This window comes from Phragmites australis, chromosome 20, assembly GCF_958298935.1.
Source record: "Phragmites australis chromosome 20, lpPhrAust1.1, whole genome shotgun sequence".
NCBI lineage: Eukaryota > Viridiplantae > Streptophyta > Magnoliopsida > Poales > Poaceae > Phragmites > Phragmites australis.
Genome location: NC_084940.1, coordinates 13,911,605 through 13,983,693, shown reverse-complemented (window position 1 = coordinate 13,983,693; position 72,089 = coordinate 13,911,605). Strand labels below are relative to the sequence as shown.

Genomic DNA, 72,089 nt, shown 5'->3' with positions numbered 1-72,089 from the left:
GCTGGACAGTCCATTCGAGAGATGGCGATGGACAGTCCATTCGAGAGATGGCGATCCGATTTTTGAGCCGTTTGGTTCAGGAGATAAGCTGGATGGGCGGTCATGCTGAGAGAATATTCTCTCAGATAATGGATGAAGCGAGCAAGATAAAAATGGGCGGACAGAGCTATCCATGTTCCGTTAAGATATGCTAGTGTGTGTTAATAATTTTTTAATTAACTCTCGATTTTATCTAGAGTATATTAATGATTTAAAAATTATAAATATTTTTATGAGCAAACTAGAGCTCATTATCAACCCATTTTAATTGGTTTGATCCAAAACCCTTGAGCCAATATTTAATTAAAATTCTTAAAAAAACCTACTTTTATAACTTCTACCAATTTTTTAATGTCTCAAATAAATTTTCAAAAATCTAGAAAAAATCACTAATATTCTTATCATATGATGTACTAATTTATAAAAATATTTTGAATACTAGGTTATTTGATAAAAAAGTGAGTTTCTTTGTAATGCCCTATTTATATGTATTTTTATCATTTCATGTCGTATTCTTTTTTAATTTAATTTAAATTCAAACAAATTCAAACATACATAAATTTATCCAAATACTTATGAAATACATATAAATATGAATGAATCATCCTATCCACTCTAATCCCACCAACCAAACAAAAATTGACTCATCCCATCCATCCCAACCAAACAAAAAATTAGATCACCTCATAAAAAAACATAAATAACTATATCCCAACTAACCTCACTCTCCAACCAAACGCACCTCAGCGGACAGAGGAACAAACATGGCGATCGATGGACTTGTTGAGGTCTTCCCTGGAGACACGTTCCTCTGATTGGACAATGCCGAAGCTCTTGGCTAGGACACGCATCATCGGCCGTTTGGATACACTGTAGCTTCGAAAATTGTTGAATTTTTGTTGTTAATTTTTTTAATAAATTTTTAGTTTTTTAACACATAAAAAACCAGAAAAGCTAATTAGATCTTATTTATCAATTTTTAGTTTATTTCAATCATAGTTTTTTTCTCAGTCAACCAAAAACCGCCAAAAAATCAAAGTCAGAAGCAAAAAATCAAAGATAGCTTCTGGTTTGTTTCGAAGAAAAATTGAAAAAAAAACTATCCAAATGGGGATCTGGTTGCTAGGTGTTGCCGTCCTTTTTGGCTGCTAGTCGTCGACTACGACGAGGCGTGTAGTTCTGCTGCAGAGATTTGCGCTTATGCGGACGCAGCGACTTCGAGACCGACCGGCAAGACAGGTGGGTTGATCGGGACTCGGGCTGGAGTGAGCTGATGAATTGGCGAACTGCCTCCGCGGGCGCCGCGACCGAGCGTTCCTTGTCAGAAATTCCTCGTCTCCATCCTGAGGCAGACGCTCCATATTCGAACTTGTGAGGTGGGCTGCAAGGTTTCCTGGTTGGGTCGGATCCACTACTGGAGGAGAAGTTTATGGGCCAAAAGAAGGCCTACCCAGAGATTCAACGGCCGGCCCGGTAGTGACCACATATTCATCCTGGACGAGGGGGGACAGATGGTGTTCTTTCCGGGCATAAGATCATTTTCAACTATATTTCCTTCATTTCGTTTTCTTTATGATTTTTTTCCTTTTTTTATTCTTTTTATTTCCTCTTATTTTTAACAATTTCCCTTCGTGAGGAATCACGAAGGGAAGGAGAGATAATTCTGTTCTAAAAAGAATGATCTTGGAAATTTTTTAGTGACGAAAATCGTGAAGTGAAACTGTTCAAATGTTAAAAGAAACAAAAATTTCATAGATTTTAAATTTTAAAGAGAAACCGTTAGAGATAGTATAAGGGGATAACCAGCAGAGACAACGTCGGAAAGGAATTCTCCAGCGGGAATCCGAGGGTCCCAATTTGTCACAGAACGACAGGCGCGCCAGGTGTGGAGCTGTGAGTGGTGTGGTGTTCACGGGGTGCGGCCGAGGCCGCCGGCTGACAGCGTATGCTGACGAACCTTGCAGTCTGCATCAGCCTCGGTTTGAACGCCACGGGAGATCTGCAAAGCGATCATGGGCGATTCAACAGACCGTTGGTGCCCTCGGCGTTTGTGCCCCCATGCCTGCATCGTGGGGAACAGAGGCATTCCCAGGGAGCGCAGTGGCCAAGTCAGCACCAGCCGCACCCCAGGCACCAATGCCAGCGGCGGCAGACACTGCGCCGCCAGATGAGCCATCATCAAACCTGCCACTGCCTGGATTCCCGGAAGAATCCTCCGGGCAACCATTGTGACTGCTTTGACCATCCTTGGAACAAGCCCATGATCGGACGCGGAGGCGAGGGGCAGTGGACCACCGCCTCGACCCAGAATCGGACGTGATATCTGAGACAGTCATTCTGCAGCCGGTTTGGGACTCGGCAAACTTACCAACAAGGTGAAGATTCTATTTGTTAAAAAAAAATGGAGAATCCACACCAAGTATTAGCTACTCCTCACAATAGACAAATGGTTAAAAGCAAACAGTCTTTTCTTGGGTTTCCAAACATGTACACTAACTAATTTGTTCCTAGGATTAATCATGCAAGCAAAAATTCATACACAGAAAATAAGATGATTTGTGAAAAATTCAGAGTTTTTCTACGCCTTTGTGTGACTTAGTTTCTTACATACAAAAATCTATCGTCACTACATAATTTCTTCTTAGTCTCATAGTTTATGACATGAGCTCTGCAAAAGCATCGTAATTCGTAACAGGCACAAAGTACATGCTTCATGATGATCAATCAATCAGAGATGTAAAAGATAACCGACCATGTAACACTGTACGCACTTATGACGGCTATGTCATATCATATATCCTTGCCCGATGCCTTGCAAGACAAAAATATCTGACCGGTAGGTTAATGCAAATGAAATATTAAGTGAAATAGATTCTCCTGAGATTTTACTCGTCATGAACGCACAATCATCTGACATGACATTGCTCATACAATCTCTCTTGAGTCCCTGGTCACCATGTACGTACTCTATATTGACCAGTCCATATGTTTTCTTAGAGATGTAGTATATATTTACTACTCCATGTACTAACTTTACTACTCAATGTACTAACTGAGGAGATCCCTTTAAAAAATAGATAAAATCTAAAAATTACATGTGCATATTTTAGTCTTATGACATACACATCTATTTTGATCCTGAAAGTATACAAAATTACTTACGAATTTGAACCATCTAAATTTTTTTAAGCAAAATTGTTCACAAATTGTTCTAATTTTTATTGAAAATATGTGGTAGCTAGATCTAATATTGCCTTTGAATAGTTTTAATTTGTTCATAAAATTTGTTATACACCCGATCTGAATTACCCTAACCTATTTCTTAAATTGATCACATATCCATTCTAATTTGCTTATGATTTTTCACAAAATTACTTACATAACTACATTTACGAGGCAAACGAACAGATGAATTTTTTAACAAATGATTCTCTGTTTTGTGCCACGCATTGAAGTTGATCACTGATAAGTATTGCATGTCTATATGTAAAAAAGTCTAGACTATGCACACATAGCATGCACGTGCAGTTTTTAGATGTGTCTAAAAATAACTTTGGCTTAACTTGATGTATTAAAGTACACAAGATATATTGTGGTCCTAGTTTACAAGAGTTACGTTATAGACTTGTTGTAGCAAAGATCGTTTCGTGCCAGGTATGGATTCTATGTACCTAGAGTGTTACACAAATTAACACTAAGTTGTTTTAAGGAATGAACTTGAGGAGCCAACTGCACCATATATAGATAGTTCATCCTATATTTCATCCTATATTCCATGTAGTGTTTGGTTGTGTAGTGTTGTAGTCAGGCACATGGGCTTAGTGGATGTTTGGTTGCAGCCCTTGGAGTAGAAGAGCCTTGCTGGGGAGCTGCCACGAATTTGCCAGGGAGCCTGTTTGATTGCAAACCGTGTAGGAAGCAAGTCTAAGTCTAGACGTCCGAAATCAGTAGAGCCAGCCTCGGAACGCTGCAACGGCCTGGTAATTCATCTCGAATCACCAAGAGAAAAAGATACCGCATTGCTTTCTCATGATGGTTATGTCTCCTTTGAGAAGTTATGCTTCTTTTGAGAAACATAACCATCATGACATGATTAGGGAAGCAATGCGGTATCACTCTATTAACATGTGATTAGGGACAAAAGATACAACTTTTTTTCTCAGGCATTCTTGCTTTTGACACATATATGACACCTGCAATCACTCTGTTCCTCTTGGAGTACAACATGAGTTTAACAGGCACCTGTAAATGAAATTTCAAATCAAAGGAAGTTATCTTTCAAAGATACTCAAATAACAGATTATTGTGCATTTTTTGCTTGCAAGTTCACTACTAGCTACTTGAGCTTTGTCTACGGCTTGTGGTAAGTTACAAAGCTCACATTGTCCTCGATACCTTCATTATGTAACATAGTCTTCTACTATCCTCTACTTTAATCCCATCATATCCGTTTGCAGGTCTATATTGTGGTTCATACAAGATGAAAACATGTATTAACTCACCTCGACTACTTCTCTTCAGTTCCATTTACTCGAACCAGTTCCCCTCTATTCCTTTTATGTTGTTTCCTGTCTCCTTTCTCTTCTCCATAACCAAACATCTCTTTTCTCTTGGTGCTTTGTGCTTAGCCATTAGCTAATTTTTCCCATAAGAGTGTTGTTCTGCATAAGACTATACTTACATATGAACTTCAAGCTGCCATGAAGATGTGAAAGTTTACAAACGAACAAATATTGAAGCTGGAGGTAAGTATACCCGTATGGCACTATTTCATGAATTTCAACAGATCAAGCGATGACACTTCACTGATATTCTGTTTAGTCGTATCCATTTTGGCTTGGGATGCATCTGTAAAAGTCTACTTAATGGGTTTAAGATGGACACATCTCTTCAGACTCCATCACAAATTCACAACAAGAGAAAATAACAACCCGTGAACAACAACAAGGATTGCTAGTTGAAGGGCAAGATGTTGTCTTGCGTATTGAGGATAATCCTGTTGTACGCTTGTTTCCCGTTGTTTTCCTGCAGAGCTTTCAGGGTTGCCTCCTGAGAGAGACCGGAGTTTTGAATTGAACTTATTCTATAAGATCTATTTGTATGACCTGTCACTACACCAGAAGAGCACATTAATGACAGGTGATAACCGTCATTAGTGACGATTATGGCATCCGTCAATCTTATTACATCACTAATGACAATCATCCGTGACGGGTCATAATTGAGACCCGTCACTAAAATGCGTTTCATATGACTTGAGCAGGCATGTTTTCCGTCACTGTAACCATCATTAGTGACAGGTGTATGTACCACTCATCACTAATTATCGATCCCCAGTGATGGGTAGTTTTCTAACCCGTCTCTGGGACTCAGTCATTAGTGACGAGTGTTAACTACAAACCATCACTACTGACCGAGTCATCAGTGACGAGTTGTTACCACCCGTCATTGGTTACTGAGTCATTAGTGACGGGTAGATTTTCAACCCGTCTATGGGACTCTGTCATTAGTAACGGGTGCTAACAACAACCCGTCACTAGTGACCGAGTCATTAGCGGGTGTATTTACCACCCGTCACTAATTACCTAGAATCAGTGACGGGTAGCTACCACCCGTCACTGGTGACCGAGTCATCAGCGACAGGGTGTTACAAGTCATTAATGACGGGTATCTTTTCAACCCATCTCTAATGACTGAGTTTTAGAGATGGTTGGAAAGCTACCCGTCACTGAGACTCGGTCGTCAGTGATGGGTGAATTTACCACCCATCACTAATATTCTCACCCCCCCCCCCCCCGAAAGGATTTACCTTTTCTCTGGTTTCATCATGAAGCAATATCAGGATTTGGCAGCCGTCTTCTCCTGCAAATAAGACACATCCAGATACATTCATGCCATAATCACCATTCATTTCAAGATATATACCCACATTGTAGGGACCAAGTCATGGGATATGCAACCACAAATTACATAATCAAATGTCCTCGAAACGTACAACGGTGCAAGTCCACATCAAGAGCTCGAATTACATAAGTCAAAAGTGCAACCACAAATTACATCAAGATAGTTACAAATTGCATAAGTCAAAAGTGCAACCATAAATTACATAAGTCACAGCCTTGCCTCCCTACAATAGAACTCACCTTCTGAAGAGACAACTTCAGTCATTAAGAGCGAGGAGATCCGTGCTCAAATGTTGGAGAGTGCAGATTTCTCAATGTTGCCGTCCGGTAAGCTGAATTCCTGCTGAATGAAAGTAGTTATGGAAAAAGTATGCAATTAGCGTGAGCAAAATCATTTTATCACCGGATATTTGTAATGAATAAAAGCAGTTATGAAAAGATTATGCGATTATCTTATATCTGGGGATTTCATATCCTTTGCTGTCATGAATAGCAGCATGTGACACGCAATGTAGAATCCGTAGGAGTTGCTCGATGGTTGTTGGTGACACTGGAGAGGGAAAAAACTGTCAGTTCGAAAGGAAAAAATGTAGTAGTAGAGTATTTGCAAATATGTCTGCTGGCACTTACCATGTCAGTGTGCGGGACTCCTTCAGATCATCCTTTGGATCACAGCGCATATACATGTCAAAAGCCCTACATGTAAAGAGGGATCCAATAGTCAACATTTGGTGTAAGTTTGAAAAGTTCAATATGTAACCTAAGTCAAGAAGAGCTTACCATCGAGGATTTGTTTGACAAAAGTATAGCTATGTTGTCCTCGTTCGCCATTATTTCCCACCACTGGTCTTGACGAATCGAGGTACCATATTAATTTCCACTTAGGGGCAATGACCAGTAAGATCCAATGGCAACCTATGTTGTGGACGGTCATCAGGTAGTCCCTCTTCAAAAAGTGGCTCATTGCCCTAGCCACATATTCCACAACGAATTTCCTTTATTGTTCCATCAAAGAAATCGTCAAATTTTAAGGGTCAAGGAATCCGAAGGGCTCCTTCTTCCTCGTTTCTTGTATCGAGTGTCTACAGATAAAAAATTAGTTAGATTGGAGAATTTAGTAGTAATAATTAATGAGGGCTTACAATGTAAAGTATCGCAATAACCCCACGTCCAGGCCATCAAGGTTGAAGAGGTCGTATCGTTGAAGCCCACGAGGAAGTAGCCGTCCCTAGTCAAGAAGTGACGATTTTGGTAATATAAGACAATGGAAACCTTCTTCTCTCTACAACCTTGCAAGTAGTAATTATGCAACTCAACACAAGGTTGTCCCGCCCGTTGAAGTGGATCCTCCGGCAGCAAGAGCTTCCCAAGCTTGAAGTTTGGGTTTTCCTTTGTCCAAGCTTCCCCTATCCAACGCTTCTCGGCGATTGAGTCCTTACCAGAGGACTTGGATTTCTTTGGTAGCTACTTCTTGAACCCTGGCATGGACTTCTTCTTCTTCTCTAGGCTGCCCTCAGGTTGCTTACTTGTAAATGGCAGAGTGGGCAAAGGCTTCTTCTTCTTCTCTAGGCTACCCTCAGGTTACTTAACTGTAGATGGCGGAGTGGGCAAAGGTGACACAACTAGCACATCTCGAGGCTGAGGTTGGGGTAGGAAACTTGAACGTCCAAGCGGATCACTCCTAGACACCGTGTGCACCACGATGTCCCTCCTCTTCCATTGGATCCTTTGAAGACAAGCTTGACTTAGTTTTTTGATCTCATCGTTGGGGGGACGGGAAAATCTGTGTCCACAGCATTGGCATGTACAAAATTCACGAAGACCACGACATAGCCAGGACGTATCGGGACCATATATAACACCTGGACATTTGGATGCACCTGGCCCTTTGAAACCTCAATATAGTAGCCTCCAGGTCATATGGACAGTGAGCACGACGTGGGCCCATCGAGAAGGTCTATGGTATCGGGCTCCACAGATGGAGAGAAGATAGGTTGTTCAACCTCCCTGGAGGTTTGACTACTCTTGTGTTCAGCAATGGGGCTACCACCCACTAGTACACTAGGAATTATGACTCCCTGTGCCACAAACCTTTGCAAGACATCTTGATAAACGATCTCCCTGATTGACTGGGTTAATGCTTCCACATCTATTAGGACCGACCTCTTCCTCTTCTTATACACCCCAACGTGTTCGAGAAAGCCTAACTTCCAGCCCTAGGAACTGGACACGCCTCAAACGCGACCTTGGTGCTCAGGGTTTCCCATCGTAGTGGAGAGCACGTCATGTTCCCTGACCCCGGTGAATGAACCTTCGGAGGAGTAGGTTTCTATTTCTTTCACTGTCTCGGTTTCGCTAGATTTGAAGGTGATTTCTCCACTATCTGACAGCGTACCCCTCAACGTGCAAATACGATTGCGATCATCCCGGGAATTACAACCAAGGATCCTTGCGGCCTTCGTTGGCTAACTTTGCATCCTCCACCTGTCATTTATCCCTTTTCCCCACGTACCCGCCTATACCCAGGTTGTGATTCTGCTTGTTCTTTGCTCAAAGCTGCTTCTTTGCTTAACTCTCCTTTTGGAACGTCTCAGATCTCTTCAACGCCACAAAAGCTTCTCAATCCGCTCTTTTAATATATGGGTACTTGCTGAAGGGCTCCAGCTCTTTTGCCATATACTCGTTTACAAACTTGCTCTTGTGGCTTCTCCTTCGCCTTCATGTTCTCCAGGAACTCCAGAAACGTATTGACAACATTATTGAACAAGGCATTCTTTCGATCCATAGTGAGGTCATTGAACTTTCGAAGGGTCAATGGCACCCTCTCCTGAGCATTAAGGCATGCGAGCTTCCGCAACATCTGCAGGGCCTTCTTCTCCGTAGGCACACCGTCATCATCGATTTCCATAACGGTAATCTTTTCTGTAGGCCACTTTTCTTGTGCCCTTGCCTTTCGTACTATTGCTCCACTAGGACCTAGTTGCGCAGACGTCTAACTAGGAGCTTGTGCTTCATCACAGGATCCCGATGACTCATTGGTAGACATCTAGTAGATACAAATATGTATATACAATTGTATAAGTCTTAGTAACTATATTCACTTTTATATGAATTTATGAAAATATGATGTATTTCTTATCTAAAGAGAAGGATCCTACCTAATTTCTAATAGGCAAAGATAGGTCCTAATCCCATTCGAGGATATGTAGTCCAAGTATGTTTCCATGCTCTTGCACGGTTCTAGAGAAAATTTTGGCAGCACCTCCCGCTCTTCTCCAAATACACATCTCGACAACGAGCCGATAGGGTGTGTATCTGGAGAACAACAGAGAGATGCCACCAAAATTCTCTCTAGAACCATACAAGAGCACATAAACCTACTACTCGAGTCACATATCCTCGAACTGTCCAAAGTGCGTGGACAATTCGGGAGAATCTTCTTATAAATATGACGAGTTGCCAAGTCATATTTGTAATCAAACACTCCCGAATGAAAGACGACGTAATAGGTTATGTAACCTAAATTTATTTTGGGGATTTCCTGACAAATTTAATTTTAACCATCATGAAATTGTTGTGCAATATGCATACATTAGTGATAAGAATATACAACAGCAGATAAACAAGAATAAGAATTAATGTGTGCTGTCAAGACTCAACATAAGCAAGAATAAAAATAGGTAAACATGTAAATTGCATATGCCAAGCATATGAACATCAAGAACATGTTTATGTTATCAAGTTTTACTCTCAGAACGGGTTACGACTGATGTCGCCATCCAAACGCCAAATTGGCTATCTCATATCATCAATATGTGTGACAGCGCACTCTTAATTCTCAGATCATTCCCAAGAGCAGCATGCACTGCAGCTTTCATATTTATGCATATTGAAAAGAAAAAATTCTACATGGTTGTGCTAAACTGCTAACCATTGATTCACATACCCTCTATCTCCTATATTACCGTAAATACTACATAGAAATCGTAACTCAAGGGTCAATATTAGGAACACATAGAGTTTAAGTATTCAATAGTAAGTGTTAAATGGGTAAGATAACAGCGCGCCTAATTCATCTGTGCTAAACTGCTAAGTTCATATTGTCGCACTTAAGTAGACTACGCTGTCGGCGAGGCCAGGCCAGCCATCCACTACATGGCGCCATCCCACGAAGTCTCTCCTGTAGGATGAGAAAAGATCAAGTCCCGGGAGAAGGTGCTCGGGGCCACGGTCGGTGGTCCCCGAGTACCCCAGTTCCCCGATGATCCACGGAGTCCAAGTACCGAGAAGGAAGTGCTCGGGGAGGTGCCCGGTCCCCCCCCCCCCTGAGCACCCTAGTCCCCCGACGATCAGAAGAGCTAAGTTCCGGGAGAGAGTGCTCGGGGCCGCGAGCGGCGACCCCCGGGCACTCGGTTCCCCGAAGGTCCGTGCAAGAGTACTCGGGAGAGAGTGTTCGGGGCTGCGCGTGGCAGCCCCCGAGCACTCGGTTCCCCGAAGGTCTATGCAAGAGTGCTCGGGAGAAAGTGCTCGGGGAAGTGAACAGTACCCCCGAGCACCCGGCACCCCGAAGACAAGGATGGGTATTCTCGGGAGAGAGTGCTCGGGGATGTGAATAGTACCCCCCGAGCACTCGGTACCCCGACGACCCAGAAAGGCCCCCGAGGGGCCTGCCGATGAGGTGTCAGCCAGCCAGAGGCCCGAGGTCGCATTTAATGAGCGTGCGTGGCCTGACACCTCCAACTGCTCCCACCGCGCTCAGCGTCAGTTTCTGCCATGCTTTGGCAGAGAGGCGTGGGGTCATTAATTGCACAGGTCCCGTCCTGCGCCATCCGGCTTGTCTCGGGATAACGTCGTAAGAACCAAGGCGTTCCGTCTACCGCGCTGCTGTGGCAGGGGAACAAGACAGGGCGAGCACGCCGGGTTGCTTTGCGGCTGCCCGGTGGACCCCTCTCCATGGCGCCCGTTGCCAGGGCATTTATGGTGACGGGCGACCAGGCGTGCGACGTATTTTCCACCCCCGGTCTTTTCACCCAGAAGGAATGATGACACCCTTTCCATTTATGGCGTCTCGGAACTCGAGCCCCCTCCTTTCCGTTCGGGGCATGTCGTGGCCGGCGAGTACTTAAAATAGCCGGCAACACAGAAGCAAGGGGGACTCTCTCGGAATCCCTACGACAGGAGTTAATCCTCCGACATACGCTGTCACACACAACCTCACTTAGTTGCTGTCATCATCGAGTAATATAATTCGTCATACCATTTGCATTCACCCCTGGCACACAAAGTATGGTAGAATGCATAGAAGTAACTCACAATGGCAGATGAGGACGATGGCAGTAGGCGTCGGTGAGGAGGGGACGGCGGTAGGCGTCAGCGAGGAGGGGATGGCGGGAGGCCTATCTCGATGGATGAGGATGATGTTTGCACAAAGCATGGTGGCGCGGGCTCCTTGGTATTGGGGTGCTCATCGGGGAGGAGGAGACGGCGGTGTGGGCTCCTCATCGTTGGGGTAGTTGAGGATGAAGGCACAGGGGAAGATGGCGTCGGGGAGGGGGATGGGGATGGCAAGGAGACAGTGGCAGCCTCAGGGATGACCGAGAGAAAGAGGCGAGGAGGAATGGGCGGCGGGCGCGGCGGGACATAGGCAAAATCGGAGGCTAGGGTTCCCGTACCCGTTATTTATAAACATATCATTAGTGATGGGTGAATTTACCACCCGTCAGTAATGATCGGGTCACAGTGACGAGTGGATATACCACCCCGTCACTGGGACATGGTAATTAGTGACGGGTAGTAAATTCACCTATCACTAATGACCTCTTTAGTGACACGTGACGTTATCACCCGTCACTAATGTGATCATCCCTCTATTTACATGTATACTGGCTGCATCCAGAAGTAAAGTCAGGATTTGGCAGCAGGATAATCTGATGATGAGAAAAATGTACTCAATTAGTTGTCTCACTTGCATTCTCAATTTAACACACTTTTCCAATTAACTGACCTTTTCATTAATTTAGGATCAATAAGTTCATCACTGCAAAAGAAGGTCCGAATTACACAAAAAAATACCCATCTGGACTACAGAAGAAGGGTACTAAATCTAAATTGCTAAATTCGGATTATCACCATAAACCTAGGTAAGTAATGGACTACGATTCGCCCATCTCCTCCTCCTCCTCCTCCTCGTCTTCAGTCATGTCGGAGTCACCGCCCATCTCCTCCTCCTCCTCACTGTCGTCGGAGTCACTGCCCATCTCCACCTCCTCCGCCAAGAGGTGTGCGATGGCCTCGTCACTGATGATGGCCTCCACCGTTCCCTCAGCTTCGCTGATGAGTTCTTCCTCCTGGACGGCATGAGCGATCTCCTCGTCATTGGCAATCGCTTTCTCCTTCTCATACTCCTCCTCTGCCTCCACCATCAAGAGGTCTCAAATGATGTATTCGTCGTCGGGGGCTGGCACTGAGAATGATGACGCCCGGTCCTTGTTGTTGGTGGCCATAGACGGCACTGGATTAGAGTACTAGGGCGGTGGGTGCAATGGTGAGGAGGAAGCTTAGGATGTGTAAATCGGAGGCTAAGGTTCCCAGGCTCGTTATTTATAAACATATAATTAGTGACGGGTTATAGTTATGACCCGTCACTAATGACCGAGTCTCTCTGTCCTGGGATTCGATCATTAGCCAACATCTACACCAAGCCTAATTACAAGAACAAGATAAAGAGCAACCACTACAAGTTCAAGAAGAAGGAAAATGTCAAGGTGGTTGCACACATGGTTGAGAAGAAGGATCGGAGATGGAACTAACCCATTTAGGTGCCTAAGGAAGTCATCACCAACATGAAGGGGCCCCAATCAGTTTGGGTTTCAAAGAAGACTTGAAGCCCGAGGCAGTTATGGGGATTTGGAGACTTGGCTTACAAGATGAAGTGAAGATTCAAGCAAAGAAGCCAAGTGTATAAGATAGGCGCATTGATGAACATTATGATCATCACATACCCAAATCCCCATCCAAGGGTAAAAGAGGTAAGTGTAGTTAGATTCTTGTTCATGCATTTTGTTTTGCTTCTAGCTCATTTGGCTTGTCTAGAATTGCATGTGCTTATTTCAATTTATTGCAATACCTAGTGTAAGTCTTATATGGTAGGTTGCTTGTATTTCTCTCTTATCCATGAGCAACCTACATAGTTTATTAGTTGTAGGTCCCTTACATGACACTGATTTTTCAATTGGTACCTTTTATGTGCCATGATCCAATCTATAGGATAAGTCTCCATTGTTATCAATAACACGTGCATATATCTCACAAGTATACAACACTTGTATGCACATATTTATGGGGAGTATATCTTATAGGTTGTGATTTTGAGACTAACATGTATTTCAACTTGCATCTTTTGTGGTCTCCTGGAGCAATCAACATATCCCCTAAGGTATGCAATGTCCAAACACTTCAATTGATATCATTGTCAAATCTTTATTTTTTTAAGCTACCTCCATGCATAATATAGCTTAAATTTCTTATCTTAACATATTGTCTAGTTGTGCATATGTTTCCTTCTCATCGTATGTATGCACACATATAGGGGGAGTTTAGACTATTTTATGTGAGTTTCATGAATTATGATACATGTGCTTTTATCCCTTTCAATTGGTATCATTCTTTTGTAATGAGATTACTACAATTGGTATCATTTTTAGTTGGATCATGATTTGTGAAGATCTCTCTCATGTGCTCTAATATTTTTTCCTTTAAGTTCAACATGTGCAGATAGTTCTTTTCGGAAGATTATTGACAAATGGGGAGAAGTTTGATGACCAAAGTAAGAAATACAAGATGAGTAATGAGGGGAGATTGTAGCAAGTGCGAGATACACGAAGGTTAACAAAGGGGGAGAAGCTCTTACTTACATCAAATCAAGGGAGAAAGTGGCAATGGAGAAAGGGGGAGCCACAACAAAGGGGGACTAAATGGTAAGAACATGCATCCAAGCAATGTGGTAAGACTTTGTGCTCATTTATGATATTTACATTTGGAATCATTTGTTATTTGCCACTTGCTTTGGTTATGTTATCATCAATCACAAAAAGGAAAAGATTGTAGCGAAAATAGTCCTATTAGGTCATGATTATGATTTTTATGATTAATAAAAATATAGTCAATGGAACTAACACGTTTGTAAAGTATATGCTTTAGTAGGTCTCATGAATGCAACAAAAGAAGTCATTGAAGCCGGAACAAAGAGATGAATGAATTGGACTTGTTCCATGAATTTTGATATGATCAAATGGGATGAATTTCTGTATAATCTTGTAGAGCTCTTCATAAGCTTTCCATAGAGTCCAAGATCATCAAAATCGGAGTTCAGAGCGAAAAATTATACCCAAAATACATAACACTGTTCTGCTGAAATTTGCTTGATCGGATAGTCCGGTGCTCACATAAAAATTAGTTCGGTGCTACATAGGATAATCCAGTGAGAACAATAAAAAACAGTTTAGTGTTCACAGAAATTTTGAAGCGAAGTCTTTTGCCTCACTGGATGATCCAATGTTCATAAAATGAACACACCGGACTATTATTTCAAGAGAGCTCCAAAAGGAACATATGCATATAGGATAATCTGGTGCATTTGTTCGGTGTTCAGTAAGTTATCACAGGATAATCTGGTGTTCACAGATGAGTCTGAGTAAGTTCAAACGGCTAGTTTCTTCTGCTACACTCACCGGATGATCCGGTCTTCACAAAATAAACACACCGGACTATTATTTCTACAGAGCACTAAAATAAATATATACATATAGGATAATTCGGTGCATTTGTCCAGTGTTCAGTGAGTCGTCACAGGATAATCCGGTGTTCAAAGAGGCTTGAGTGGGGTTCCAACGGCTAGTTTGTGAGAGTATACTCACCGGATGATCCGGTGTTAGTACTACTGTTCTCACTAGATCATCCATTGTTAACGGCTTTTTAGAGCTGTTGGATTAACGGCTAGTGCGCGAGTTTGAGGCTATAAATACCCCTCCACTCAGTCATTTGAGCATGCTGGATTCCAAATAAGTTTATATACACCTGAGAAGACATCAAGCCACCAAAGTGCTTAAAGTGGTCATCCAAGGCGATTAAGCATAAGATTAGTGAGTGATTAGTGCTTATAGGCCTAGAGAGTGAGTTGCTAGGTGATTGCTACCTAGAGAGTAGATCAAGGAGTGATCCAACAGTGTACCTCTTGGTACGTCGGTACCTTGGAGTCTTGGTGACTCGCCGGCAACCTTGTTGACCCTCCGACTTGGTGCGGAGCGGCGGCAAGGCGATTGTGCGGGGACATGGAGACCCTTGTCTTTGTAGCTCAAGCTCCAAAGTGATCACGACGATGAGGAATCAGAAGAGAAGCTAGTGGTGAGACCTTGGACCTTGCCTTGGTGGCTTGGTGACTCATCGAGGTGGAGGCCTTGTCTTTGTGACTTAGTGGCTCAAAAGCCGTGACCGGATATCGATCGGGAGCATATCATTTATGGAGCTCCAACATGGACTAGAGGTGGTATTCATAACATCGATACCACGAGAAAAATCCTTGTGTCAAGTTTGATCTCTCTACCTTATTTACGTTTTCGCATTTACTTACTTGCAATTTACCTTCTTAGATAGGTTGCAAGCGCTTTGATCGGTAGAGTAGACACACTAGATAAACCTAGAGCATATTTAGATAGAAATTGATATAGGTTTATCTTGTGTTATTTTTTGAGTCAAAATAGTTTTAAGTGTCCTAATTCACCTCCATCTTAGGACGTCACCGATCCCTATGAACAATCAAGGCACTACTACAGAATAGGCTATCACTGCCAGTTCCAAAACCGGCATCAAAACTGGCATCACTGCTAGTTTTGGAACCGACAGTGAATTAGCAGTAGTTATAATAATGGATTCAAGCCAAGAACTTGCGGTGATAGTTGAAAGGACAATGATGTCGCCTAGAGGGGGGGTGAATAGGTGTTTTACAAAAATTCATCCTCTTTTTCCGTTGGTCTAAACTTGCAGCGGAATATAAATTAACGGATTTTTCACAAGTGAAAAACCTAAATATGCTAGGATCAACTAGTGCACAATCAGCCTAAATAAATGTTGCAATTACAATCCAAAGGTGACAAAAATTACTCTAATCTAGCGAGAGATATGCAATAAAACTTAAATTGAAAAAGGCTGAAAACATTGTTCATATCCCTGAAATTACTGTTCACCCAGATACTCCGGTGAAGACCGGAGTCTCCGGGTTGTACAGGTCCGGAAACTCCGATGAAGTCCGGATTCTCCAGTTTCTGTACAAAACAGAACCCGAAACTGAATAAAAAGGATGGGTAAAGAGTTCTAGCTCAAACCAAGTGATGTCGTGTGTTCCCAGAAATGATTCCAAGTAGATTCACAGAGAACCTACACTCAAATACACACAAATAAGTAGATCGAGCAATATGCACAAAGATTTGAGCAAGAACTTAAAAGTAAGGAAACAAGAGAGGAGACACAAAGATTTGTTTCCCGAAGTTTGGATTCACCACCGTGAATCCTACATCTCCATTGAGAAAGCTCCAACGAGCCGAGTCTCTTTCAACCGCTTTTCTCGGTCCACTCTTGATTTCTTCCCTTACGGAGGTGAAATCGAGCCCTTCACAAACTTCTGCGGCAACCCACAACCTTGGGTGCTCGTCGGCGACACCTAACCGCCTAGGAGGCTTCACCTCCAAGAGTAACAAACACGACGATGAACATCTTGCTGAGAACTCAAGTGCTCAAGATTGGATTTGGCTCACTTGCACTCAATCTTCCAATCTCTCAACCCAACTCACTTTTCTTCTCAAATCACACACTAGAATGGAGTGGGAAGGAGTTCTTTTGGCTCTAGAGGATGTTCTTTTCGTGCTCTTGCAGCAGCCCCAAAGGATGGGGTGAGTGGGGTATAAATAGCCCACTCCAAAGAACTAGCTGTTACTATTCTGACACACCTACCCCGAAGTATCCGGTGAACACCGGAGTATCCAGTCTCAATTCCAAAAACGGCGTCAGAACGGTCACAGAACGTGTCAGAACTAGCCGTTAGGCTCTTTTCTGGACTTTACCAGAGTATTCGGCCTACACCGGAGTCTCCGGTCGGCACTTAATACAGAAAACAGCCCCGGAGACTTCCCGGAGTCTCCGACCACTCCAGGTACCAGAGTATCCGGACTTCACTGGAGTCTCCGGCCACTCCAGCCACCGGAGAATCTGGTCTTCACCGGAGTCTCCGAGTACAACACAACTGACCTCCGAAAAACAGCGATAACTTTTGATCCCAAAGTCCGATTTTAACAATTTTGGACTCTATGGAAAGCTTATTCAGAGGGCTACACATCCCAACTAAATTCATGACCTAAAACACATAGTATCAAACTAGGAACACTCCAAAACCTATTTTGGACACTTCCACACTTTCCGCTCTGGACTCTTAACAACAAACTCTCACTTTGTGTTTGGTTGGGAACTCTTGAGCACTGAGATACGAAAATTAGCTCACGTTTCATCCCTCTTAATAGTGTGGCATACCTAGACTCAATTTTAAAGATAAAACACATTTGAACCAATTTGAGCCTTTTGAATACTTTCAAGTACCGCTTCTTACTTTCAAACCTTTGAGGGTTGCTAACTTCCATAAAATCTTCACTCCATCTATTCTTGATTCCTCATGTGATTGATGCGAATCACTCATAGCTTCTCATGACCTTGCACAGTCCATTGGCGCAAAGCTTCACTCGCTCTTCACCATCGCCTTGGTCCTTCGGCGCCAATCCATTTGCTTGCCCTTCACCACCAGATGGTCCATCGCAGTCGAGTCTTTCTTGCCCTTCACCGTCTTGCCATAGAAAACCATTTTGTATTCGACATCTTTAGAGAATTCACTTTTTCATATATGGAGTCCACTTTTGTTCTTCACTCTTGGCATATGTGATTTAAATTCAACTTATGCCTTCTTATAGATCATAACCCCAACTCACTCTTAAGCACAAAGCACATGGGTTAGTCCATAAAACCTAAATAACAACTTTTATACCTTAAGTTACTTGATATTCACAAGTAACTTATTAGCCTTCATGCATATTGTCAATCTTCATACAGAACCTAACCCCACTCATTCTTAAACACATAGCACACGGGTTAGTCCATAAAACTCTATTAACAAATCATACCTTTAGTTACTTGATCTTCACAAGCAACTTAGCCTTCAAGATTATTGCTAATCTTATTGAGCTTCTTCTTCTTTTTATGAGCATCACTAAAGTCTTAATGACTTTTGATACAATTCTTTGAACTCATGGCATTTCTCAAAGAATCCATACTTCATCATTTATGCATCTCCTATGGAATAATCTAATAGCGATTCTCAATATGATTGTTAGTTCATAAGCATTATCATCACTTACCCGAGCATCACCTAGAGCTCATTCATCTTGCTGCATTTTCAATCTCCCCATTTACCTAGAGCTCATGCATATCTCTCATCCATGCATCACCTATGGAACAACCTACTAACAAACTCAACACCATTGTTAGTCCATAGGTATTGTCATTAATTACCAAAACCACATATAGGGGCTAGATGCTCTTTCAATAGTTGGATTATCACTGCTGGTTCTAGCCTTGAACCGGCAGTGATAATCCATTCACATGTGTAAAAATAATCTATCGTGAATTCTTTGGCCTAGGGATCTGTCTCAAGTTTGATCTCAAACTCGTGACAGAAGCCCCATAACAAAATATTTGTGGTAGAGTATTTTATATCTAAATCTAAATTCACAGTAGAATCTCAATCAACATTGGGATCAATGTGCCATATGGTGCAAAACTGCTTGGAGCTCCTAGATCCTGGTAGAGTTGTTTTGCACCGCAAGGCACACCGATCCCCATGCTCAAGCTTGATCCTAATTTGAAACTATAATCTTTTTGAAACCATAATGACAAATAGAAATAGATGTTGCAAAGCTATTGTACCAGGAGCTCTTCATCTTGTGATCTAGGCTTGTTGTATTGCACCATATGTCGAATAGCTCTTGGTACAACAGTATTGCGTCATCCGTTTTATGTCTTGCATCATTCAAGTGACAATAGTACATCTAAATGAATGGAGAAAACACATTCATCTTGAAGCAAATATGTTTTCCGCCACTCATTTAGATCTGCTTATTCCTAAATTTTGAACAGTCAACTTGCCACTTGTTTAGATAGGGAGACAGAGATGGGCTTGGGAGACAGGGTGATGGGCTTGGGATACGAGGCAACGGGCTTGGGAGATAGGTAGATGGCTCGGGCTCGGGGAAACGGGGCGACAGGCTCAGGGAAATGGGGTGACAGGCTCGAGATACGGTGAGGTCGTTGACAGGCTCGGTAAATGGTGAGGTCATTGACAGGCTCGGTAAATGGTGAGGTCGGTGACAGGCTTGGTAAACGATGAGGGCTTGGGGAAATGAGGGTGGTCACAAGGTGGTTCGGGCTCGGGAGACGGTGACGGGCTTAAAGGACGTTGAAGACGGGCCCGAGAGGTAAAGACAGTTCAAATGGCAACGGTGACCATTGCACTGCTTCGACCGCTACTACCCCTCAGGATCGATTTCTGGAGATTGGGACCAAAGTGAGATGGGAGCGAACTGTGGGAAACAACCTCATGATTTATAGAACAATTATCACTGTCGGTTCGTATTCGCTCAATTATTGCTCCATCGGTGAGATTATGAACCAACAGTGATAATCCTTATCACTGTCAGTTTGGAATACGAGCTAGCAGAGATACCTTATCACTACCGTTATTTTCAAACCGACAGTGAAAGAGGGGTAGGGATGACCCTTTCTGCAATAGTGAGGGCTTGAGTAAGATAATTAAGCAATTGTGGATAAGGCTGGACAAAAAGCTCAAAACTTGTGAGCTAACTCAACTCGTGTCTAGCTCTGCTCAACTCAACTCGTTTGGATAATGAGTTGAGCCGAGTCAAAATTTTAGCTCGTTTAGATATCGAGCTAGCTCGCAAACCAAACGAGCCAAGAGGCAGCCCATATAACATTATGTAGCCCAGACCCAGTAGCCCATTTACATAACCAAATATATACCCCCACTCCTAGGAACCATAACACAACATCCTATTTCTATTCTCCCACAGCTGGTGACTCAGTGAGCGGTGAATCGGAAATACCATCCTCTGTCCATAGCAGTCCTCAATCCCCTGTCGGTTGTCCACGACGTCTGTGCTGTCGACCACCTTGATCCCCATCCACCTCAGCTACTCGGCGTCATCGTGGACCTCTATTCATGTCACCGATAGTCCTCCGTGAGCCAAACGAGCTAGCTCGCGAGCATAACGAACCGAGCCGAGCTAGCTTTTTTTCTCGTTTTGTTAATGAGCCGAGCGAAACCAGCACATTATCTAAATGAGCCATAACGAACCGAGCTAGCTCATTATCAAGCCCTAGTTATGGATATATGATATACTCCATAGAACCACACCCTATTAGTAGCTTATCTCACCATGCAAATTCCAGGAATCTGGATCATAGTTCACTGATTCCTTACGCTTACATAAAACAGTTACTGGCTGACTGCAAGGATTAATTATTCTATCTCTGCAGACTGCGCGCAGAGAGTTATACTTGCAAGATCAGAGCACCATATGAACAATAATTTGCACCACGATGTACCAAGCGATATGGTCCATTTAGCACATTCCATGTACTCTGTCCTAGCCTTTAAGAAATAATTAAAAAAGAAAAAAGCTACACTTTCTTAGCTTTATTTATTTCGACCAACTCTTGCGCCCGTTCTTTACATAGGCCATTTCCTGATACGTTTCCTCTTGTCTACCCCCACTGCTAGTTTCGCGCCCTCCTCACAAAGTTGATAGGCTATTGCGTGGTATATATGACTATATTTTTCTTTTGAGGGCCATATATGTATAGGCAATGGTAAATTGTAAGCTTAGTTATCCGTTTCGTTGTGGTCATCTAAATTGGGCATGGGAGACATCGGGGAAAAGATTGATAATGGGATAAAGAGTGATACAGAGATTCAATTATTTGTCAAGTAGCCGGTCAGAAAAAAGATGAGTAAACTTCCCTATTCGAAGTTGCAAGAGGCTGCAACTTGGTTTCTTGATTTGGTGCAATCATCCAACCTAGGAATCAAAGTCACTTTTCATCATTTTTCATTCCTTACTGGCCGACGCGCTCCTTCCTCCAATGCCCTTCAACGGCGCGGTCATGGTAGCTTGGCGTCAATCGCTGGACAATGTGCTCCTGTCTCATGACAGTGGCGGAATCGGGTCAAGTCCACCCTGAGCGCAGTTCGTCGCAACTACTTTTTTAACAAAAAACAGGTTGCATGTCACAACTAAAAAGCATAATTACGTACGCTTCTTGTACTTTTCCTCTTCTTCTTAATAAGTAATAAACATCCTTCTCATTAATTTGTACCTGACCAGTATTGATAAATAGTAACTTTAACCAGAAAAATAATACCCGATCAGTGCACCGACCTATAGGACAGTCAAAAAAGATCTGATTACTAAAAACACTATTCATGAATGTTTAGGATAGAAACCGAAAGTTCTAAACTGATGGCAGAACTGAAAAATAGCAGTTTGGAACATAAAATCTAAACTAGAAAACTAACCAAAGGTAGTTCAAATTTAGTAAAATTTTAGCCAAAGCTTCCCATGTACATGGTGAATTTTTATCCAAAAGATCTCCTCAAAGAGATCAAGAATTCACCTCGATTTGTGGATTTGACTAAAATTACACCGAGAGGAAAATTTTGGAATCACTGCAGATGTTCCCACACATGTCCTAGCAACCTTTTGCCCCAACAAAATCACTCGAAATCGCTGCCAAAAGCAAAGAGTGAAAAATCAACCAAATCTTCAAGAACAAGTGACTAAAAGGAGGGAGATTAACAACATCACAAATTTGCTAAACAACTGATGAATAAAAATAAGAACATAGCAAGATTCATAGATACATGGTTTGGAAACCGCCCTTCATCCTCCCACTTTTGATGAGATTAAGTTTAGAGCTATGAACCCTAACTTCTCTCTTTGAAACTCTAACCAAGCCTAAGAAATACCCCTAAAGACTAATACATAGATATTATCTCCGAATGGTAAAATGGTCCAACTCTTTTGTTGCCCATAGGATAGACCCGACGAATTCACGACTCTACTTCATCTCTATGCAAGCTTCATGATGATGTCACACATTCTTCGCCTCTGCCTCTAGTTTTGAGGAGAAATCAGAAAAACTGTCTTGCATGCTTCTCCAAGCATGACTCATCGATATTGACGCGTGTCCGACCTCCGCCATGATTAACACCTTCAAGTCTTTGCGCTCCCCCACCAGGCTGCCTCTTGACTTGGCATCACCTTTCCGCCTCGACTTGATCAATACCATCTTCATCACCTTTTCTTCTCACCATGTTTTCTTGAGCCCTCTATATGAGCGATGCAGATCACCCATGACTTCACTCAGCCTAGCACAGTCCGTTGGTACCATCCACTTACCCTTCACCACCTTGCCATTGACCGTCATATTACATCTATACACCTACACATCATGAGTCAGGAAACATGTCTCTCCGTCATACTCTATTTTCACTCCCGATTAGCTATAAACATAATTAAACATAATTGAAACATGCTATGCACAACTGAAAGCTTCAAATCAACAATTCCATTAATCACTCATCATCGACAATATAATTCTCCCTTGTGTTCTCAGTATTGTTCCTCATCAATTGTAGAATTGGCCGAGGCATATTTGAAGTTTACAAAGTTTTGAACCAAGATCTATTACAACCGAAGATGTAGAAATTTTACAGATAGGAAGTTAGGCCCCTTTTGGAACGCGGGATTGGAAAACCACATGAATAGGATAGGAATGCATGTGGAAAACTAAGGATTGAAAAACGCAGAAATTTTGTAGGAATGAGTGTTTGGATGAGCCGTAAAAAAGCATAGGAATTGTTAGAACCAACAGTACCAAATCCTACGTAAACAGTGGAAAACAATGAGGTCTGAGTGGATATTAGAATCTGTGTTTTTGCTCTAGAAATGGAGGAATAGGAAAAGTTCGTATGGTTTTCCTTTGACCGATTCCTAGCAATCAAAGGGTGCTACAGTATCCCTAGGATTGCTGATTCCTCTGTTTTTCCTTTGAAATTCCCGTGAACCAAAGGAGCCCTTAATCGCGAAAAAGATGCAGGATTGAGGCCAAATTTTGGCTTGCACAGCAAAATAGTGAACGGTTAGCTACTGTAGCACATGTCTTGTAGTGATTGTTTCGGACCATCGAAACCAGATCAGACGTTTGAAAAAGCTCCTAACGCACGCTACGATTCACTCTTTGCGTTTATTCCCTTAAATGCTTTTCATTTTGGATTAGCAAGCTTCGAGCGTCCATATTTTCTAAACCTTTATATTCCTTTTTCTTTAGGAGTGGGTTTGTTAGACTGTCATACTTACATTTTTGTAAACTTTCTGCACGGGAATTCAATCCTCACATTTTCTCTGTATTTTGGGGATGCCAATAATTGACATGATCATAATCCAAACACAACCTTTTTCCTGTATTTTGGCATAGTCCGGATTTTATCACGGTCAATATTTGGCACAGAATAGCGAGGCAGTGAACTATGGATGTAAGTTTTGAATTTTCTAGGTTATTGGATTGACTCAAAACTCAAAATATGAACTAAAAAATTACCACCCTCCAATTAAGTTAAGAAAAAATAAACTAAATACTAATCCAAAACTACTAATTAAGTACCCACTTACATCCTTAAATGACCAATGCCCCTAGTTCTCAACCTAAAATATCATGGTGAAAAAAAAGAATCAGCAGGCACGCTACTTGCTGCCTCCATTCAGTACCAACATTCGCGAGAGAGACGTGTCATCTTCCCGAACCCATCGGGGAGGTCTTTCCCCATGCTACAGTGCAAAGAGGCGATTTTCCAGGAGACCAACATTTCGAAGCTAAATCGGCCCCTTCCCTTCAGTCTCTGACTTGCTGGTGGCGTGAAATAGGGTGAGGGTCCCCTTCTACCTTCATAGCAGTAAGTTTAGGTAGGATTAGTATAGTAGCTTCTTAGTTATAGGTACTTGATTTTGTCCATGGCGATGCGGCATCGACGGTGTGCCTGAGCTTGGCTTCGTGTCGTCCTCGTGTGGGGGGTGCCGCTCCGGCCTGAGCATCTCTGTGCTGGGCGCTCTCCTGGCCTTCTGGTCGGTGATATGGTTGCGTGTATGGGTTTGTTTGTGTGATACAATGGGGTGGGATGCTCTCCATCCCCTTTTGTGTTTTGTTGTGTTTAGGTTGCCGAATTTACATCTGGCAGTTACAAAGTTGTCTTCTAGGTCTCTATCTTCGTCGTGGTGCGGTGCAGAGGTGATATGGTTGCAGAGAGTGTGGTGGTGCGACGAGTGGATCTGGTCTTCTTCGTTTTGGTCTTCAGGTGGTGCGATCAGATCCATAGCCACGTGATTTGCATGGGGTGTGTCCTCGACCAATAGATGTTCATAGGTTTTTTGTTCTCGTCTTCAGTGACGGGACACTATTGCGGCTCACCTGGATGCCTTTGTGCGATGGTGCATTATCTAGTCTCAATTTCCTGCCTGTTATCTTCTTTTTTCTCCGACATGTGCGTTGGCAGTGAGGAAATCCGACGATACAAGGCGGCTCTGGCAAGCACTGAGATCCTCGAGGGTTTATCTGTAACTCATTTTGTTTCTAGGATCCTTTGCGTATGTAACTGTATTTATACTCGTCGCTGTACTTTTTATTACTGTTTAATACAGGCGATTACTAGTTTTTTTTAAAAAAAAAAGATTCGCGAGAGATATGGTGAGGCGGTGAAACTAAATGCAGAGCGACAAAAGGACATCCCGTCCAGTCATCCACTGACCAGAATTACAGCGCACGCACTCCGATGCATCGCGCCTCCTTAAATCCTCCTGCATGTCGCGTTCTAATCCGAGGACAATTTCGTCACAAAAGAATTTCCAACGGGCCAATTCCAACAGCCGTTTCTGATCCTCTGCACAGCAGCCAGCGAAACAGCCAACCTCAGGCACAGTTACGCAAGAGAGAGAACGTGATTAGCCCAAACCTTGTATGCAACACCGCATGTCAGTGGCATATCCTTGCTAATCTCTTCCCAAATTAGAGAGAGAAACCACTGCTTATCTAGAGAGAGGAGAGAGAGAGACAGAACAGTTGCGCGCTCAGTATCATCTCTCGCACTCGCGCTGCGCCTTTTTATGGCTAGCATCTTTGCCTCTTTTCATCTTTTCCCCTTTGCCCTCCTTTTTTCCTTTTGATGACACATCAAACATCACTAATAAAGCAACCCTTCTCGCCTTTGTTTGTTCGCTTGCTTGCTTTGCACCCGCAGTTCGTCGTCGGTCTCCTCCTCGCCGAATTCCGCAGTCAGAGCTCCTCTGCGGCCTGCCGCATTGCTCCTGGTCTTGCAGCTGTGTTGCTCTCTCCTTTGGCTTTGCTGTATCTGTTCTGCTCTCAGGGCCTCTTGCTCTGTCCAGATTGGTGTAAAGGTGGGATAGCGCCTGGTTCTTTTGATTCTCCTTTTGTTCAATCTTGTTGGTGAATCCCATGATTTGGAGTTGAAGATCATTGCTTCTCTTTCTCGTTTCATTTTTCCAGATTTTCAGAGGGCTTCAGCCTCGGATCTTCTAGCGCTCACAAGCATTTCTTGATCTCTACTATTCTGAGCCAATAAAAGTTTCCATCTTTCTCATGCCCTGAGGAATTCTTTAGCTTTAGGTGAATAAAACTAGCATCTTTGCTGCTTTTCCCCTACTAGTTAATCGACCAAGGGCACAAGGATTGTGTTCCCCAAATCTCGCCCTTGGTTCCTGCAACCATACGATCTCGCGATTCAGAAAATGGCCGAGGTGAAGCCTGAGGATATGGTCCATCACCCACCCATGGACCAGCTCCAGGGTTTTGAGTACTGCATCGACTCTAATCCTTCCTGGGGTATGTTGCACCCTGCATTGGAGCAGTTTTGTAATTCGTTTTTTGATCCGTTTGTGTCTAGAGGTTGCTAATTCTGGATGTTTGTGGGTGTTGCAGGAGAAGCGATTGCTTTGGGGTTTCAGCATTACATACTGTCCCTGGGCACAGCTGTGATGATCCCCACAATGTTGGTTCCTCTTATGGGTGGAAATGATGTGAGAATCTCGTCCCTTTTTCATTCATTTGACTTGTTGGTTAGGTTCTCAGTAATTCTGAGGTTTTTCTTTTCAAGAAATTCAAGCTACTGAATTTTAAGACCGATTACTTTCTTCTTTTCATAAAAGAAAAATGTTGTTTTCTTATTGTTATAACAGATTACTAAAAGATGTGGCTATCCTTGTTTCAATTCATTTGATCAATAGTTTGGCAGAAGAATCTACTCTGATTACAGAAGTGTTTTTCCTATTTTGTTATCATAGCATGACAAGGCCAGGGTTGTCCAAACACTGCTCTTTGTTACTGGGATAAAGACATTGCTCCAGACACTATTTGGTACTCGCCTTCCAACCATCATGGGTGGCTCCTATGCATATATCATCCCAATCCTCTCCATAATTCGCGACCCCTCACTCGCACAAATAGCCGATGGTCATACTGTAAGTATGCAACGATCTTCCTGTATTTGTTGTATTTTCAGAACATAAGTCATGCAAAATCAAATAGATTGATCATTTGTTCATTTCACTACTGCAAATTTTCATGTTATGCACCCAAAGTTTATCTTTCTGGCCTGTTCGCAGAGATTCCTGCAGGCAATGAGATCCATACAGGGGGCATTGATAGTATCTTCAAGCATTCAAATAATTCTTGGATATAGCCAGTTGTGGGCAATATGTTCAAGGTACATTTAACTCTCCCTTTTTCCTTAGTTGATGTATGATGTAATTATTTATCCATATCCATATCTAGTGCACAAATTATTTCCTTCACATATCTGAGAAGCTGAGGAGTTTCTTTGGAATAAACTTTTGAACTTTAGCATGACATGTTGACATGTTATCGTATAGTGGGTCACATGGTCAATATTTGGACCATTATCTGTTGGTTCTTTACAAACTGTTCTGGTCGCTTTGGCTATCCATCCACTTTATGTGTCTATCAGTTTGAATTGCGAGCATCACTTTAGAAAAAAAGTAAAATATGCTAATATGTTGATCAAAGAGAGGGAAAAAATACCCAAAAGTGATGGGCATGGCTGCTACCTTCGGATCGACGACAGGAATAAGAACATAACATTCTGATGTGCATGTTGCAGGTTCTTTAGCCCACTTGCTATGGTTCCTGTTGTTGCATTGGTGGGGTTTGGCCTTTTCGAGAGAGGATTCCCAGTGGTAAAGCTCTAGTGGTGTTGCTTTTGTTATGTATACAGTAACACCAGACACTTTAACTCTTTGTGGTAATCATATTGAAGAATGTTCTCTATGACAATTTTATTTCCATTCTTTCCGCTGTCAAACATTTTCTGATCTATGTTTCCTACATTGCTACTTAGCTGATATGATTTTCAAGCGTTACATAATTATTTGTTTGAAACATAGCTGTCTTATCTACTACGATAATTTCCTAACCATAGCATAGACGTTCAGCAACAATAAACTATATTGGCTTATTGTTACTCATGTTATGTTGTATCTACAACAAAAATATGTGCTTCCAATCTGGGAGGTTTTAGTTACTTCTGGGTTTAATATCACTGAAAATTCTTTCTTTTTGGGTGTATGGGTTTTATTTGTACACTTAAAAAGTATAAATATATTGAAGTTAGAAAAATACATTAATTATTAATCTATAATCAGCAAGATCTTCCTTTTTTGTGAGCCAAGAACTGGCATTCTAATGTTATGCTTTACAGAATCCTCAGCTAATTCAAGTACAACATTTGTCAGGCTGGGAGATGTGTGGAGATTGGTCTTCCAATGCTTATCCTATTTGTCGCTCTTTCACAATATCTCAAGCATGTGCATGTCCGGCATGCTCCCATTTTGGAGAGGTTCTCACTGCTGATATGCATCGCTCTTGTCTGGGTATATGCCCACATCCTCACAGCAAGTGGTGCATACAAGCATACGGCACTTGTCACCCAGATCAATTGCCGGACAGACCGTGCCAACCTCATCTCTTCCTCGCTATGGTTCGGAGACAGCCTTATATATCACTGATTCGTTTTGAACATCCATATTTCACACTTCTTAAGTAAACTTTTCGCTCTCTTAAGGATAAGCATCCCATACCCATTACAATGGGGCGCACCAACATTCAGTGCAGACCATGCATTCGGTATGATGGCTGCTGTGCTGGTCTCTTTAATAGAGGTACCATGACTTACTTAACTCGCTGATTTTTCAAAGTGTTTTCTATATCATGCCTTGTAGTAATTTGTCGGTTTGCCATATTTTGGCTTCTTGTGTGTGTGTGTGTGTGTCCATCTGATTTGGTGCACAATATTTGAGGGTTGCAGACAACAGGTGCATTCAAGGCTACTGCTCGGTTGGCAAGTGCAACGCCCCCACCAGCATATGTCCTGAGCAGAGGCATTGGATGGCAGGTTAGTGTTATTATCCTTGGATGGCCTCCAACTGAATATGCCAACATCTATAATATGGCAAATAATCTTCCTATAATTCATGGATATTAACTAAAAATATTTGTTAATTGCAGTGGTATAATTATTCAACTACAAATGTTTTTCTTTGCATAAGAAAAATAAGACTATTTACAACGTGTACTTTGTGTTAATGCAAATGAATTATGCTTTCTTCTTTTTCTTCTCAAATATGTGAACATTCAGGGTATTGGCACCCTACTAGATGGGCTATTTGGCACTGGGACTGGTTCTACTGTTTCTGTGTGAGTGCATCTCCTTGCTGATTCATAATTCTTCATTCTGAATTTTTTCTTTGGTTCCATGCCTAACGCTACCCAGAATGTCTGCCTGCAACGCAGTGAGAATGTTGGTCTTCTTGGATCAACTAGGGTTGGTAGCAGAAGAGTAATACAGATTTCTGCAGGTTTCATGATCTTCTTCTCCATGCTAGGTAACGTTTATCCAAAGAAACTAAGATGAAGGTGGACAAAATTTTCAGGGTTCTGAACATATCATGATTGCAGGAAAATTTGGAGCACTTTTTGCCTCCATTCCTTTCACAATATTTGCTGCTGTTTACTGTGTTATGTTTGGAATTGTCGGTAAGCATCATAGCAGACAAAGTGAAATAACCTTTTTGTAGAAATTTATTAGACTTTAAACTGTATAGCTAAGTTTTCTCTTTCTATCGTGTCCTCAGCTGCCGTGGGGCTCTCCTTTATGCAGTTCACCAACATGAACTCAATGCGCAACCTCTTCATTATCGGTGTCTCACTCTTCCTGGGTTTATCTATACCAGAGTACTTCTCTCGGTATTCCACGAGTTCTCAACAAGGCCCAGCGCACACAAAGGCTGGATGGGTTAGTAATTTTTCCACCTCAGAATTCGTATTCCATCTTTAAAGTAGTTCCAAGCAAAAAATAAAAATAAAGTTCGAACAATATAGTAACACAAAGCTGATGCATTATGTCTCATTTTATATTGCATAGTGCTGAAAACTAATTTTAAATTATTTGACATCTTTCTTTCTTTGTCGCAGTTCAATGACTACATCAACACTATCTTCTCGTCCCCACCCACCGTCGCCCTCTTTGTGGCAGTTCTCCTTGACAACACACTTGATGTCAGAGATGCGGCAAGGGACCGTGGAATGCCATGGTGGGCGCGTTTCAGGACGTTCCGGGGAGACAGCAGGAACGAAGAGTTCTACACCCTGCCGTTCAACCTCAATAGATTCTTTCCCCCATCTTGAGCCAAACTGCCAAAGTCAAGATGCTGCAAGCCAAATGGTCAAAAGTGATCAGCAAGTGTCTGGTCTGCTTTCGATAGAGTAGAAGAGCAACAGAAAGTTGAACAAATGAGTAACTAATTCTCTGTTATCTGTCGATTGTACATAAATCGATTTGTTTCGGTTAATAAGCAAACCAAATCGTTGGAGTTTGATATAATGTCATTTTAGGGATCTTATGACCAGATGGTTCAAGCTTTGTATGTTAGGATTATATTTGTCTATGCTGCACATCACTGCTTTTTTTAAAGGGAAGCTTTACTAACTCTTATCGTCACATCAAGCTGATACAACTGCATAAGCTTTTGTATGAGAATGCACCTAGCTATACAAAAGGATCAAAGAAAAGAGACAAAATAGCATATCAAAAAGAAAAAGATCTCCAATGTGTGAATTATGGTGAGGGAGCTTTGGTGTGAAGTTTACACTGTCATTCGAACCGGGTAGAGAGCTCCATGTCACTCACTCCAAGTGTGTGCATGCCGTTGTAATCAACTCTTATTGTGCTGCTGTCGTTGCAGCACATATCACGTACGGAGCCAATGCGTACAAGAATAAACTTCCTTGTGTGGTGGCTTTTATGTTCAGAGGAAAAGCAGGTATTCATTAGTATAATTATTAGAAACTGTGTTATAGTTGCCATTTGTGACAAACAAGTTGCCTGGCACGTTGAGGAAGCTCATGTGCTAGTGTTACTTTATTGCGCTCTTGGATACAAACTAACAGGAATTGAAGGACTTGATAGAAGGAACGTATCTTGCGAGCTGTTTCAAACTTTTTGACATTGTTGAGTGAGCTTTTGGCACGTTTGGTTCACTTCCATACATTGTCACACCTCCTTGCTAAACCTTGTGTCGTAGGTGCGAGTGTGACCAACCATCTCTTAGCCACGCAGTAGGCCAGGTAGAGTCAAATGACATTTGGTGCTAAAGCTTAAGAAATTGTGACATGCTAAAACTGTGGCAATAATCAAACAGCTACTAAAACGTGTAACAGAGTTTGTAAAGTGTGGTAGCTAGTGAACTAAACAACACATTGGCTACGATTGTGATCTTTGCTTCAGCGGGACGAGGACCAGGATACGGTGAGGTTAGCTTGTCGGACCTTGGAGACCGGTATTGGTATAGCAAACTCCACTTTATGTAGAGCTTGATCAGATCATCTGCTTATGAAAACTTTGGTGCCTTTTCTTTTCTTTTCGCCAGACTAGTGCTGCAATCATATAATAGTTCACTGGTTGTGTGCATCTCAAGATGCAGAGACCGAAATATTAAGATATTCCATTTTAAAAATAAAGTTGAACTAAACATGGCCATACCCTTCGACTTGTTCAAGTTTTTCCACGAGCGGAAACCAATCTAACCGCCGACTACTTCTGATAAATTTCTTAGGTTTTGTTTTTCACAAAAGAGGGAGAGTGATCAATTCCTTAGGTTTTCCGACCTGCTGCATGAAAGAAAAATTACATGGACCTTGCCTAAAAGTGAAAAAATCTAAACTCTTAAAGGTCAACGTTGGCTATTTTTTTTTCCTTTCTATCATTGCCTGATTAGCCCAGCAACCATTTTTTTTATTGTAGCCTGACTTTTTGGCATACAATTTACTGGGCTATTATTACCTTACAACTTGCCACTCACTGCAACAGGAGTAAGGAATCACCAGAAATAGCCAGTGTATAAAAAAAAACTGTTGGGAAAATTAGAATGAAACCGACCTTTGCTCAATCCGAATTTTGTGATGCGCAACCAGTTGGCCAAGCAGCTATGTAATATAAGTGTTACTCCCCCTGTTCTTTTTATTTGGCATCCGTTGGTGAAAAAGAAAAGTTTTTTACGAATACGTACGGCGAGAGTCTCTTCTAGAGAGTAGATTTAAACTTAGAGAAAAAGTTGAGAGAAATGAATACTCATGTTTATCACCAAAAGATCGGTCTCCAGGTCTGATGGCCATAGGTCTGTATTTATAGTGACATATCGGGTGTAAGGATACAAGTATACCTCTTACAGAGATAATGACACAGGTTATCACTATATCACAGAGACCTATACATCTACCCAAAGATATTATCTACCATGGCAAATACAGTAGTGTAAACTGGCCTAAAGAGTGGGCTCGATCGGTCATAAAGTGTGGCGCTGCACTGTCTCAGGTGTCATAGTGGGCTCCACTTGCATAGGGATATCAGGGTACCCACCACTTGCATTGGAATTAACTGTCAATCACTTCGTGTCAGATGAATTGCAGTTGGTGTTCTCCTTTTGCAGATATTCCCCTAGAAGGCTAGCTATTTCTCTTGTCTCGAGAGGCGACGGCCAGAAGGGTCCACAGCCTCTGGAAACTTTTAGTCGCTTCGAGGAGTCCGGAACCTGAGGGCTCCGATGAACTCTTTATGTTGTCTCCTTAGTGATATTTGTGGGCTGAGATATTTTTTCCAACAACATCCTAAAATCTAAACCGTCCTACTTCCTAAAGTTTGATCATCAATATGTTTAAAACAATCAAGACACTATATGAAAATTATATTACCATAAAATCTCCAATAATTCGTGGATATTGCGTCAAATTCGTGAATATTGCGAGGTTTCCATCCACTGCTCACATTAGCCCGAAGAAAGGAAAAAGAGCTGAAGAGGAAAAAAAAACACAAAAATCGGAGAAGTCGAGAGGCTGTGCGTGGCCTACACTCCCTCACTGATGCCCCGGGCCCACGGCGAGCACCCTTTGTCTTCACCTCTTGTTATGATCAACTTGTAGCTGACCGGCACTCGAGGATAGCGCACACTGCTTCCCTTGGTGTCATATAAGTATTTGTTGCAGAGTTTGCTGGTTCAGTAGTTCAACCATGAAAGGCGAGCCAAATAAGATGAGCATCTCCGGGGGAGGAGCAGCTCTACAGGATGCCACAAGATCGGGCAAAAAGAAGAAAAATTGCAAAAAAGTTGTGGTCTACTAAGAAGGATGAATGGGCCTAAGCAGGCCTGCAGCGCAGCGGCCTGTTATCCTTCCACCGTTGGAAGTAGGCGGTACTCACTGCTCTAAGACAACCTCACACATTGCCCGCTTTTCCCCGCATTATCACCTCTGATCCCATTTCCCGATCCCCTAGAGCTTACGGCCGCACCACCAACCCAAAAAAACGGCGTGGCAGTGCCACACAGTGGCGGCAATGGTGTCGGCATCGGTGAGGGCCCCAGTACTCCGTCGCTTCACACCGTTCCTTAACGGACGCATCCGCGCCAACCATCGCCTCCTCTCATTGTCAACCTCCTCTTCTGCGGCCGCCGAGATGCTGTCCCCGGCGGAGACTGCGTCCGTGTAGGTCTAATGCATGTAACTTTGTGTCCGAAGTATACAAATTTTAGTTGACTACAGATCCTTTGCTTTGAAAGGAACACCGTATGGTAGTAGAAGCTCCATATACATGAGAGACGCGAGAACATGAACTCCCTCATTTTCCCTGACACAAGTTGGGTACTGTAGGCTCGCTAGGCTTGGGAATTTAGCAGTGAGATTGATTATCTTTATTAGTACTGCCCCCTTGGATCTGACCTCATTTTGCATGACACACGGTGGGTACTGTATTCTTGCGAGGCATTTAGCTAGAAATTTAGCGATGAGATGGATTCTCTTTGACAGTTCTGGCCTCTTGATTTCTTTTGGTGTCTGAAGTTCACCCCTCAATTTTAACAATTCTTTGAGTTTTAATTTAGTTGTTTCGTTGATATTACTTTGAACGATGGGCCAAATGAATGGTGGTCATGGGCGAGTGTTACAAGCGACGGACAAACAACAACTGGCATTGGCTATGTCCAGTTTCCACGGTACTGTTCACCCGCAACTGTTTCGTCCGGTTGGGTATTGTTCACTTGGGAAACAATACCTTAATGCTCTATGATGATTTTGGATAGATTAAACCAAGATAAATTACGATAACTAAACGATCCATCAAAAATCAACATGAAACGATGACAACGGAAATCATAAAGAAAAACTTACAAAATTTGATCTTCATTACATAAATAGATTAACAAGATACATTTCAAAGCATCTCTAAAAAGATTCATATGAAACCCTAGTTTTTTCCTCTATTTCTAATCTCTATTATCTATTTTTTATCGGCGCTCCATACTGTTCACTGACTGAAAACACGTTCTTTTTTATCCCAAGATAAGCACAGTATCTATAGCGAACCAAACTCTAAACATCTATAAGAACGTATAATTACAATTTATTTCCTAAATTAGAGCTTAATTAGAGCTCTAGCTCCTAAAAAGGTAATTGCCATAGATTCACTAATATTCACTTAGGGCATGTGAATTCCTCCTAATTTAGAAGCATCCAAGCACAAGGTCACAAAATGGTCATCATCTAGCAAAAACAGAGTTCCTCTATGTGACCTGCTAAGGCTCAGACAGGGAGACTGTACACATTTATATACAATAAATTTATCACTATTGGCTCGTAACACGAACTAGCAGCGATAAGGAATATCATTGCCATCTTGTGTAACAAGCTAATCAATTATTATAAATTCATTGAATTAATATGAAATAATTATCCATTTAATTAATTATTATCAACAAAATAGAATATAATACTAAATAATGATAAATAAATTCATATATAGATAATGTATACTAAAATCGATTATCTTAAATTCACTAAATCAATTAGAGATCTAGTTCCTTCAAAATTCATTATTATAGAACAAGCACCTATTTTCAAAATCTAAAGTAATCTAGTAAGTAAATCTAAATACAAATAAAATATAGATAAATTTACTAACCTAGATAATGTATAACTAAAATCAATTATCTTAAATTCACTAAGTCAATTAGAGCTCCAGCTCCTTCAAAATTCATCATCATAGACAAGCACTTATTTTCAAAATCTAGAGCAATCTAGCAAGTAAATATAAATATAAATAAAATGTAGATGAACTTACTAACTTTGGAGCACCTAGGTCACGCGTGTAGATTCCTCCAAATTTTGAAACTACCCCGCACAAGGTTCACTACGTGAAAAATGAACAAGGGTGACGGGTCATAACCGTCATAGGTGATGGATCCCGCACCCGTCATCTCGAACCCGTCACCCCGAATGCATCACTGATGACATGTAATAAGTGATGGGTAAGGATCCGTCACCAATAAGGTTATTGGTGACGGGTCACAACTGTGACCAGTCACTTATGACTGATATACGGTTTTCGCGTTTTTTGAACGTGAAAAAAAAGTCAAAAAAATATTTTTTCACCTAAACCAATCCAACTCAGTCCTATCACCCACTCGCCACGTGCCTCTACCTATTTTTCAGACTGTTTTTAGAATGTGCGTTCCGTGGGAATCGAACTCGCGACAGCCCCTCGTGCGCGTAGCTGCCTAACCACCTCAACCTCGCGTGCGTCATGAAGGGACTCGGATAAAAGATCATTTTAACTATTTTGCCGAGGGTCATAAGTGACATGTCACAGTTACGACCCGTCTCCAATATTAATTTTACAAGACATAAAAACCAATTGACTTGGAGTGCATTCGGTTAAATGACCATAACTTTTGCATACATACTCCGATTTTGACGTTTTTTTTAACTCTATGGATATCTACAGAAAAAGTTACATATGTTTCTCCCCTATGTTATCGAGTTCGACGAATTTTTCGAGGCCTAAAACAGCTTGGAAGATTGAGTTCTCGCCTCCAGAAATTTCTACACCATTTTTGGAACGAGCGTTTGTGTCCATAGCCGTTACTCCTTATATCAAACTTGAGCAGAAATGTACAATGATTCATATTCTAGTGCTTTTGAAGTAAGAAAAAATAAGAGAAAAATAAAATAAAAATAAATTTTTTTAATGTTTGGATCATTTTCTGTATTTCTGAATAACGTCATTAGTGACGGGTCATAACTTGACCTGTCACTTATGTCAGGCCTATGAGACCCGTCACCGATGAGTTAGTCATTGATGACAGGTCGGGTCAAAACTTGACCCGTCACCAATGACTGGCCTACGATGACCTGTGAGTGATAAGTCGTTATTGGTAACGGGTCGAGTTTTCACCCATCAGCAATAACTGGCATTAGTGACGGGTCACAACTATGACCCGCCACTTTTATCATAAGTGATGGGTCATATTACGACCCGTCAGTTATGTAGTGTCTCCTTTGTCTATTTTTCATGTAGTGGTTGCCACAAAGAGTCGCAATTGAGCAGAACATAGCTCCTCCTTGTTCTGCTCAGTCTTGGGGGATAAGTGATTATATACTATGACAAATCACTGTCGGTTCTAAACACTGAGCGGCAACGATGAAGAAGAAACACTGCTTATCCATGACAACAATTAGCACTGTTGTATCACTGCCAATTTTTGAAAATAAGTGCTAGTTTAGTGATAGTGGATATCACTGTTGGTTCTTAACGGATCACTAATTGATCGGTTGTTGGAGCTTGTAAACCGACAATGATACCTTATCATTGCCAGTTATTTTTGAACCGGCGGTGAAAAGAGACACAAATGACTCATTTTGTAGTAGTGAGTGATAGTATTAGTGCCAGTTCTTTTTGAATAAACTACTAGTGCTAGTTCTTGATAAGAACCGGTAGTGATACAATATCACTGCTGGTTTTTTAATGGACTATTGATGCTAGTTCTTGATAAGAACCGGTAGTGATACACTATCACTGTCAGTTTTAATTGACAGTGATAGAGAGCAAGGAATGATATTTCTGTAGTAGTGTACACTCCTATTTTTTTACTCGGATATACTGATTGCTAATCATCACTAGAATCGGCAGTGATACAAGGCTACGAAGGGTGTTTTTTATAGTGTATACTTCTATTTTTTTACTCGGATATGCTGATCGCTAATCATCACCTTTTTCCCATTTTTTTTCTCGGTCAGTTTCTGATCCGTCAGAGTTTTGTTGAGGTTGCGCTGATGTTGTGCTCTAAAGAGCTGTTTACATTTTATATGCACCTGTTTGTACGCGTTTCATTTTATCATAACGTCGAGCCGAGAGGTTGAGGTCCTTTTTTCTTTTTCCTTGTTTTTTAAAAGAAGAGTTTGACGTAGTGGAGATACATGAGCTGCATGCCATTGAGGGGGGGGGGGGGGGTATGTGGGGCGATGACCAATATCTCGGGCTCTCGACAATAAGCGATCATTAAAGGTAGTAACGGGTCGAGTCAAAGTTAGTGGAGCAATATATAAAACCCGAAATATGAAATCTGACCTGAACTCGAAAATCAAACCGGGTGCAAATCTATCGTGCCCCTATCGCTAGCGGGGACCCGACATCCAACGGAGACGGAACCGAATGCTTGATCAACTTCTTCTCCTTCCTCCTCTGCACACTCCCTTCGTTCGGCTGGTTCGCAGGAATGAGCTCTCCTGGCTTGCACTTCACCCAGTAATATGGACCTGCACATGAGCAACAGCAGCACCATCAATAACACAATTGAACAAATGGACGAACGATCAACACCTCACTTAACCCATGAAACCTCACTGAAACTCCCCAAATAAACTACAAGAACAACATTGTATTTCGGTTGAGCAGAAAAAATCGAGGTAAATGGAACAACATAGATGCAAAAAATATCCGGATCAAAGCATTTTAATGCTAAAAACGAAAAAGGTGAAGAAATCCTCCGCTAATTAACCTGTTCATGCTCCTCCAAGCACCGATACGGCGATACTTTGGGTCAGAGAACGAAAACAAAGAAAGCATTCATCTTTAGCGCAAAAATGCCAGATGGGGATCAGTTCATCACCACGCAAGAGATTGGTGAGATCCAGAAACTTCACCCCCTGGATCTTCCAATCAAGAACTGGACATCAAAAGAATCACGGCAAAGCTGACACCTTTATCCCCAGGACGCGGAGAGGAAGAAAAGAAGGAAGCGAGCAGTGCGCCAGTGCGCACCAATGCTAAACTCAAGGACGACGACGACGGTGAGGATGGCCAGACGGAGTTGCTGACGATGTCGCGGGGCTGCCGGAGGAAGACGAGTAGCGAGATGAGCGCGAGCGCCAGCCCTACCTTGCCCGCGAACACGGCCTTCCGCGGGTCGGACCGCGCGAACGACCACACCTCGGCCACCGCGGCGCGAGGAGCCGGCCCTCCTTGGCCCTCTCTCCATCCTCACCAAAGTCGGCAGTAGGCAGGCCCCACGACCAGGAGAGCAGCGGGACCGCCGCCTCCCGCCCCGCTCCGCGCTAGTCCTCCAACCGTGAATCGTCTGTGATCCGTCGGCGCGGCGCGCGGGGTGGGCGGGTCAGGGACTCAGCGTCACGAGTGAGAGCAGAGAGCTTAGGGTTAGCGACTTAGTGCAGCGCGGAGTGGGCGGGTCAGACCGTCGGAGTCTGAGTGTCTGACTGGGGCATCGGGCCGGGATTTCGCAATTGGCTGATCAATGTATTTTCGGATTTCCCACCAAGCACATTCCCCAGCGTGTACAAATTTTAATAGAGTATTACATATATTTTAGTCACCTGGCATAATACGTACTTCTTGGGTTTATGGGCAGGTTCTCACCTTCCTGTACAGGATACTCGATAATACTAGTTTCTGTTTCAAAACTAGTTTCTGATGGTCCACCAAGAAGTCTTTGTGTCTCCGTCTCTTCTGTATTGAGTTAAGTTGTACCCAAGGGTGGAGTGAAAGTTTCCTCAGTCTGCCAAGCTCGTCAGCGATCTCTTTCATGGAGGGCCTATTGCTGCCGCACATATCCAGGCATTGATGGGCTAGCTCTGCAAGTCCTCTAATCAGTTCAGTGCTCTCTTGACCTTTTATGTGGCTCGCCAACACCGCACCAAGATTTGCGGACAAGAAATTTGACGTCAAGCTTCTTTGTGCCTCGGGCCCGTGCAGTTTCAGCGGCACCTCGCCGGTCATAACCTCCAGAAGGATAACTCCGAAGCTGTAGACATCGCTTTTTTCGGTTAATTGGCATGTTTGCATATACTCAGGGTCGAGGTAGCCCAAGGTACCTTGAACCATTGTGACGTACTGCTCTTTGTCAGATGGGGCTAGTATGGAGGCTCCAAAGTCTGACACTTTGGCCATGTAGTTGTCATCAAGAAGGATGTTGGCAGTCTTCACGTCACCATGGAGAATTGGGGGAGATGCGTAAGAATGTAGGAAGTTGAATCCTTCCGCTGCTTCGTGAGCAATCCTGAGGAGAGCACAGAAAGAGAGTTGCAATGCTTGATTCCTACCATGGATAAGCTCGAACATTGTTCCATTTGGGATGAACTCATAAACTAGCATCGGAACTTCCACCTCAAGGCAACAACCCACGAGTTTGACAATGTTCTTGTGATTGATTTGAGAGAGTATTAGCATTTCTTGACCGAAGTCCTACTTTTGCCTTTCGTCAATGTGTGTACATCTCTTAATTGCAACAGGCATGTTATCCTTAACTATACCCTTGTAGATCGTCCCATGGCCTCCTTTTCCGATTATTCTGCTCTTATCGTAGTTGTTTGTAGCACGTCTGAGTTCAGTTTCAGTAAATACTATAAAAGCAAGACCATTTCCTGATTTCATTGTATCAAACAAAATCAAGCCTCCATGTTGGTGAAAATATTCCTTCTTGACTTTGTTTAGTTTTCTCTTTTGAAGAATCAAGTAGCCGCAGAAGGAGAAAATCATGAGAACAAGCAAGCCCATTGTAACTCCTGCATATAACAGCACCAGCAGATAAGAGCACTATCATAAAATTAAATCTGTCTTCCTTTTTTCTACAGAGAGTATAAACCATGTTAGTCAATTGGCATACCACATGTTCTCATCAGGTTCTGCAAATCATGTTAGGGTCTTGTTGTTGGTTGATGTTGCACATATATGTTTTTTGGTATCGTTTTCACAAAAATTACAGTGATAAGAAGCTATTGCCTATTGATCTAGCTAGCTGAGAGGCCTTTACCTATTATTAAGCCGGTATCAGGGATACATGTATTGTTTTGCTCAGAATACTTCCTTCCTGCTCGACAAGAACAGCGGTATCCACCTGCTGTGTTGTGGCAAACGCCGTCTGAAGGACATGGGCGCCCCTGATTGCATTCATTCAAATCTGCAGTAAGATGAGGAAAAGGAATAGCGATAAATACAAAGCTTACATGCCCTTAACCATCTGATATTGTATACGTATGTGTAACACAAGTGTGCGCATATGTACACATTGTCATGAGAGAGCTCAGCCGACTTTGTACCTCTGCATCCATCTGGAATATATGGGTTGCCCTCATACCCTTGGGAGCAGTTGCACACGTGCACTGGTAATCCAATAGTGGAATCAGCACACGTGCTATTGGTGCTGAGGCACGCGTAAGTGCCTGTCTGGTTCCTTTTGGCCACCTCACACGTCTCATTTGTTATAGACCAGTCAAGCACCACTGGTGCTCGCCCTGCACTCGTGTCGTTGAACTTGGTCGTGCTGATGTATGCGGTGCTGAAGTTGAACGCCGCTGCCTCCATCAGCGCGGCATAGCTGCACCGGCTGCCAAACCTCCTCCAGATTTCGCTTGTGTTGGAACCCAAGACGACGTTGAGGCCAACCCCGTCGAAGTCCATCCCCTTTGGTATGGCTGTCTGGCAGCAGCCCAAGCCTGAGCATGAGCCGTTTGCTTGATCAGACAGATTACGGCGGCCGCACATCGAGAAGCACACGCTCAGGTAGCCCGCGCCGTTGGTGCTGGCAATGTAGCCCAAGGTGTTGCACCCGATGACGGTGAACTTGTTGCGGACATCTGAGAACCGGTAGGTGGAGTTGCTCGCGTCGTTGAACCTCCGAGAAGTACCCGTTCTGGATGAGCAGCGCCGGGGTGGTGTCGTTGTAGCAGTAGGCCGCGATGGGGTTGAGCACCCGGATTGTGGCATTGGTCAAGGAAATACCGAGCAGCTCACGACCACCGATGAATGGCTTCGAGATGCTACCTTGGACCTGTTGGCAGGTGACGTCAAAGTCTGTTGCCAGGGAGCAGTTTGTGCCGATGCCGAATGGGTACTGTATCTCAACATCACCACACTGCGTTTGGCAATGAGAGCTAGGAACGGCAGTTGCACGGTCGCAATGCGCCGCAACAAGTAGAAGACCAAGGCCAAGCTGCAGAACCACTTCCATACTCCTCGGCGGCTGGGTAAGTAAAAACCATGATATTGTAAAATTTAACTTAACGGGTAACAAAAGTTTGCTAGGTGAAGATCCGTCCGTTGGTGTATATGTATATGTTTATCATCTGTGATCAAGCATGATACAAATTTATTCATATATTTCAAGAGAATTCCAATGCAAATAGGGTCAAACCACATTTACACTAATATTCTATCGTGAATACTACAAATTTAATTGAAACTAAATATGAATACAAGTTTAATATCCAATCAATTTGGACGAATGGATATATTTACTCTCATAATATCAAGGTACTAAAGACATATTGTCATAAAACATAGTACACATAATTATTATAAGTAGATAAATTACATGCATAAGTGTAGCGTTACATTTCAAATATACGGTTCTGTTTGTTATCGGACTCTCACTACGTAAGAAAACAGTAAAGAAGACACCACATTAGTGATGGCTACTCAACACGTGTCACTAATATTCTATTAGTGATGGGTTCAATAAGGACGCATCACTAATGTCTATTTTGATCGGGATCAGATATAGACCCATCACTAATTAGTGATCATTATTGACGGGTCCTAACATGACCTATCACTGATGATAATAGTGATGAGTCAAGTAGTGACTCGTCACTAATGACCAGGTCATCAGTGATGGGTCGTCCTAGGTTAATCATTAGTGACGGATTATCCTAGGTCAATTATTAGTGATGGATCAAGTTGTGATTCGTCATTAATAATAAGGTAATTAGTGACAGATCGTCCTAAGTCAGTCATTAGTGATGGGTCAGAACTTAACCCGTCACTAATGATTCGCTCATTAGTGACGGGTCATTCTATACCAGTCATTAGTGATAGTCAACTTGTAATCCGTCACTAATGACCAACTCCAGTTACTAATTACGGTATTCGCAAATATTTTTTATTTTTATTTTATTTTTCTCTTGTTTTTTCTCATCTCAGCAGTACTGGAATAGTAACCATTGTACATTTCTGCTCAAGTTTGATATAAGTTGTGACAGCTATGGACACAAATACGCGTTACAAAAATGGTGGGGGCGAGAACTCAATCTTTCAAGCTATTTTTGGTCTTGAAAAATTCTCCGAATCTAACAAAGTTGAAGAGAAATGGATGTAACTTTTTTAGATATCCGTAGAGTAAAAAAAATATCAAAATTAGAGTCACCTATCAAATTATAACCCTCAGTGAAATTTAGCAAAATAGTTGTATACAACTCATTCCTCCGAGAATTTATCTGTGATACAAGAATGAGTTGTATGGTTGTAAAAATAGTTGTATTTATTATACATTTGTAATCATATCTATTTGATTCATCTACAATAAAATAAGTTTTGGCCACTAAATAAGTGGGGATATGCACGCCTTTAATGTTAGTTACAGCTACAGTTTTAAGTAAATACATTATCCTATACTGTCTTTTACAACATATCTTTCTCAACTTTTTTACTCTTTTATGCTAGTTTATCTCTATGTCTACCACATGGCACGAAATTGACATGACCCCTGTTTTGATTTCTCACTCAAAGGTAAGCTCCCCTTTGCCTTGATTTAAAATTTGCGGGCGTGCCGTCATCTTGTGTCAACTATTATATAGGTTCATTTATTTCACGTAAAGAAACATGACGATACAACAATAACAGCAACAAGCTAGAGATAAAATCCGTAAGATCCAACTAAAAAGATGATGATAAAACAATATTAATAATAAAGATACTAGTCATAGTAAAAAATAAAAGTAATAACAATATAAAAAAATTAATGTATAAGTTATGGTTTTGACACGTAGATTGCTAACTTCTATGTAGAAAAATATGAGGTCACACAAAATTTGAATGCTTGTTGTCGGAGGATGAACTCCTAAAGCAGGGATCCGGAGGGACCCCTTTAAGATTCGGTCGGGGGATGATTCTGAATCTGTTTTACGGGAGAAATAAATGAGCGTAAATGCGATGGTAGGTGGAATGGAATGATCAGATGCGGAATGCAGTAAATGCGCTGGAGGGATTTTTAGACAGGTTCGGATTGCACTAAGCGTAATACCCTACTCCTGTGTGTATGCTATAAATGCTCTGGGAATGTCTCTCAGAGATGTGCTGGTTACAAGAATATTTGTCTATCCTAGAGCTTCGGGCTCCTTATTCTTCGGTGATCTCAGCTTCTGTGCTTGTACTGGACCTCTGTCTTCTTCCTCAGCTTCCTCCTTGTCTGAGACTCAATCCCCTTTTCTGTGTCGACTGGCCCTTCCTTAAATACTTCGCCGGCGGTAGTGTGCCCAGAAAGGGAGGGCACGAGCTCCAAGGCGCCATAAAAAGAAAGCAACCATCATGGGCTGCTGCGCGAAGTGACGGGGGGTGGGGTGGGGGGGTTGAAAACGCGCCCCCGTCCGGTCTCGTTCGTCATGATGCCGTTCTGCAACGGGCGCCGCGGAGAGGGCCCACCGGGCAGCCACTGAACGGCCTGGCGTGCCCGCTCGGTCTTGTACGTCTGACACAGCAGGGCGGAAGGCGGGGCTCCTTGGGTCTCACGATGTTATCCTGAGGCGCGCCGGATGACGCGGGATGGGACCCGTGCATTAAATGTCCCCACGCCTCCCTGCCAGGTCGTGGCAGGAGCAGTTGGAAGTGACAGGCCACGCGTACTCTTAAATGCGGCATCGGACCTTTCACTGGTTGACACCTCACCGCTGGACCTCTGTGGGGACCACCGACGAAGGACTTCTCAGGCTGTCGGGGAACCGAGTGCTCGGGGGTCACTGTTCATAGCCCCGAGCACTCTCTCCCGGATATGCCCTTTCTTGGTCCTCGTGGAACCGAGTGCTTGGGGGCCACTGTTCACGGTCTCGAGCACTCTCTCCCGGAATTGACTGTTCAGGTCCTCGGGGAACCGAGTGCTCGGGGGCCGCTGTTCACAGCCCCGAGCACTCTCTCCCGGAACTAACTTCCTTGGGTCCTCGGGGTACTCGGGTGCTCGGGGGCCACTGTTCGCAGCCCCGAGCACACCCTTCCCGGTACTCGGCTTTTCTGATCGTCGGGGGACTTGAGTGCTCAGGGGCCACTGTTCACAACCCCGAGCACTCTCTTCCCAGCACTTGGTCTTCTCAGATCATCAGGGAACTCGGGTACTCGGGGACCATTGTTCATGGCCCCGAGCATCCTCTCCCGGGACTTAGTCTTCTCGTACCTCGTGGAGATGATCCCCGCGGGAGGACGCCATATGGCAAACTGCTGATTTGGCCTCAGGACTCGGGGATCCCTGGTTCCTGTATCACCGACACTTGTCCTATTACTTAAGCGCACACACGCTATATATATACACATGTCAATTGAATGTGAATCTGGATACGAGTAGTCGACATAAATTAACTTTGAATATCAAATTTACACATCCTTATTTGTAGTTAGTATGTGTTTTCTTTAATTTTTTGAAAATAATTTATGAAAATTTAAATAAATTGGTTTAACTCCGCTTATGTTGTACCAACCTAGCCGGTCCCAAACCCGGGTTAAAGAGAGAGTTATGATAAACTTGGCGAGCCAATATAAGAAAACCCAGTTACTCTTATGGAGATGAAACCCAAATAGTTGTTGCTGTTGTTAAACAAATTGGTTTAAAATAAAAAGACTCTCTATGGACAGTAAAAAATTATTTTGGAAAACCTGATTTTATGAACAATCATGGTTTAAACTGGTTTCATGGATGTTGCGTATAGCAAGCTACTGCATCTGACAACAAATTGTGGAAAACAGTATTGGGAATGATTAATAGTATATGGAAAGGCCGTATAAACCTTCAAGCATGTGGATTAATGAATTAAATAAAACTAAATGGTAGAAAACAAGTTTAGTACCTTGGGGAGTTGGTTTGGCCAAGAGTTGTATCTTTCCTATGAGCTTGAGAGCATATAACTTATTTTCTGTCGCCGAGAGCATATAACAGGGATGGCAAAACTTTTTTCTCCTGTCAGAAAACATGGTATGTGGATGTCGTACTTATACATGGAGAACAAATAATTCCGTTATCAACAAGACATCGGGCCAACTAAACACACAAGAAAGATCCACGGTCAAGTCTTACCGAAGTCTATAACAACCCTATCATTTCCTAATAAAACAAAGCCTTCAAATCTTCTTAAGTCTGTACAAATCGATGGATAGGGACCTAGTAGACTTTTTTTACGACTAGAAAGATGAAGCATACACACCAGTACACATGTAACCATCACACTCTCACATATGTGAGTACTTCTTATCACACGCCTACATATTATTATTACTAAGAGCAATCGCATGTGTATGAATGGTGAGCAACATGATTTAAATCTTGATGGGTGAAATCATAGTCACATGACTCCGCCATCACACCAAAATGCCATACCCAGCATAGTAAACTTTTGACCAAAAAAAATAAAAATACAATGCTCACTTACTAAGATTTTTTAAGAAATCAATTCACTATTTGTTTCTTAAAAGGGTCATTATGAATAACTTAGTGGTGCCTACTCCGGTTAGCAGCACATCCTCGTTGAAAGAGAGGCGCGAGCTTTGCCCACTACTTTAAAAACTATTTTTCAATACTCAAGGTGTCTTTCTACATGCGATTGATATGATAAATCATCTGAGCCATTTTTAGAGGCGGGCAACATAAGAAGTTGTTTGTGTAAAGATCATTTTTAGATGTGGTTCCTTATACGAACCGTCTCTAGTAATGTACAATTTTCAGATGTGAGCGACATAAGAAATCGTCTATGTAAAAGATCATTTTCAGAGTCAGTTACTTATGTGAATCGTTTTTGGTAATATGATGATTAGCACATGCGGTTCACATAAGGAACCGCTTGTGTAAAAGGTTATTTCTAGAGATGATTTCTTATGTGAATCGCCTTTAGTAATGAGATAATTATCAGAGGCAGTTCACATAAGGAATCGTCTATGCAAAAGGTAATTTTTAGAGGCAGTTCTTTATGTGAACTGCCTCTGATAATGAGATATCATTTTCAGAGGCGGTTTTTTATGTGAATTGTTTTTGTAATAGATGATAGTTTATCTTAAAAATTTCATAACTTTATATAAACATTATAGCTCTTGACGAGATCTACAACTTTGTAGTTAAAAACTTTTTTATTTGAAGTCGTTTAGATATCCAAATAATCATTTGAAGTTTTACATATAAGAGATCAAAAGGAGTGCATATGTTATTGTTACCATAACTTATATTGATACAAGCAACTCAAGAATAAGGAGGAGAAAAAGAATACCATCAACTCCAACAAAATCAACAAAAAGAAGATAAAACCCCTACTATCTTCTCAAGAAGAAGAAAGATGACACGGTAGTAGCCTATAAGGTTGATATGTAAGTTAGGGGAGAGTCAAACTATTTGGATGCCTAATAATTTCATTGATAATATAAATGACTCTGTGAAGGTTTGGATTCTAAAACAACTTTATATCCAAGGGACCCGGGAGAATTTTGAGATTTGATTTATAGAAGTAATGGTGATGATAATGGCATATACACTCCTTTTGATCTCTTATGTCTAAAATTTTAAATTATTATTTAGATATCTAAATAACTTCAAATGAAAAGTTTTCAACTATAAAATTGTAGATCTCATAGAAGGCTATAATTTTCATATAAAATTTATCCCTATACAGCTTCGTATAAAAAAGTTATAGTATTTCATTCTCTAAAAACAGAAATATTCATACACTGAAAAAACCGAACCGTTCTAAACCAAAAAACCAAATGCCCAAGCCTACTCGTAGCACGAGATCGGTCAGCCAAATAGGCATGTGAAGCAACAGTTTCCGTTATATCCCTTTTTTCTCTCAATTATTTCTATTCTATGCATAGTTTAATCCTTGTGATTTGGAGTTAACATTATTTTTTTTATCTTTCCTACGCATTCAACAAATAAAATGACTTGATTCAACTATTTGTAAAAAACCATGTTCAACAATTTGTGAGATCTATTTCGACAATTTGCAATACATGTTTAACACTCATTGAAACAGTGGATTTGAATTTTTGAAACAATATTTTTGAATTGTTGAATTTAAAAAAAATGAAAACATGAGATAATTCCTAGTACGCAATCGAAAATTCTCGAAAAGCAATCGAAAATTCTCGAAATCATTGATCTGCCTAAAAAAGTAAGATATTTTACGAAAATGGCCATTTCGCCTAGAGTTGCACCAGCGATGGCGGTGCCCACGACGATGCTGCCCTGGAGGACGGGGCATGCGCCACCGTGGTGGATGGTATCCCTGGTGGCGACAAGGGATAGAAGCAAAAGAGACGTGTGGGTTAACTGCCTAGATCAATACAAAGTTTTGGGGGAATGAGAGAAAGTTGAGAGAAAAGGGTAAGATGAGGGCTAAAATCCTTCTGGTGGCAACGGGCCTTCGGTTGGTTCTAGGAACTAAAAAGAGAATTTCTTATTTACCATTAGAAGATAAGGTGATTTTTTATTTGTCACTTTACAAAATAAATTTTCTTATTTATCACTGCTTCTAATTTTCGTTTCTTCCTCACCACTTTCATCCATTTTATTCATAAAAGGCATATTTACTCTTAGAGAGCCACTGACGGTTAATCAAAATTTAGGGCTATTTAGAGATCGAATCACAGAATGTGATATACTAGAGAGTTGTAATTTTTTTATACTTTCATAGAGTTTTTGAACGCTGAATTTGAATGAATAAATCAAGAGATATAAAATTCTGAAGTCGTGTTGTTTTTCAACAATTTTGACTATAATTTGGCATAGCAAAAGCCCGAATTAATTTATGTGGTGAATACCACAGTTGTAGATAATTTCAATATACATATTTGTTGTGTTTACTGTTGTAAAAAATGAAAATAGCAAGGTGAACTGTACAAGACAAATAGGTATGAACTCCAGTTCACCTTGTTATTCTCATATCTATTTTTATACAACAAACACAAGAAATATGCACATTAGAATTATCTTCACAAAATTTCTACAACTTTGGTATTCACTACAAAAATTGGCTTTTGCTATGCCTAATCATAGTCACAAATGTTAGAAAACAATACGACTTCAAAAATTTATATCTCCTAATTTATTCATCTAAATTCAGTATTTAAAAACTCTATGAAAGCATAATTTTTTTTACAACTCTCTATTACATCATATTCTATGATTCAGTCTCTAAACTGTACATGACTCCTAAGGGTATTATACCTTTTTTTATGGATAAAATAGAGGAAAGTGATAAGGAAGAAATAAAAATCAGAAACAGTGGCAAATAAAAAAGTTTATGTTGTAAAATAACAAATAAAAAATTATCTTATCTTCTAATGGTAAATAAAAAATTCTCTCTAAAAAGATGGCTCCAGTACTTTTTCAATCATAAAGTCTAATTAGCGAAGGGTCGCGCGGGAGCGCGAGCACGCTGCCGCGTGGTTGTGGGTCGGCCTGTTGCGGGGCGCCATGCGCAACGTCAGCTTTTTTGTCGTTACGTGGGACGAGGATGTGAAGTTGCTGTACTAGTCACTCAAATTACTTTGAATGGTCATGTCTCTCTCATTCAGTGTCCGTTGCACAATTGCCTTTTTTTTTTTGACAAGCACAACAAAATATGATCTATATTGCATTTTAATGAAATTTTATTACACTGAAAAATATATGTAACGGTGATAGCAACTTAAACTTGCTAATGAATTCTTCACATAAGTTTCTATAAAAAAAAATTTGATTGTGTCCCACGTGTCAGCCACTGATCCATTCTCTAATTTTCATAAGTATTTAATAATTCCATAAATACATTTTTCAATATCTCAGAGAATATTTTCTTTTCATTTTCTTGAATTAACCTTCACGCCAATCTTTCGGGAGCCATTTTGACCTCATTTCAACTCTGATTTTGACGATTTTTTCACCAAAATTCATCTAAATTCAAGATCCTCCATGAAAATTCCATGATTTTGGAGTTAATTTGAATTTTTGTTTGTTTTATTTGAATTTGAGTCAATTTTGTGGTAGTTTACTTATTCAACAATTATTCGCATATTTTTAGATGAAGGAGCATTCAAAGAAGAGTCAGAGAACCCAGACTACGAGAAAGAACAGTAAGAAAAGCTTTGAAGAATCAATTCCTAACTCCCTTTATCATATTTAACCTATGTTTTATTACCACAACCCATTAAAGCCTATTTCAAAATGATATATATTGCATGCTTAATTTAATTAATTTAATGTTTTAATAGTTATAATCTAACTTGTATATGCCATACCTTGCAATTGTTTTACGTGTTTACCCTGAAACTCTAGAAGGTCCCTAACATCAATTATATGCTTAATTGTTTGGATGATTGCCTTGATTCCTAGTATGCTTAGGGCTTCTACTCATTGGAAATGAATAGTGATAGTAATCACTTTAATCATGTTTTTTCAAAATGTGTGAAAAATGTCGCGTGGGCTTGGTGGTGTGAGTGAGTTGAAAAGTGTGGTAGTAATAAAATCAAACCTGATTTTGCGAGGGTAAGTAGGGTACCCCGTAGGGTCGGGAATACTCTGGGAGCAAGTAGATTCACGAGAGCCACATATTGCTAGGAGATACTTACCTCGGACACACTGAATTATTGTGCCATCATGCTAAACAACCTCTGTGCAAGCACATGTCCTGTATGGGAAGATCTTGGCCCCCACACCCCACTAGCTTAGCTCGGTACCCACTCATGAGGCTGGTAGTGGCAGCGGACACCTGGAGAAGACTCAGGCGAACTAAGTGTAATGTTGCGAGCTGGGTGGACTCTATAATAATCGATTTGGGGCATATTAAACGTGAGTCCCTGAATGTTTCATGGGTGGATATCAAGGCAACGTTTGGTGAGTATAGGACCTCATTATGTACACTCTGCTATTGGTCATGGTTGGAGGCTTAGCATATATTGTGGGCACAGTGTATAACCTCTGTAGAGTGTAAATATATCCAGATAGCCATATCCATGGTCATGGATGCGTGAAGCTTCGGCCACACAATGGTTAGTCTCAAGTGTGAGTTTCCTAGATGTGTGAGTGGGTGGTATGCCTGTGTTTTGGAAAATTATGGTTACATGCCATGAGTTGGATAGGATATTGTTGGGCAACGGGAAGGCTACGATAGCACAAAATAAAATTTTCTACCATGTTCAACCAGAAAACCATGCGAAAAGGGGATCATTGATCGTTACCACTAGACGCATAGTGCAGTAGAAGAAGAGTTGGAGCAGACCAATATAACGTCGTGTGCATCGATCTAGAGGAAATAGCCAAACTCAGGAGGGTGATGATCCCTTCCACACAATGAGAAATCAAGTAGAAATTTGCCTTGATTTATATGTGATGAGTGATTGACAATGTTGTGATTTTGGTTTCTTGATTTGAGGATTGCACGAGCATGTATATGTGTTGCAATTATGATCATAGCTAACCAAAGTTGTAGGGAGAAATGGAGTTGGTGTGTTTGTCTTTGAGTCCAGAAAAATTGTACACGCCGGATGATCCGGCGCTTATGATTTTGTACATGCCAGAAGGTCCGGCGTTCAGAAGAGGTTCATGCAGGAGCTTTTCAACTCAGAAGTGAAAATTGTACACGCCTGATGATTCGGCACTTATGATTTTGTACACACCAGAAGGTTTGACATCTAGAAGTGGTTCACGTTGGAGCTTTTCAACTCAAAAAAAAAAAATTGAGGTACCCGCCGGATGGTCTGGTGATGGACAACAATACACGCCGGAGCATTTCTTGCAGAGATGTTGTAAATTGACTCTGGTGAACTTACATGCGCCAGATGGTCCGACGATGGGCAAATCTACACACTAGATTATTTTATCCCAGAGGAAAAGATTGAAGTGCACACTGGATGGTCCAGCGATGGAGTGAAGTGAACGCCGGAGCTTGTTTTGCAGAGAGGTTGCAAACTGACTTTGGTGGATTTGTACTCGCCGGATGGTCCGACGTTCAAAGGGATGAATGTCGGATGCTTCGTCAGACCATTTCTTGTAGAGAGATTGTAACATAGTTGGTCCAAAAAAGATGTACATGCTAGATGGTCCGATGCTCATAAGCTATGAACAGCGGATCATCCGGCATTTATGATTTTTCTGAGATGTGCTTTAACTGAGGATTTCTATTTGGAACTAACTAGAGATGGTTTGGACATATGCGTGTGCTTGTCTCATGATGTGAATGTGATGCATGCATTTCGGCGGCCGACGGTGGGATGATCGGAGCCAAGCGGGGTGCTTGATGCCGAACGATCGAGGGGGCCGGGTGGAGTCAAGGGTGATCCTAGTTGTGCACATGGAGGTCAAGCAAAGCATGGAAGGAAGGACGAACACGGCATGTTGACGAAGTCAAGAGAAGGGGATGCCGGTGCAAGTGGTAAGGAGACCTGAGGGATCAGGAGTGGGAGAGACTTGCCAGCGTCAAGATCGCAAGATAGATTACACATGTCGATATTGGGATGCTTGCTTGAGGTGAAAGCAAGTGGTAGCAAGTCACGTTTTGAGAAGTGTGTGACGCAGTTTCACGGTTTGGCCTTAAAACTGTGGAAGGATGGAGGGCACGTGGCGTCATCGTGAAGCTTATGTCAAGACAAAGATAAGTCATTCTTCTTATTGCTAGAGGTATAAAACTACACATATACAAGTGGGTCTCGAATTTCCTTACCTCTAGATCATCAACTCGGAAAATTTCTTCTTCCGGTGATCTTTTCTTTGGAGCAAAGTTTTCTTTCTTCAATTTGCTATCATTCTATGGGGATTACTTGTAGGATATGTTCCAATGGAACCTAGAGTTTATTAACACCCATGAGAGCCATGTTTGGAGTTTTTCATAGCAACTAGTTTCTCTCTGGTTTTTTGCTTCCGCTTTATTTTGAGGTGTGTTGGGTGAAAGTAGGAGAAGGCCATCTGTTTCAGAAGAAATTGGTGAGATATCTATTCACCCCCCTCTAATCACCATTCTCGGTTCTACAATTGGTATCAGAGTCGGTTTGATCACTTGTTAACCTTAACCGACTTTGTGATCCGTAGGCAACAATAGAGACACATGGAAAGATCCTACACTTTGAAAGTCATGGCTTTATTTATTGGAAGATGCGTATGGAGGTTTATCTTCTAAGCCAAGGAAGTGCAATATAGGAGGTTGTTGACTCCAACTATGAGATTCTTGTTGCTCGTACTTCTCAGGCTCAAATTGAATAATATGAAACTAACAACAAGGCTCAAAATATATTGTTCACTAACTTGAGTTATAATGAGTTTAACAGAGTGCAATACCTGCATACCACTCGTGAGATTTGATCTACCCTTAGTGTCTTTCATGAGGGCACTAACCAAATCAAGGCACGGCGCCAAAGCACATACAACCAAGAATATCAGATGTTCGTGCAAGGACTCGGAGGATCTTTGGATGATATATTCGCTAGATTTAATGAAATTGTTAGCAACCTTAGATCCATGGTGTTTTGGCTACTCTGATAATGAGAGGGCGATCAAACTTCTCTATGCTCTTGATCGTAGCATATAGGAATTGAAGATCTCAAGCATTGAAGAGTCATCCAGTTATGACATATTGACTTGTGATGAACTCTTCAGCAATCTCAAATCTACCGAGATAGCCAAGGCGGCTATAGTAGGCCTAGGAAACCACCTGTCTCAAAACATGGTATTGGTTTCAAGACCTATTGGAGTTGGTTTTTCTTGTGCTAACCCTTCACCCAGTGGCTTTGTTTTGTATTCCTTGGTTTCTATCACAGAGGAGCAGGTGGACACACTTGATGATAAGGATCTTGCTTTAATTGTGAAGAATTTCACCTGTTTCTACAACAACAGAAGAGATTGGAGGAGAGGTGGCCCTCGGGCTTGTTATGAATGTGGCGATACCACTCGTTTCAAGGCTAATTGCCTAAATCTCAAGAAGAAGGAAGATCATGGCCATGACCACAACAAGTACAAGAAGAATAGTAAATCCTTCTTCAAGAACAGTGACAAGTTGGACAAGAATGCAGCCAAGGTGGCATCTCGACCTTTCATGGCGGCACTCAGCAACATCGACACTTCCCCAAGCTCGGAGGAGAACTCGGAGGAGAAGAAGCTGCACATGAAGAACAATAAGAAGAACAAGGACTTCATCGGCCTTTGCGTCATGGTGGACGACAACGACAGTGACCCTGAGCTTGATTCTTCTGAGGTATCACTCTCCTACGACCAGCTTTCTGTTCAAGTCGATACGTTGAATGATGCACTTGTTAGACATGATAGATTTCTTAATAAAGCAGTTTGTGAAGTCAAGGAACTCAAGTCTAGCCTAGAATGTTTATCTTCTCAGCTTGAGTTGGTTAGATCTAGGGCCAAGGATGAGGAGTGTGATAGTTGTCTTGTGGTTATTAGTGATCTTGTTGAACTTCAGATTTTGCATGATTAAGTCATTAGTCGGCTTAAGACTGCCAAAAAGAAGCTCTTTAAGGAGGAGTCTAGACCTACTCTGCGCTTGCAAGAATTGCCCCATGATCTCAAAGGATGTTGATGTGAAATCCAAGCGCATAAAGGAGCTAGAGTCTAGATTGGAGAGTGCTGAGAGTTTTAAGGATGTGTAACCAAACTGTTCCACCTGCATCGTCCTTAAGGACAAGCTCAGCTGGGTTAGAAGGCAAGTTGAGAAGCTCATGGCTGAGAATGAGTATCTCCTTTCTCTTGTGAAGAAATGATCAGAAGGTAAGGGTAAAATGAACTTGATTTTGGACAAGACCAAAATGTGCGCAGATAAGGCGGGTTTAGCTTTGGGATTATGTTAGGGAGAGTGGCTTACAATATGGATGGTAAGACTGTTTTCACCACACATATTACCCTTGAGGCCGAGAAATACAAGATCAATACCCAACCACAACCCACAAAGAAGAAACCCACACAACAACACAAGAGAGCTCCACAACCAAAGATAAAAGTCCTTGTGAGAGAGTTTAGAGTGACTGGCAGTCCAACTCTTGAGAGATGCTACCATTGCACCTACTGCCAGAGAGAGGGTCATCTAGTTGAGTTTTGCTTTCGCTGTAGGAGGGATGAGTGGCGTGAGTGGGGGTAGAGTACTCATGACATGTACTGCCCCTCTTTTGATATCCATGAGCCTTTTTCTCGCTCTTACTTATGAGATTTTGGTACTTCTTAGTTTCCTCCTAGAGGTGGTGCCCCGCGTGGATCTTCCATGATTCATATGGTTTTGGTTCACGTGTAAGAGGTTTTGAGTTGCAGCACTATGGAGGACCACATTTTTTGTATCGTGGCACTCACCCTTAGCGCACTAGTGTTGATTTGTATGCACCTACTTCTACTGCTTCAGGGCTGATGACCCAGTACTAGATTCCCAAGAGATTTTTGTCTAACCCCAGTAATGAGCCATTCATTTATTATTCTTCTCATATGTAGGTGGCAAGCGGAGGCCTGGAGAACAAGTGGCTCATAGACTCCAGCTGTTCGTGCTATATGACCGGAGATGCATTATGGTTCTCCAACCTCACCCTGACAAAGCGACATGAGTACATCACATTCGGGAAGGACATAAAAAATAGAGTGAAGGCCAAAGTTATGGTAAGAGTGAGTGAGAGTTTCACTCTTAAGGATGTGGCTTCCTGGAGCATCTAGGATACAACTTGCTTTCTGTATCTCATTTACTAGATGAGGACTTGTAAGTGCGCTTCAAGCATAATTCTTCTCGAGTTCTTGATTCCTCAGATGCTTTAATTTGCCGGATTTCTCGAGTAGGGAAAGTTCTTGAAGCTAATTTTTCTGAGTCTTTTGATTCTTTTCTATGCTTATTTGTTCAACCCTCTTCTGAGGTTTGGATGTGGCATAGGAGACTAGGGCACATGAATTTTGATTTACTTTCTCGTTTGAGTACCCTAGTCTTGATTTGAGGATTGTCCAAGCTCAAGTTTGAGAAGAACCTTTTGTGCTCCTTATCGGTATGGCAAGATGGTTGCCGCTTCTCACTCACTAGTTAATCTTATGATGATTGAACGACTGGAAGAACTTCATATGGACACCGTTGGTCCTTCCTAGGTTCGTTCGGCGGGTGAAAAATGTTATGTACTTGTCATTGTTGATGACTACTCTTACTACTCTCGGGTATTCTTTCTTGTGAGCAAAGATGAAGTGTTCTCACAATTTTGGAGAGCTTAGTTTTGAGATTGTTCAAGGAACTCCCCGGTGTATTAAAAGCAATTCACAATGATAATGGTACCAAGTTCAAGAACTATCTCTTTGATGCTTTCTGCCTTGAACTTGACATTGAGCATCAATTTTCTACCCCACGTGTTACTCAGCAGAATGGCGTGGTTGAAAGGAAGAATCGCACTTTGGGGAAGATGGCTAGGACGATGCTCGATGAGCATAGGACTCCTAGAAATCTTTGAACTGAGGTTATTAGCACTACTTGCTATATCTTGCGCTCAATCTTGAATTTGACTTATTGTAAGTTGCGCTTTGGGAGGAAGCCGATGGTTTCTCATTTGAGGGTTTTTGGATGTCGTTGCTTCATTCTAAAGCGTGGCAATCTTGACAAGTTAGAGTCACGCTCTTCTGATGAGATTTTCTTGGGGTATTTTCTTTATGGTCATTCCTACTGGGTTTATAATCTTGACACTAACACCATCATGAAATCTTGTGATGTGACTTTTGATGAATCAATCCCGTGTGCTAGCTCTACTTTCGAGTGTGCAAGTGACAAGGAGATTGGCGAAAGCATCTTATTAGATGGCGACCTTCTATCTCTCTCGATGATGAGGATGATCCACTACTTCCTTCCATCACACCTACTCCTGAGTTGGCTCTTGCTTTTTCTATACTGGCAGAGGGTTATGTAGCCTCTAGTTCTACTTCAGTTGCTTTTGAACCTACACCAACTATATTTGAGGGGGAGGTGGTCTCACAACGCGAGGCCCCTTGACACATTCGGCGGGTACATCCCCCTCAACAGATAATCGGTGACTTTGGTGAGAGAGTAATAAGATCCAATCTACTCATCAAGCTCATTTCACTGATTCTGTATTGATTGCTTATTTTGATCCCTATGATGTAGGACACGCTCTTTCTAATTCAAATTGGGTCAATGTCATGCATGAAGAACTAGAAAATTTTGAGAGAATCCAAGTTTGGGTCCTTATAGAGCCACCCAAAATGTTCACACCATAGGCACCAAATGGGTCTTCAAAAACATACATGGGGATGATGGGTCTATAGTAAGAAACAAGGCTAGATTTGTGGCTCAAGTTTTCACTCAAATAGAGGGGATAGACTTTGGATAGTTCTTTACACCGGTAGCTAGACTATAAGCCATTAGGATCTTCCTTGCATTTTTGGCATCCTAAGGTTTCAAATTATACCAAATGGATGTCAAAAGTGCATTCCTAAATGGGTTCATAGAGGAGGAGGTCTATGTCAAGAAACCCCCGGTTTTGAGCACTCCGAATACCCACATAGAGTATACAAGCTTCAAAAAGCATTGTATGGGCTTAAGTAGGCATGTAGTGCTTGGTATGATAGGCCTAAGTCCTTCTTGTTAGAGCATGGGTATGTGATAGGGTCCGTCGGTAAAATATTGTTCACTCTCAAACATTGCAATAATTTACTAGTTGTTTAGATACACGTGGATGATATGTTTTTGGTGGCTCTTTTCATGCTCTTGTGGTCAAGTTTGTAGAAACTATGAGTAGAGAATTTGAGATGTCGATCATGGGTGAGCTCAACTTCTTCCTTGGACTGCAAATCAAGCAATGCAAGCAATGTATATTCGTCCACCAGATGAAGTACACTAAGAACTTGCTGAAGAAGTTTAACATGAGCAATGCGAAGCCCCTGGCGACAATGAAGGATACTTCGACCGTGCTTAAACCAGATGAAGATGGTGAGGAGGTAGACCAGCGCGAGTACAAAAGCATGATTGGCTCTCTCCTGTACCTGATAGCGATAAGACCCAACATCCACTTCACCGTCTGCCTATGTGCCCGCTTCCAAGCATCACCAAGGACATCTCACCGCCAAGCGGTGAAGCGCATATTGAGGCATCTCAAACACACCGTTGAGTATGATCTTTGATTTTCTGTATCTTCTTCTCTCTCTCTTCGTTGTTTTTTTAATACGGATTTTGCTGGTTGTAGAATTAATAGGAAGAGTACCTCTGTTACTTGTCATTTCTTGGGTACTTCTCTTGTGTGTTTGTCTTCTCGCAAACAGTCTAGTGTTGCGCAGTCAACTGCTGAAGCTGAATATGTTGCTGTCGCTAGCTGTTGTTCTCATATTTTATGGATGGTTGTTACTTTGAGGGATTTTGGGTTAGACTTCAACAGTATGCCACTTTTGTGTGACAACACCAGTGCCATCATCTTAGCCAATAACCTAGTTCAACACTTTAGAACCAAACACATAGATGTAAGATTCTACTTCTTGCGAGACCACAATGAGATGAGAGATATTAACTTCAGATACATAGATACCCAACACCAGCTTACTGACATATTTATCAAGCCTCTATATGCAACAAGATTTGCCTATTTGAGGGGAGAGCTTGGAGTTTACCATCTCTATGGCATTGTGTGAGGGGGAGTTACAACTATACATACTCTATCTTACTTTTGCTACATTTGTATTGCATCTTATCTTGTAAAATAATCATAGTAGTTGAGATTTGACTTGTTTGTGTTTAGTATTTTTAGTAGCTAGACTTGAATTTAGACTAAGTTGAGTACTTGTACGGAGCAAGCTTTTAATTTTAGGCTTCTTTTGATGTTTTGATATGAAACATTTCAAGCAAGCTAACTTTTTTAAAGATAAAATTTAGCAATTTTATGAATCATGTAGACTATGAAATGCTATATTCTTGATCACCATATTTGTAATTGCTTTGACTTAGTCAATACTTATGTTAAGGCTAGTTTGATAGATATCTTGTTCTAGGCTTCTTGGTTCAAGATAGTGGATTGGAGAATATTGCACTATGTTTTCTGTCTTTGTTCAAGATAGCGGATTAGGGAATATTACACTATGTTTTCTGTCTTTGTCAAATATTTAGCTCATGATAGAACATTGGAGGAACATGTGTTCCTTGTGTCACGAAGACACTACTTTACTTGATCTCGGGAAAAACTTGATAAATTGTGTAAATTGAATAATCTTGATTAAAGTTTCTTGCATTCAAATGTGGTCCAATACAGTTGCTTTAAGGCCTCGAGATGTTTGCCATACCCAGTCATGCAGCACTTTGCTTGAATAAGGGGCAATTTGAGGATAAAATGAATTACAATGGAATATGCCTAAATGATCAATTTCGTTTTAATCACTTGATCTAACTAAGTATTGATTTCATATATGAGTATTTGCAAAGCCTACTATTATGAATACTTGCATGCCTAGTTTGAGATAGAAGTTTGCTAGTTCTTGATACTTGTATTGCCTCAGCATGAGTGGATGCTTATGTGATGGTCACTTTTAACATGAATTGGCTACTTGAACTTAAATACACCAACAATTCTTCAGGATTAGTTTGTAAAGCTTCATGCTCTTATGTCACTATCTCTTTTTGAGCCTTTATGCGATTGTGAGCTCCATATTCTACTCTTCATAGCCCTTTGATGTTTCTAGCTTGTACAAATCCTTTATGGTGTACTTGTGGAAGCTCATTAGGTTTGCATATTCATATACTTCATGGCATTTTTGACCCTTGATGTTTTCATTGTTAAAGCTGGAGAACTTATGCAATAAATCACAAAGAAGAAGAATTTTGCATGATGAGAACTGTGCATTCTTCAAGGGGGAGCTTTTGCATATTTGGCTTGTCTCTGCCTCTCTTTGAGCTTTAGCGATCCTTCTTATGCCAAGTCATATGTTTTGCTTTTTCTTGAGTTTTTGGTCACTTGGATGACATTTTCTTGTTGAACTTCTTAAAACCAAAATCTTTGTGCTTTGAGGGTTGTCAATGCACTCATCAAGGGGGAGATTGAGAAATCAAGTAGAAATGTGTCTCGGTTTTATATGTGATGAGTGATTGACAATGTTGTGATTTTGGTTTGTTGATTTGAGGATTGCACGAGCATGTATATGTGTTGCAATTATGGTCATGGCTAACCAAAGTTGTAGAGAGAAATGGAGTTAGCGTATTTATCTTTGAGTCTAGGAAAATTCTACATGCTGGATGATCCGCCGCTTGTGATTTTGTACACGTTGGAAGGTCAGGCGTTCAGAAGAGGTTCACATCGGAGATTTTCAACTCAGAAGCAAAAATTGTACACGCCGGATGATTCGGTGCTTAGGATTTTGTACACACCGAAAGGTCTGGCATTCAGAAGAGGTTCGCGACAGAGCTTTTCAACTCATAAGCAAAAATGGAGGTACACGCTGGATGGTCTGGCGCTGAACAACAATACACACCAGAGCATTTCTTGTAGAGAGGTTGAAAATTGGCTTGGTGAACTTACATGCGCCAGATGGTCTGGCAATGGGTAAATGTACATGCCGGAGTATTTTATCCCAGAGGCAAAGATTGAAGTGCACATCAGATGGTCTGGCGATGGAGTGAAGTGAATACCAGAGCTTTTCTTGTAGAGAGGTTGCAAACTGGCTCTGGTGGACTTGTACTCGCCGGATGGTCCGGCATTCAAAGGGATGAACATCGGGTGCTTCACCAGAGCATTTCTTACAGAGAGGTTGCAAGATGGCTGGTCCGAAAAAGAAGTACACGTGGATGGTCTGGCACTTAGAAGCTATGAACACTGGATCATCCGGCGTTCACAATTTTTCTAGGATGTGCTTTAATTAAGGATTTCAATTTGGATCTAACTAGAGATGATTTGGAGATCTATGTGTGCTTGTCTCATGATGTGAATGTGATGGATGCAACTTAGCGGCCAACATCGGGATGATCGGAGTCAAGCGAGGTGCTTGGTGCCGGACGATTGAGGGGACCGGGCGGAGTCAAGGGTGATCCTAAGTGTGCACATGAAAGTCAAGCAAAACATGGAAGGAAGGATTAAGACGGCGTGTTGACGAAGTCAAGTGAAGGGGATGTCGGTGCAAGTGACAAGATGGCCTGAGGGATCGGGAGAGGGAAAAACTTGCTAGCAGTCAAGATTGCAAGATGGAGTACATGTGTCGACATCGGGATGCTTGCTTGAGGTGAAAGCAAGTGGCAACAAGTCACGCTTTGAGAAACGTGTGATGCAGTTTCGCGGTTTGGCCTCAAAATCGTGGAAGGATGGAGGACACGTGGCATCATCGCGAAGCTTGTGTCAAGGCAAAGCTATGTCGTGAAGGCGCCACGACCGTTCTATGGATGAAGCGAAAAATGGACCAAAATACCCGGTGGTAGGTAGGAGGCCATTGAAAGAGAGGAGTATTTTGAGAACAAGAAAACTTGAGGGCTAAGCTACCTCCCTAAGCTTATAAATAGAGGGTTGGGGCTATAGGGATAGCTTGAGCCAGCCATTTGAGTTTGTATGGTAGGGTTTTAGAGAAAAGGAGAGATAAGTGCTTAGCCTATGTGTAGGTGAGAGATTTCATGAGTGAAACTACTTTGTAATCTGCCATAAGAGGGTTGACCTTTGCAAGAAATGATGTGCATGTTATCTCTGATGCTTGTGTTTATCTCATTCTAGTTTCCTTCTATTTGCTCCCTTGCCTTGTTGCGAGTTTTTCTTTTTTGATTGTTATTTTCATTTTGATTGATGAGATGTGATTTTCCCACCTTGTGAAGTTGTTCTTCTTGTTGCTAGAGATATAAAATTCACACACATACAAGTGGGTTTCAAATTCCCATGTCTGTAGACCATCAACTCAAAGAATTTCTTCTTCGGGTGATCTTTTCTTTGGAGTAAAGGTTTATTTCTTCAAGTTGCTATCTTTCTGTGGCGATGACTTGTGAGATATTTGCCAATGGAACCTAGAGTTCATTAACATCCATGTTTGGAGTTTTTCATAGCAACTAGTTTCTCTCTGGTTTTTGCTTTCATATTATTTGAGGTACATTGGGTGACAAAATTAGAGAAAGCCATCTGTTTCGAAAGAAATTGGTAAGGAGCCTATTCACTCCCTCTAGTCATTATTCTCAATCCTACACACAATCTCCACCTCAAGTGGATATAGATAATTGACTTCCTAGTTGGGCACGTTTTGATCTCCTAGTTGGGAGTGATCCGATTTCCGAGTTGAATACGACCGGGAGTCAAATCAAATGTTGCTTCAAGTTCTAGTCGTCAAGCCGATCAACGCCATAATTGTAGCAATGCCTCTACGGTATCCACACATCCTATGGTGGAACGTCAAGTGCCGGTGTGCTAGCATTGCGTGCATGACTAGAGTTTTGGGATATTTGGTGGAGAGGCACAGCTAGGGCTTGGAGTGGCTGAACCGTACACTCCCACATCCCATAGCTCCCCTTATATAAAGCCCATTAATGGGCTTTCACATTAGTGGCCCATAAGAACTCTAATCCCTCATATATCACAGTTCAATCAAACCCACTAATGGATTCATTCCGTATATGTTGTCCTAACCCATTAAGTACGTGACCTATTATATTCATGTATAAATATCACAACTCAAAAAACCTTTTTTTGAACCGAAATCAATAGCGGTCCTTAGCATGGCATATTGACTCTCGAGTATACATAAAGATCATATTGATTGAACCTTGATATACATATGTACCAATCTTTTTGCCTCACGATACCAATCAAGCTCAAGGAGAGACACGTTTCATGCTTGTGATAGCTCGACCATTCATTCAATTTTGTAGTGGATTACTAAACTTGTGATTAACTCTTTAATCATATTGGCATAGCCATGCACTTTCTAATCCAACCACGTTGAGGGGCCCAGAGATGTCTCTTGCATTATATAGAAGGGGTAAATTCCATCTTGATCGCTCACACCTTAAGATATGTTTTATGGCAAACCCAAAAACAACCTTTATAACTATCCAGTTACGGAGTAACATTTGGCAGCCCCAAAGTTTGCCATTACACATTCTGGGGATCAATGATGATCTCAGGTTTAAGGATCCTATATGTACACCATTTGAGATTACAACTGATGGTACATCATATAACAATCATAGTAGTATCTTAAAGTGGGTCTAACCAACACCACGTTCTCTAGCATACATCCACATTACTGATTTGATATCTCTATTTCTATGATCCATCAAACATGATCATTAATCAATACATTTGATAGTATATGAATCATTATTATCCTACGTAATGATATAAGACTAGGAATCATTTAGAATAATATTACGATAAAATAAAGAGTTTTACAAATAAGTCACATACTTACTAATCAATGTAAATGATAATAATCCAAAAAAACTAAATAACATAGTATTTAAAAGTACATTAGAGGAGTTGTTTTTACACATCAATTTAATGCTCTCCGAGTGACATAGCAATCTTTGATATGACATATGATATTTTGCATTGAGAGTAGCTAATACTCTCTTTTATGTCGGTTTAGAGTTGAGCACAAAAATTAAAAAGGTAGAGGAATGACCACACTACCCTCAATTACTCTTACGTAATAGTGTGTGCAATTAATGTTGTGAAAACCTCTCTCCTTTCTCGCATGCACCACACCAATGGAGTAGTACTATTAATTGATGACTACGGGGTTACAATGAAAAACTGATGAGGTGCAGAACTAGAACACACAAATGAAAGTTACCTTAAAAATTGTAGAACTACATATATTTAGTAAATGAGTGTTTGTACGGTACCAAGAGTCACTACTGAATTATATCTTCGAATGTAGTAAAATTTGGTACCTCTAGTTATAATTTTATGGTACCTCCTAGTACCTTGCAAGGATGGTAAAAAGGCTCTTAGTAATTACTATCAGATAAGGCTGAAACTGGCGTATATTTGTAATAGGAGCTGTTAGCGTTCGGATGTCTAATTCATTGGACGCTCTAATGGTTTGTTGCAATATAAAAAAATAACTTCTATAACATCGAAAGTTAATGATTGCAACATTAAAAAATATACATCAAAATAGCCCAGTGTATGCATCTGATTTTAGAAAAAATTCTCACCGTAACATCACTCTATATTGCACGCAACATTTTCATACAAAACCTATGTGGTGTAGAATTGGATACAATATATGAAAATAGCTATGATAACAAATTTCCATAACATCTGAAATATTAAATTTGAACATCTAAAATATTAGAGATGTAAAAAATATAAGCATTAACTTGAATAGTTTTTTTTTTTGGTCCGAGTACATAGACCGGTCCAGTCAAAGTGTCCGGTGCATCCGAACGTTCGAACCACCGCGTTACTGATTTGTGATCAGAGGGAGTAGATTTCTTTCATTCTTTACCCTTTGGAATATGGTGAATACGATGTTGTAAACTTCGTTCATCAATTTACAACTATATGGTAATATATTAATGATGGTCGTATATTGTGAAACAGAAGTAAGGCTTCTAGTTTGGGCTTGGAGGAGGAAGTAATTTACAACAGACGAAGTACCCTGGCAAAACAAAATACCAGTATGTTGGAGACTTGGAGGAGGAAACTCCTCAAAAAGAAAAAGGCCCATACTTCTAGTTTGGGCTTGATCACATATGACCTGGACCAATTCATCAAAATTTAGGCTTGACAGTATGATGCAGCAAAAAAATACTAGGCCAATCGAAATCTGTTTGTCAACTCGTATTACTTAGGCTTGACCGCTTGATGCAACCCAAACGTACAAAGCGGACTGAACCGGTTGGTTTGGGTATTATTTCCAAGCCCAGGAGTAATAACTAATAAGTTGATAGGTGTGTGAGAGTAAGACTAGCTCAACAGATGCTTAAATCTACCTATTCTTTGGAGCTGAAGCACATGGCCAAAGACATAAACTTGGATCTCTATTGAAAATGTCATTTTTTATATAAAGATTCCAAATCTCATTAAAATCCTATCATTTATTATGTCATATATTGAAATTATGAAATATTTTGTTCATTTGAACATTGTCACTAGGTGCAACTTTGTGAAACGGAGGAGGATTTGTGTCTCAGGGTGGACATAGCAACTTCCACTCAGACAGAAAAAAAGGAGGTAGCTAGCAAGTTGCCTGAAATTCGGCACCACCAGAAGAAAAAAGGGAAACGCTGCTGAAACTGCCTCCAGGAAAGCAGGATACGTTGTCTCATTGCTTTCATGCCGATGAGGATGAGGATGGCATCTGCCAACGAAATGAGATGATGTAAGGTGTATGCTGGCAACAGTGAAGAGGATGTCTCATGTTACACTCAGCATTATCACACCTACCAGGAAAAAAATGTTAGTTGGAGACACCATTTTTCTATGGGATAATGCCATGTAAAAGAGTTACCTTAATTTTTAACTGAATTGGGTAAGTACATGTACTGAATTGTCACTGTCCATAGGGACAGATGATAGGTAGTTATCTTGACAGCTAACACATCCCGGTGGTTATGTAGTTAAGTACTCCCACGTGCCAGAGTTAATCACGCCAGTGTCCTGTATTCACCTTATCCAAATGAACTGATGCCAGCCTGCCTGTACTCTCTTTGACCATGAGTAGTATACGACTGTCATTTATGTATAAGAACCCCTATAATTTTTTGGATTTTCAGAGCATACAACTGTATCCGAAAAGAAGTCTTTGCACATATGTAAACTACCCGAAGATTTTAAGATATCATCTAAACAAGTGAGTCTGTCCCTAAATTTAAGGATAATATAATCCTATTTAGAAAGAAGTCTAGATGCTCCATGGTCACCCCTATATATATACGGAGGCAGAAGACTATTCAGAGGACAAGACACAAGCCTATTGCACAAACCTACAGAAGCCTCAAGAGCACTACCAGTTCTAAGCCTTTTGTACTCACAATCTACATCGACATCTCCTCTAGGCTAGCTAAGACCTTGTAATCTATCTTGAAGATGAATACAAGACCATATGACGTAGGGCTATTATTCTTTGAAGGCCTGAACTTGTATAAATCTCTGTGTTTTAGTGTACGATTCGGCTACAGGAAATATCTCCTACTTCATTCATGTATTCATAAGATCGACGGTTTACTAACATTGACAGTTGACGCGATCCGTGGGGATCATGACCAATAATGCCAAATCTTCACCATGAGCCATGTCGTCGACTTCACCCAAGGCTGCGTTGAAATCTGGCTACTCGGACGAGGAACCAACCCCAAAACGCCCACGACTGGGCGTGCAAGGTACGAAATTGTACTTTGATGTATTGCTAATGCTCAAAAGCTCGGGGGCTAAGGCAACCCTCCTATGCCTTAGCGGACAATGCTTGCTATATGTTTTGCAGATTAACTTCCCGGTTACAAATAACATAGCCGAGTACGAAGGCTTACTCGCCAGTCTTCGAGTAGCTCCTGCACTCAGCATCCACTGCCTCTTCATGAATTGAGATTCATAGCTGGTGGTGAAGTGAGTTGGCTAGGAGTATTAAACGTCATATAAGACCATGGTAGCTTACCTTACAGAGGTGAAAAAGCTAGAAAAGAAATTCATCGAACTCGAGAAAGACAACTGCCTCGCCGATAGTCTTGCCTGACTAGCCACTTCACAATTTACAGGGCATCCTGGGATCTTTTAAGAAATATTCCCGAAGCCGTCCGTGACATCGTAAGATGACACAGTCGAAGAAGTGGTGTCCTAAGAGACCTATAACCAGCTCTAGACTTCACAAGGAATTTACGCTCCACAAGGAGTCACAAAGAAACTCATAACTCCGCTCGAGTACGGAGATATGTGGATAGATCCAATCCACATGTTACTTTATGTTCGAGTCGTACTCGAGTACAAGGCACTATCCGAGCAGGTTTTTTGTGGGCCGGGACATATACCCTTGTAAAAGATACCCTTTACCGAAGAGGTGCCCACGGAGTGCTCATGACGTGCGTCTCTCAGAAGTAGAGTAGCAAACTACTTGAAGAAATCTATGGAGGGGTTGCGAAGCTCACACTTCCTTCTGAAACTTGGTTGGAAAGGCTTTTAGACAAGGTTTCTACTTGCCTACGGTTCTCCATAATGCGAGCGAGATGGTAAAAAGATTCGTCAAGTGCCAGTTTCACAGCAGTCATGTCCATCAATCCGCTCAAGGTCTACAGGCAATCCATTTGTCATGGCCTTTTGCAACTTGGGGTCTAGATATTTTGAGGTCCCTTCCTAGCAGCGCCCTTGGGATTCAAGTTCCTTTTTGTCTCCTTCGGTATCTCTACCAAGAAAGGACTCAAATGTTGATATGATCATCCGAATGTCAAAAATCCCTCCAGAGCTACTACGACTAGGATGTCCAACAACTAACCCTCCAAGCCGGGAACCTGGTTCTACAACCTATTAAGACCCAATGTAACAGCAACAAGCTATCTCTGAAGTAGGAAGGTCTCTACACGGTGGTCGAGTCTACTCACCCTGGGACGCTTAGCAATGGAGGATGGATGAGTCTTCAATAATTCTTGGAACGTTGACCAATTCTAAAAGTTTTACGCGTAAGTACTAAGAGTAAGTTTACACTAGTAAAGATTCATATTTTCCGTAAGGTCGCTTGAATCTCTTTGTGTTCTTTTTTATCTTCCCTAAAATAAATGTCTAGCACCCGTAAGATGGGTGCACTGGCGGTAAGCCATAATCCAGGTACCTTTACCTATTGGGTGCACTCGGATAAGCTCGGACAATGACACACAAGAATCAACTTTAAGAAATAAGATTTTCTACGACCATAGGGAAAGTATGAACATTCAATTTTTTTTCTCTTACCCCGGTCGGTTGATTCATAATGGCTGGTCGGTAGTTTTTTATCTTATTATCTTTGACTCCCTATATGAGTTTTCTCCCCAGATAACCAGTCGGGGTTATATGAATACAATATACCAAGAGCTAATGACAACATATTGTGTGTGTGCCAATACGACTTTCTTCGCATGGAGACGATGTTCTAAGTTATGAACTCTTAGGATATGACAAATGTTCCTTATCACATCCTCGAGTGCCCGGGGCTATGATGCCTCCCACTCACATCGGACCTAGGGCTGACCTGATTAGTAATGAAGTCATCCTACCCTAGACGAAGGAGAAAGTGAGTACCATTAAGCATGTCAGATTGTCGATATCTCCTCAGTATTGAGTTCCCAAGAAGTCCCACCGTTTTCATTAACATTCTTTTTTGTTTTTTTACTAGCAAAAGAATAAGTTTCTATTGTCAAGCACAGGATACAAAAGAAAGTCTAAGTGGACTCGGCCATTCTCTAACTAGCTATCGCGGTGGTTCCGAGTGCTACTCAGAGCTATGATCTTTTGTGCCAAGGTTCTATCGCATTTTATGTTCGGGATCTCTTTCAGTGCATGTGACAGTTCTTGGTACGAAATATCAAGAGAGCCAAGCACTAGCCCAACAAATGCGCTGCAATTTTCAGACGTCATCATGATCTTTTGCCAGAAAAAGATTCTTTTCACCATCACGCGAAATTTCTGCCATGACTATTCAAAATTCAAAAAACTGCCAGGCAAAGAGCCACTTCTCCCCCTATCCTTTTCGGGACTCTGAAAAATTGGGACAATATCTCTAGGATGACCTGAAATCCCTACTCGGATGAGGAATAATATGGATACTCCTCAAGAGCACCACGAGCTCCGAGCCTTATGTACTCGTAATCTACATCGACATCTCACCGAGACTACATGCAAGGAGCCATCGACTAAGTATAGGTCTCATCTAGACTAGCTAAGACCCCCATGTAATTTGTCTCGAAGATAAATACAAGATCATAGGATGTACGACTATTATCCTTCGAGGATCTAAATCTGTATAAATATCTATGTTTTGATGTACGATTTAGCTACAGAGAATATCCTATACTCTATTCACATATTTATAAGATCGACAATTGACTCATAGTCGACACTTACTCCTAGATTCCTCTGCCTTGCTGTCCCTCCTCGTATATTACTACTACTTTGTGAAACGGCGCAGGAGTAGCAAATAACTATGTTTGATATTTATTTCCATCAGATGTTGAGTAGTACTGTTCTCCGGCCAAGAGGCATATTCGTTTCCTGAACATGATTATTGTTGTACACCAGCTACGCCAAACAAGAAGTCTTAAACAAGAAAAACTTATGCGAAAAAGAACTTGAAGGGGGCTTTTCAGGGAGGAATTAAACGACAATTTCTCCTGCTAATTCCCGGAACAAAGGAGGCGAGAACAACAAGCTTTTGGCCATAAAACAGCTAATCAAAACCTTGGTCTAAAATTTGGCTCGGGCTAGGTTGGGTACTAATCAAACAAGCCCTCAGTTTTATAATGCTCGAACATAGTGTACTCCATATTATTGTGAATATATATGAAACCAGAAATTATGGTCATACATGATCTTACAATTCGAGAGTATGGAAGGGTTAGGGCATCTTTTATACTCATTGTCTCACACCATGAAAATGCAACAGAGAGATAATTTACAAGTGTTTACTAGCTCTAACAATTTTTTTCCAGCAAAATATATGAAGGACAAGCATTACTCTGATCCAAGCGGTGTACCCAAAGGGTGGACAAAGCAAATTCGCACCCCAACAGAAACCCAACTGCTTATAGGGATGTAAATGGATAGATACAAATAAAATAGTACACTTTCCATATTTCTATTTATATTTTAATATGAATATGAATACAAATCTGAATATCCCCGAGGATGGTTCGAATCCGAATCCACATCTGAATTTGTACTTGATTCAGTTGTATGTGAATATCCTACAACTTTAACTATAATTTTAAAAGAATGAATTTATATAACATGAGCATAACAACAATAAAACATAAAGAACCACATATATTAGTTATTTATAGGCCTCATAGGTTATAATAGATTAACATTTGATAGCATATATATCTAAAGTGTTGAGAAATCACCACTACCAATTAAAGTGAACTACAATTTATTCTTACTTCTATTAGTGGCATATAAAACTAAAGTGTCCAGCAATAATGTAGTGGAATAGAGTTGATCTGCTAAGTAGATTCTACAGAGGTGTTTTATTATATACGGATACAAATATTATCCATATCCATATCCGTATTCGACAATATTTTGGATACCACATCCGTATCCATATCCTGAAAACAAATCCGGATATATCCATATTAATATCCGCTTAATAGTCGGATACGAATTTTTGTTACCATATTCATATTCTTGCAGATACGAATATCAGATAATATAGATTACTACTATTCATTTTCCACCCTAGCTGCCAAATTGTCAAAGTGAGATCCACGCGTGGAACTGGGCAGCGCCAAAAGAGTCGGACAAGACGGATATCCAAACCGCTGCCAAGATAGCAAACTGCATCATCATTTTTAATATGGAAAATGCTATGCATGCGACCCGGACTTACGACCCATCATCATAACCAAGTGTCACTACAGAACATGTGCTATAGTACGTGAGTCGTAATATACAGTCGGCCGTTCCGGTCGTACATATAGCAGGGTTGTTTTAATATCTCCTCCTTATCAAATCATGCAAAGCTAAAATAAAAAAAATCTAAAATTAAACAATATACATAAACGTATTTATCAAAATAGATAATATGCAGTCGTATTTACCAATTTAGTATCTATATTCGACACACCGTGTATCGAAAATGGATTTTCGGCACACCGTGTACCGAAAAAGTCATATTCGACACATAGTGTGCCGAATACGGGCTACAGTGCCGTATTCGGCACATATTGTGCCGAATATGCCTTTTTCCTGCCGAAATATGAACTGCGACGTGAGCACACAGGAAAAAGCATTTTCGGCACACCGTGTACTGAATACGGTATTGTAGACCATATTTGATACGGTCTATATTCAGCACACGGTGTGCTAAATATGGGTTATAGTGCCATATTCGGTATACCGTGTGCCGAATATAGTTTTTTGGGTATATAGTGTACCGAAAATTTATTTTTGGTACACGATATGCCGAATATAGATGTTAAATTAGTAAATACGACTACATGTTATCTATTTCAGTAAATACGTTCATATATGTTGTCTAATTTCGGATTTTTGCCGCTAAAATGTTGTCGGCTCTAGTTAGCAGTGTACGACAATGAGACCTGCATATATATTCCTTCATACAAGCATCCTTTCAGGCCTAAAAGAAGGGATTAAAATTTTTTGCACCCCTTTATAATATCGGTCCTGAACAATCGTAGGAAATATAGTGATTTTAGACATTTTTAACGTGCAGCTAATGACTCTTTAAGATAGAAGAGATTCTATTCAATCCTTTTGGATTGGCGGATAAATTGGTTTATTTTTTCTCGTGATATTCTCTCCATTCCAAAATAAATGTTATTTTGAATTGTGTGCAGTAAGTTGTTTTAATATTTAACTACAAATTACTTTTTATGTATTGAGTTTGGATACTTGAAAATAACATAAGCAGATTTATCTCGAAAAATACTTTTATAATATTATACTTTTGCTATATTTCATCAATATATTAAACAAAAATAATAGTAAAAGTTGTATTTTGAATACCGTGTCGATATTCAAAATAATACTTCCTTTGTTCAAAAATAGTAGACGTATTTCTTTTAAGCTCGGTCTTCAAAGTTAGATTTTAACTAAGATTTTCTTACAACATATATCATTTATAGCTGCAAAAAATATATAATATAAAATTATTTTGAAATGTGAATCTAGTTATATAGTTTTTATACATTAGACATTCCTATAATTTGATTAAATATTAATCAAAATACATAAATTTGATTTTTCTGAAATAAAATATGTCTATTATTTTTAAACAAAGGAAATACTTATTTTAAACTGAAGGGAATATAAAAAAACCATCAGAGTATCGTAACAGAAATTGTCCTCACAGTCACACCCTCTAATAAGACTAAAAACAGAACTAACATTTGGCACTGCTCACTCACACTGCACCCCATCGTGTGAACTCCAACCCCACAAAGAAAAACAGCCGTCTGGCATCTACTTCCTACTTGTTTTATCCAACTTGCCATACTTGCTTAAAAAAAATGCTACAGGTACCTCAAGGCACACACACACAACTAGATTCAGTGTTTCTGCTAGGTTCGACTAAATATCAACGGTAAGAATACACTATTTGATTTCAAAAACTATTAGAATACAATATGTGACAAATCTGCACTTTACAAAGAAATATTTTAGCGCACTATCGCTCAATACAATGCAATGATCGCAAAGTTAAAAAATATCATCTAATCTATATAAGTGTATTTATCATCACACTAAACGCACTCTCCAATTTACACCACTTTGCATGACATTAAACTAATCTTATATCTGATGACGTCGTCGATTTGCATAGATTATACAGTGGCGAAGCTAAACCATACCATGTCTCATTTCGTCAGCCCGTCATCATAGACACAACCAACCGATTACTGATCAGTCGTTCGGCTCAAAATACACGACCATTCGAGGAGTTAGCGGCTAGCTGTTGACTCAGCATAGTGTTTCCATATCTCTCGCACCGCTGCGGCAGGCAGACATTTCGATCGGATTAGCACGTTTTTCCCTGCCACAGCCCCATGCAGGCAGACGCGATGAACCGAGCAATCAGTCAAACCACGGACCTGGATCCTCTGCAGCGAAGAAGTGGATGTATTTTACTGTAGCAGCTGAAACAGTGAAATATTAATAGGTAAACAGTGATTTGCAGTGGCACTGTAATATCTGATCTGATTTGTTGTTTTTTTATCTGACGATTAAGAAGAGATCCTAATACATTTTATTGCAGAGAATACAGATCGTTCAACCACTCATCCACATCTGCAGTTGCACGCCGAACCAAAATCCAAACCCCTCCCTCGTCGGCAGAAGACCCGGGGTGCCCCCATGAAACCCTCCGCCCCCAACGACCTCCCGCCAGCCTCCTCACTCTCTCCCCTGATTCCTCTGCTCCGCTGTGCGTGCCGTTCCTCCCCTGA

At 41.2% G+C, this 72,089-nt stretch overlaps 2 protein-coding genes and 1 pseudogene across 4 annotated transcripts in view; 2 read left to right on the top strand and 1 right to left on the bottom strand.

Moving 5' to 3' along the window:
- The first annotated feature begins 25,227 nt into the window (after positions 1 to 25,227).
- On the top strand, positions 25,228 to 30,184 carry LOC133902226 (nucleobase-ascorbate transporter 2-like). 2 transcript variants are annotated; one of them, XM_062343833.1, is made up of 14 exons: positions 25,228 to 25,558; positions 25,668 to 26,003; positions 26,100 to 26,197; positions 26,462 to 26,638; positions 26,783 to 26,883; positions 27,298 to 27,373; positions 27,895 to 28,173; positions 28,258 to 28,354; positions 28,501 to 28,587; positions 28,831 to 28,889; positions 28,966 to 29,077; positions 29,151 to 29,228; positions 29,327 to 29,487; positions 29,667 to 30,184. In XM_062343833.1, exons 2-14 carry the CDS (start codon positions 25,910 to 25,912, stop codon positions 29,877 to 29,879), a joined length of 1,632 nt encoding a protein of 543 aa, XP_062199817.1. In that variant the 5' UTR covers positions 25,228 to 25,558; positions 25,668 to 25,909; the 3' UTR covers positions 29,880 to 30,184. The 2 variants fall into 2 exon arrangements, with proteins under 2 accessions (XP_062199817.1, XP_062199818.1); XM_062343834.1 differs by having other exon boundaries at positions 25,231 to 25,558; positions 27,929 to 28,173; positions 28,986 to 29,077.
- Positions 30,185 to 38,404: 8,220 nt separating this feature from the next.
- LOC133902132 (wall-associated receptor kinase 5-like) lies at positions 38,405 to 41,041 on the bottom strand (annotated as a pseudogene).
- Positions 41,042 to 71,939: 30,898 nt separating this feature from the next.
- LOC133902128 (sugar transport protein 14-like) overlaps positions 71,940 to 72,089 on the top strand; it is a 2,911-nt gene continuing 2,761 nt past the window's right edge. Inside the window, exon 1 of one of the 2 annotated variants that reach the window (XM_062343719.1) lies at positions 71,940 to 72,089. This exon is cut by the window's right edge and continues 136 nt beyond it. The gene's annotated coding sequence lies outside the window, so the exon portion shown is untranslated. The other variant, XM_062343718.1, reaches the window with a different exon arrangement.

Bases quoted from the DNA above. Each gene is read 5' to 3' on its own strand.
- LOC133902226 (XM_062343833.1), top strand. From the start codon at position 25,910: ATGGCCGAGGTGAAGCCTGAGGATATGGTCCATCACCCACCCATGGAC. The intron at 26,198-26,461 runs GTGAGAATCTCG...TTGTTATCATAG, and splicing joins CTCTTATGGGTGGAAATGAT to CATGACAAGGCCAGGGTTGT. The intron at 28,588-28,830 runs GTTAGTGTTATT...GTGAACATTCAG, and splicing joins GCAGAGGCATTGGATGGCAG to GGTATTGGCACCCTACTAGA.